Genomic DNA, 72,089 nt, shown 5'->3' on the forward strand with positions numbered 1-72,089 from the left:
ATGACACGAGGTTGCAGAAAGCTGGGAGAGGGAGGGAAATGGCATGTTGTTGTTGCTGCTATTATTGTTGTGGTCTTCAGTTCAATGACTGGTTTGGTGCTGTATTTGAAACTACCTTATCCTGTACAAGCCTCTTCATCTCTGCATAACTGTTGCAATGATGTACATCCACTTGAACCTGAAGGAAGGGATAAGGACAATAATATGAAGATAGCTACTGAGTCAACTGAAGTCAGTGAAGTCAGGAGTGGTTTTACACACAAACAGTAGTAACAAAGTAAAACAAATATATGAATAACAGGAAAGGAAGAGGAGGCATTGGGTGAAGATCTTACCAAGACTTTTACTGATTGAAAGTATTTCCTCATCAACCTCATCTTGCATCCTTCTTGACTAAACACAAATAATCTGAAATCACAATAATTATCTGTATTAAAAAGAATTATAATAACAACATTTAATCAGCTCATTAATTAGACAGATCAAGTGTGATAAACAAGTAAAACTAGCAAATTAAAAAAGCAGCAACATCATTAATAAAAAGAATGCCATGAATACAGAACATGGAAAAAAATTAGTGAAAGAGATAAAATCATTAGTGAATGATTTCAGGCAGAACATAGGAAATCAGAAAAAGCCAGAAATTAGTAAGAAAGCTGTAGGATGCAGAAGAAAAGATTTGGTGCATCCAGAAGAAGAAAATAATGATGGGATAGTGGTAAGATGTGAAAGGGGGGGGGGGGGGGGGGGAGGGTCGAATGAAAATAGCAGAAATGTAGCAGATGCAAGAAGTAAAAAAAGAGAATGTAGACAGGAGAAGAAAAAACTAAGGAGTGGAATAAACAAATGTTGTAAAGGGTCATTTAATACAGGAAAAGGAGGTTGGCTAACCAATGTGAAGTAAAATGTTAATGACAAAAGGGTGAGGAACTTGAAGGAGGTTTAATAAAATCCCAGTCTCAACAGATGTTTGAGGGCAACCCTAAAAGCAACAGTGACAGATGAAAGGATCCAGCGTGCAAGCTGGTATAATGAACAGCCATGTTCCACAAGTCACATTCTATAATGCTCTGTATCACAGTATCTGAGACTTTCCAATAGTAATTTATTCTGTAGATTTAGCAATATTTCTTCTTTCACAACTAACTTTCCCTTAGTACCCTGCTTGTCCCTCCCTCATCAAGATTTATCATCCCCTTTTTGTCTCATTCATAGCATTTTCATTTATCAGCTATGATATTCTCAAGCCACAGCAGATTTTATTTTCTCTCTTTAAATAAGAAGTTCAACTTCAAAAATTTCTGTTATTGTCATAATTTACTTTTTTAATGATAATCAGGAATCTGTGTGTCATTATTCGATTAATAACTTCATATTCAGTATTCAAAATATTGCACCTGATTTAAGGCCCAGCTAATTTACTTTTCTCTGCAGTTCCTCTATTAGTTGCAAGAATGAGAGAAAATGTCTAAGACAGAAATTGATGAAGGTATTCATTTCATGAAGAGCTTTTCATGAACTGATCAGCCAGAATGAATATGACCACCAACCTACTACCAATATAAACCCATCCAGGCGAGGAATAACCGCTAGTCAGACACACGCATGGTGCATGTAGTAGTGTCAGTGAGTGTGCTGTCTGTGTGTAGAATGGGGAAGGTGCGCAATCTATCTAGTCTGACCAAGGGTAGATTGTGATAAGCTAGAGGCTTGGCATGAGCATTTTGGAAACTTCACAACTTGTCAGGTGTTCAAGGAGCACTGTGGTGAGCATCTTCAACGTGTGGCAACAGGAAGGTGAAACCATGTCCAGAAATCATGGGGTTGGGTGTCCACCCACCCCTCATTACAGGTGTCGGACGTTGTAGGCTGGACAGACTGGTAAAAATAGGACAGGCAGTGAAATGTGGTGGAATTAACATCAGGCTTTAATGCTTGGCAGATTACAGGTTTGTCTGAACACACAGTGCACATCAAACGCTCCTAACAATGGGCCTCTGCAGCTGGTGATCGTGCATGTGCCAGTGTTAACACCATGATATCAGCAGCTATGGATGGAATGGGCACATGACCATCAGCACTGGAGGTTGGTGCACTGGCAGAACATTGCATGGTCTGATGAATCCCAATACCTCTTCGTCATGCCGATGGAAGGGTGCAAATCTGTCGTCTTCCAGGGGAACAGCTCCTTGACACCTGAGATCCAGGATGGAGACAAGCTAGCGGCAACTCCATTATGCTCTAGGAAACATTCATGTGGGCATCCACGGATCCAGTGGAGCTCATGCAAGACAACACGAAGGCCAAGGAGTGTTGTATGCTGGTTGCAGACCACATACACCCCTTCATGATGATAATGTTTCTCGACGGCAGGGGCATTTGTCAACAAGAAAATGCACCATGTCAGAAGACCAGAAGTGTGACAGATTGTGTTTGAGGAACACAGTGGTGAGTTCCAATTGATGTGCTGACCCCCCAACTCACCAGATCTGAACCCGATTGAACACATATGTGATGTGATTGAATGTGGCATCAGAGTCGTCGCTCCCCTCCCCAGAATTTAAGGAATTAGGTGACCTGTGTGCACAGATGTGATGCCAACTCCTTCCAGGGACCTACCAAGGCTCAGTGCTTCCATGACAAGGTGTGTCACCACTGTTATCCATGCCAGAAGTGGACATTCCAGCTATTAGGCAGGTGGTCATAATTAATGTTCAGCTGATCAGTGTATTTATTAAAGAGTGTCCTGAACTCCTGTTACACTTATGATTTGATTATGATCCTTAGAGGCAGTTTCATAACCATTAAATACTGGAAAAGTCTTCCATTATTGGTGAAAGGCTAACTGGTTTTTATAGAGGCAATATTCAAATTACAGTAGGAATGCAGTCTTCTGTTCTGTTTATACATGCTTATCTTTGACACCATGTGTCATCAGTACTTTCTTAGTACTCTCACTTGTTGTGTGTCAAAACCAAGTGTGCTTTTCACTTCAATCAGTTATCACCTACATTACTTGCTCTGTGTGCAAGCATTGTCAAATGTCCATATCACTGACACAGATGGTGGCAGCTAGTCACTGGAATTATGTATCATTTAGGCTCCATGGCACAGAGTGCCAACATACTGCTTCTGCACATGGACATGAGAAACAGTACCTGTTCTTCTCAACCTCCAAGATGGATTTAATTAATCTTGTTTACGTTGTAAAGTAATTTATTTAGGGAGTGACATCAACATTGACACAACATGGGCTTATAGGCTCCATAGCTGTGAAAATGTCATGGTGGCCATGATGTTGTCAGTGTTTTGCCTTGAACTTCCTTACTATAGATGTTTGCACTGTATGTGACACATGATAACCCATTGGAACCACATTTATGTGCTTAGGCTAAGTTAGTTTCAATATTACTTAGTAACAGCACACGTCCTGGAAGGTGCAAACTGCCTTGAAGAAGTTTTTCAATGCTGTTAAATGAATTTTATCAGTGTATGTTATAACAAAATCGAATTTTGATGGTCTGTGTCTTTCCATGGAGGGGGGACGGGGGAGGGGGGCCATACACCCATTTCCCAAAAAAACTGTGACCTCACCATTACTTTTATACAATGTATTGATGAGCTCTGACTGCATCAAAATATGAGGACGTGTTGGAAAGCAGGGCCTTAGAATGTTTTATGTGATAACTCTTATTGCTTTTTAAATAAACCAAGCATTATTAACATTTTACATATTTATTCTTCATGTCTACATATTTATTTCTGTATGTAGTCACCTTGGTGATGAAGATATTTCCCCCAATAAGAGACCAGTTTCTTGATACCATCACTGTAGAATGTTTGACTTTGTTGATGGAACAACCACCTCATCTCTGCTTGCACCACTTCATCACTATCAAAGTGAAATCCTTGAAGGTATTCTCTAAGTTTCAGAAATGGACAAAAATCCAATGGGGCCACATTGGCACTGTATGGAAGATTACCAATGACAGGGAGCCCAAGGCATCAAAATATTGCATATTTCACAGCACTTGCATGTGGCCTGGCATTGTCACACTGAAGGAGAGGTTGCACCATGTGTGGATGAACTCTTTGAATTCGAAGCTTGATTACAGCATGCATGACATAGTTATGGTACACACCACCATGCTACCATTCAGAGCCCTTTTCCGGCAGAGGGCTGCAAATAGTAGACATGAAGAATAAAGATGCAGAATGATTTAACATTTATTTTATCTAAAAAGCTTTAAGAACTTACAAATAAAAAATTCAGTGGCATTATTTTTCTACACATCCTCGTATTTGAATAATAATATGCTTCCCACAGTGTGGAAAAAATTTGGAGGACATCATTTTTCCATCTGGGAGTATATTAATACTATTATACCTTGTAGTTTGAAGATTGGGTAGAACTCAGTGAGTTATGCACTTTAAACTTTGACTGAAGCACCATGTAACATTCATGGGTCACAATGGAGCCTTAGCTACATAGAAAATCACTCTAGCAACAATAACAATACCATAGTGTGATGAAAACATGTAGGCTACTGCCACTTGTTCATGAAGCTCTAATGGGTTATCTACGTTAAACACAAAGGTAGGCCCAACAGCCTATTAGTTTTTTAGCTTTGCCTCTTAGACTTGTGCCATGTGTGTACTTCAGTGATATCATGTTGAAAATCTGTATTTTCTGTTTCTATCATGTTCTCTTTTCTGAGTATAGTATTCTCTATACTCACATAAGACATGCCACCTATTTCTTTTTCCCCTGTCTACTTGGGTCTGCAAAAGAGGTATGGAAGAAACTACATTTTTTATGACCACATCATTTCACTGATAAAGATCAACCATTCATTTACTGTAAAGCAAATACTACCAGCCTGGAAGACATACTAGTCAGTTTTCAGCATTAAGATGATGTTTAATGAATTTAATGCTAACAGGAAAACAAGCTGGGAGACATCTGCTTCTCTCTACGGTATGTGCCAACAGCAGGCAAGCTCACAGTTGTCATCTTAGAAGCAAAGAACCTGAAGAGATGGACGTGGGAGGACTTTCAGGTTACAATTATAGCTTTCCTATTTAAAAAAATTTGTAGTACTTTTGTAAAATGTTTTCTTTGACTGTTGGTTTGCAGCAATAAATTTATGCATTTTTGTTTTTTTCCTTCTTCATTGATTTTACATATAAGTTTTCAGGCAGAGAGAATTAAAAAAAGCATTACTTACACAAGTAACCTTTACAGTTTCAACTATTGCAATGCCAGATGATCACTTTCCTTGACATAGACATACACTGTGTTGACAAAATCCGTGAAATATGTCAAGAGGTGACATTTTTACAGAGGTAAATTAAATGATACAATTACCACTTTGTCTTAAGTATCAAGTAGCCTTTCAGCTTGTCTGCATTTCTACATATCAGTCATGACTACAGAAATGACTGCTGCCATTGCAGCCTATGGAGATTTTGTGATATTAACCACATAGGCCTTAATCCTTGGCAAGATATATCCCACCAGTTGATGTATTGAATTCTTATTTAGGTTTTTATAAGAAGCAAAAATATGACTCTGGATGTAGAAAGTTTTTGTTAAATCAAAGCTTTCTAGAGCAAGAGTGGTGTTTCTCTGCCTTCTTATAAAAAAGTGTAGGTTTCACTGTGGTTGCCTGCAATTCAAAATAATATGTACAGATTAATTTATGCATTCACAAACATTATCCTATAAATTTGATGGAGCACTACATAATTTGATGACTCAAGTCCACTGTCAGTTTCATTTCCTAGAATAATGGTAATGAATGGTAACTGACGTCATTAAAGAAAAAAAATATCCATTCATTTTTGTAAAAAAACATGCCACTGAAAACCTTGGCTCCAGATGCCCCTAAAGATGTTCAGTTGTGAAATGAGGCCTTTCTGATACAAATACTTTTATGCATTCAATATAGGACTTATGATTTATGCAAAATGAAATTATGATTTATCACTGAACATCAGCTTAATGTCAAAACTGTACTTTTCATCATATTATTGAATTTTTCAAACTTGTTTCTGACAAAGAGGAAGTTGTTTGGAGGAAAGAAATTTGTTAACTTGCCGGAACTTCAGCAGTTTTTACTGTACATATGAAGAGCTGCTGTTTGCATGGCTTTGCTTGCTAATACCACCATCAGCAGCAGCAGTAACAAGTAACATGAACAAGATCTATTCTCCAGAGTATATGAAATTTATATCTTCAGCTTTTTGTGTCTGCCCTCTCCGTTTGCTCAAGTATTTGTACTTGTGCACCATACTGATATCATGTAGTTGCAGTTAAGTAAGATGGTAAGATAGCTTTTGTTTCATCTTCTTTTCTTCATTTTCTACAAAGCCGGCTGTTAAATATGTCAGGAGGATGTACTGGAATTTAATCTGTGTGATCTTGATTCTGCGTCTTATTGGACTGTCACAGTGCAATATTCTGCTTCATCTTACAACGTGGATGTGGTAAATTTGATAAGTCAGAACAGTGAGTTTCCTATAAAAGCTTATTTTACTAGTTCCACATAAGTATCTTAATTGTATCATTTTAATATGGTTGCCTGTGATTTTATCAACATGTAAATGAAAAATATTTGTACAAGGTGATTACTTTTGTTCAAGAACAGAAAACTGTTCCATGTTATCTAGTGTAGGGTATTTGACATTTATTCTTTTGCGCTATACACACACAGCCATTACATTAACACTGGTTTTCTTATTTCCAGCATCACCTGTGAGTCTCACTACAGTCTTTGACAATGGGTGTATGTTTTTTGATTAGATGGGCTGTTTTGAATCAAATGTGCTTTAATAGGACTGGATAAAATGACTTACCCCAGGTTTAATTAACCACAATCCTTCCCACCCCTCCTGAGAAGTGGTATTACACCACCCAACCAATATCGTGGTCTACCCCTATGCTACACACACTCCCAACCCTCCACCACATTGGTAACATATCACTTCAGAAGACTTAGGTGCAAGATCTGTGTGATCTACCTGCCCAGCACATCCTACTCCAGTCTCTTCCTAGGCTTATCCTATCCCATCACAGGCAGGGTCACCTGTAGAAGCAGCCATGAAATATACCAGCTGTATTGTTACAATTTCTTCACAGCATTATATGTGGGCACAACCGTTAACCATCTATTCACCTGAATCAATGGTCACTCTCTGTCTATGGCTTGAGCAACGTTAATCACTTAGTGACAGAAAACACTGCTGAGAGCAGATGCTTAGTTTCAGTGGTTGCTTAAAAACCTGTGCTGTATGAATCCATCTCCCCAGCACCAAGTTTTCTGAACTGATTAGTTGGAATTTGCCCTTGCAACACGTTCTTTTTGAGATTTCCTTGTTTATAACATATTCTTCATTCTCGTAATCCTCCTGGCCTTAATTCCTGTTAATAGCCCTGCCCCACGCCCACCTCCATCCTGCCTAAAGACCTTAAATTCAATCACCCTGCACCTACTACATCATACTCACAGTCTCCCCCTCCTCTGCTGTAATGCTTTACCAGTCCAGCCTTCTGCATTATCATCTTTGTGTGCTGCATGAACTCATTGGTACCCAGGCCTGTGTGTACCTTTTTATCCCATACACCTGCTTCCTCTCCCTCCCACATTCCTAACCCATACACCACATGCCTCCTGAGAAAGGACTTGTCCAAAAACTAGACAGTTTTTAATGTTGTTTGTGTGCATGTTAACAATTCAGTGCATCTACTATTCAGTGATTTTTAATCATATTTATGTCTGTCACTCTGTGAGAATACTGCCGTTCATAATGTTTCAAGATCTTTGTCAACCAAAAGGCTTGCAATTTTACAAATTATAAAACTGAATACTGCCTTTGTAATGTTTCAAGAACTTTTTCAATTACAAGACTTGTAATTTTACAAACTATAAAACTGTGGTTATTACTTTTATTGGGTGAAAGTGGGTTATTCCAAGTGAGTTGTGTGTGGTGTTTCCTTTGATTCACTTAGAAGGGTAACTAGTTTTAACTAGTGTGTATGTTTCACGTTATAGACAAATGAAATTAATATTATTTCTGACTGCAAAAATGGACTTGTCATAAATATGTCCATTATTCCTCAAAATAACTTCAAACACATGGTAAACAGAGTTATATGTCAACATGCTTATTTTTATAGTTATGAGTACAATTGTTTCATTTTACAGACCCATATGTAAAGATAGCACTGATGCAGAATGGAAAACGCCTCAAGAAAAAGAAGACAAGTATCAAGAAGTGTACATTAAACCCTTACTATAATGAATCATTTACTTTTGAGGTGCCATTTGAACAAATTCAGGTTTGTACATACTTTTTACACTAATGAATTTCAGTTTTAAATGACTCATGAAAAATTGTAGCAAATATGCAGTAACACCTAATAATTATTATTTCATTTGTGCACTGCTTTATGATTTTCATTTTTGTTTACTATATATGTGAGTTACAAACCACTGAGAAAAGCTGTTATTGAAAATTGACCATTCACTTGTTTATTAATACCCACTGCATCTTGTGTATGATAATGTGTAACTACTATCTTTGAGCAATTTCTTCACAGCTGTTACTCAACACCATGATTGTAAGAGGAAGTTTATGGATTCATATAGTATTACCCAAGGAAAATGTTCTTTCCCAAAAAGCTAATGAAAGTAAATGTTAAAATTTGAAATTGCAGTAATGAGATGTCTGTCTCACTCCCTCCCCAACCACTTCTTCCCTTTCATGCCCCTTGACTCTCATAACTGCCATCTGGTTTCTGTACAAATTGTAAATAGCCTTTCGTTTCCTGTATTTTACCGCTGCCACCTTCAGAATTTGAAAGAGAGTATTCCAGTCAACATTGTCAAAAGCTTTCTCTAACTCTACAAATACTAGAAATGTAGGTTTGCCTTTACTTAATCTATGTTCTAAGATAAGTTGTAGGGCCAGTATTGTCTCACGTGTTCCAACATTTCTACGGAATCCAAACTGATTTTCCCCAAAGTCGGCTTCTACCAGTTTTTCCATTCATCTGTAAAGAATTCATGTTAGTATTTTGCAGCCATGGCTTATTAAACTGATAGTTCAGTAATTTGCACATCTGTCAACACCTGATTTCTTTGGGATTGGAATTATTATATTCTTCTTGAAGTCTTAGGGTATTTTGCCTGTCTCATACATCTTGCTCACTAGATGGTAGAGTTTCATCTTCATCTACGTTCTCTTCCATTTCTATAATATTGTCCTCAAGAACATTGCCCTTGGAATAGACCCGCTGTATACTCCTCCCACCTTTCTGGTTCAAATGGCTCTGAGCACTATGGGACTCAACTGCTGAGGTCATAAGTCCCCTAGAACTTAGAACTACTTAATCCTAACTAAGGACATCACACACATCCATGCCCGAGGCAGGATTCGAACCTGCGACCGTAGCGGTCGCGCGGTTCCAGACTGTAGCGCCTAGAACCGCTCGGCCATTCCGGCCGGCCCACCTTTCTGCTTTCCCTTCTTTGCTTAGAACTGGGTTTCCATCTGAGCTTTTGATATTCATGCAAGTTGTTCTCTTTTCTTCACAGGTTTCTTTAATTTTCCTATAGGCAGTATCTATCTTACCCCTAGTGATATGTGCCTCTACATCCTTACATTTTCCCTCTAGCCATCCCTGCTTAGCCATTTTGCACTTCCTGTCGATCTCATTTTTGAGACGTTTGTATTCCTTTTTGCCTGCTTCATTTACCGCATTTTTATATTTTATCCTTTCATCAATTAAATTCAATATCTCTTCTGTTACCCCAAGGATTTCTATTATCCCTCATCTTTTTATCTACTTGATCCTCCACTACCTTCACTATTTCATCTTTCAAAGCAACCCATTCTTCTTCTGTTGTATTTCTTTCCCCCATTCTTGTCCTTCATTCCCTAATGCTCTCCCTAAAGCTCTCTACAACCTTTGGTTCTTTCAGTTTATCCAGGTCCCATCTCCTCAAATTCCCACCTTTTTGCAGTTTCGTCAGTTTTAATCTACAGTTCATAACCAATAGATTGTGGTCAGAGTCCACATCTGTCCCTGGAAATGTCTTACAATTTAAAATCTGGTTCCTAAATCTCTGTCTTACCATTATATAATCTATCTGGAACCTGTCAGTATCTCCAGGTTTCTTCCACGTATATAACCTCCTTTTATGATTATTGAACCAATTTTTAGCTAAGATTAAGTTATGCTCTGTGCAAAATTCTACCATGCAGCTTCCTTCTCCATTCCTTACTCCCATTCCATATTCACCTACTGCATTTCCTTCTCTTCCTTTTCCTACTATCAAGCTCCAGTCACCCATGACTATTAAATTTTCGTCTCCCTTCACTGTATGAATAATTTCTTTTATCTCATCATATATTTCATCAATCTCTTCATCATCTGTGGAGTTAATTGGCATATAAACCTGTACTATGGTGGTAGGCGAGAGCTTCGTATCTATCTTGGCCACAATAATGTGTTTACTATGCTGTTTGTAGTAGCTTACCTGCATTTCTATTTTCCTGTTCATTATAAAAGCTACTCCTGCATTACCCCTATTTGATTTTGTATTTATAACCCTGTATTCACCTGACCAGAAGTCTTGTTTCTCCTGCCACCGAACTTCACTAATTCCCACTATAACTTTAACCTATCCATTTCCCTTTTTAAATTTTCTAACCTACCTGCCCAATTAAGGGAACTGACATTCCACACTACGACCCGTAGAACGCCAGTTTTCTTTCTCCTGATAACGATGTCCTCCTGAGTAGTCCCCGCCCGGAGATCTGAATGGGGGACTATTTTACCTCTGGAATATTTTACCCAAGAGGACGCCATCATCATTTAACTATACAGTAAAGCTGCATGCCCTCGGGAAAAATTACAGCTGTAGTTTCCCCTTGCTTTCAGCTGTTCACAGTATCAGTACAGCAAGGCCATTTTGGTTAGTGTTACAAGGCCAGAGCAGTCAATCATCCAGACTGTTGCCCCTGCAACTACAGGAAAGGCTGCTGCCCCTCTTCAGGAACCACACGTTTGTCTGTGGAGCTAGTTTGCATATAAACTTGTACTACTGTGGTAGGCGAGGGCTTCTTATCTCTCTTGGCCACAATATATCTTTCCTAAATCGTTTTGCAATTTGTTTTGATCTTCTGATGTCTTTATTAGTTGATAAACGACAGCATCGTCTACAAACAACCTAAGATGGCTGCTAAGATTGTCTCTCAAATCGTTTATATACATAAGGAATAGCAAAGGGCATATAACACTACCTTGGGGTATGCCAGAAATTACTTCTGTTTTACTCGATGACTTTCTGTCAATTACTACGAACTGGGACCTCTCTGACAGGAAATCACAAATACAGTCACATAACTGAGATGATATTCCATAGGCATGCAGTTTCACTACAAGCTGCTTGTGTGGTTCAGTGTCAAAAGCCTTCCAGAAATCCAGAAATACAGAATCAGTGTGAAATCCCTTGTCAGTAGTACTCAACACTTCATGTGAAAAAGAGCTAGTTGTGTTTCACAGGAACGATGTTTTCTAAACCTATGTTGACTGTGTGTCAGTTGTGTTTCACAGGAACGATGTTTTCTAAACCTACGTTGACTGTGTGTCAGTAGACAGTTTTCTTCAAGGTAATTCATAATGTTTGAATACAATATATGTTTGAAAATCCTGCTGCACATCGACGTTAACGATATGGGCCTGTAATTTAGTGAATTACTCCTGCTACCTTTCATTAATATTGGTGTGACCTGTGCAATTTTCCAGTCTTTGGGTACGGATATTTTTTGAAGGCATTTCGGAAGGCTGTGTTTAGTAACTCTGCTTTGGCAGCACTGTCTTTGCTATTATCTCCATTGCTATCATGTAGAGAAGGCATTGATTGTTTCTTGCTGCTAACATACTTCACATACGACCAGAATCTCTTTGGATTTTCTGTCAGGTTTCGAGACAAAGTTTCATTGTGGAAACTGTTATAAGCATCTCACATTGAAATCCACTCTAAATTTTGAGCTTCTGTAAAAGATTGTCAATCTTGGGGATTTTGCGTCTGTTTAAATTTGGCATTTTTGTTTCATTGTTTCTGTAACAGTGTTCTAACCTGTTTTGTGTACCAAGGAGGATCAGCTCCGTCGTTTGTTAATTTATTTGATATAAATCTCTCAGTTGCTACCAATACTATTTCTTTGAATTCAAGTGACATCTGGTCTACACTTATACTGTTAATTTGGAATGGGTGGAGGTTGTCTTTCAGGGAAAGCGTAAAGTGAAATTTTATCTGCTTTTTTGAATAGGTATATTTTTCGCTTATTTTTGAAGGATTTGGGGATTACAACATTCAGTGTCGCTGCGACAACCCTGTGTTCACTAATCCCTGTATCGGTTTTGATGCTCGTTATTAACTCAGGATTATTTGTTGCTAAGAAGTCAAGTGTGTTTTCCCAACCGTTTACTATTCGCGTGGGCTCAGGAACTAACTGCTCAAAATAATTTTCAGAGAATGCATTTAGCACAATTTCAGATGATATTTTATGCATACCTCTGGAGTTAAACATCTATTTTCGTCAACATATTGAGGGTAAATTAAAGTCACCACCAACTATTATTGTATGTGTCAGGTATGTGTTTGAAATCAAAGTCAAGTTTTCTTTGACCCTTTCAGCAACTGTATCATCTGAATTTTTTTTGGGAGGTCGGTAAAAGGATCCTATTATTATTATTTTATTCTGGTTGCCAACAATGGTCTCTTCCCATACGAACTCACAGGAAGTATCTACTTCAATTTTGCAACAAGTTAAACTACTTCTAACAGCAACAAACACGCCACCGCCAACTGTGTTTAGCCTATCCTTTCGGAACACTGTTAGGTTCCTCGCAAAAATTTTGGCTGAGCTTATATCCGTCTTTAGCCAGCTTTCAGTGCCTATAACAATTTGAGCATCAGTGCTTTCTATTAGCACTTGGAGCTCTGGTACTTTCCCAACACAGCTATGACAATTTACAGCTGTTATACCAATGGTTCCTGTATCTACATTCTTTCTGTGTTCGGCCTGCACCCTTTGTGACTGAAGCCCTTCTTGTGTTTTCCCGAGACCCTCTAACCTAAAAAACTGCCCAGTCCATGCCACACAGCCCCTGCTACCCATGTAGCCGCCTCCTGTGTATAGTGGACACTTGACCTATTCAGCAGAACCCGAAACCCAACCACCCTTTGGCGCAAATCGAGGAATCTGCAGCCTAAATGGTTGCAGAACTGTCTGAACCTCTGATTCAGACCCTCCACTCAGCTATGTACCAGAGGTCTGCAGTCGGTCCTGTTGACTATGTTGCACATGAGCAGCTTTACCACTTCTGTTAGCTACTCAAAACCAGAGAGAATCTCTTCTGATCCAAAATTACACACATCATTGGTACCAATGTGGGCAACCAACTGCAGTTGGCTGCACCCTGTGCTCTTCATGGCATCCGGGAGGACCCTTTCCACATCTGGAATGACTCCTCCTGGTATGCACACAGAGTGCACATTGGATTTCTTTCCCTTCTTGTCAGCCAAGTCCCTAAGGGGCCCCATGACACGCCTAACGTTGGAGCTCCCAACTACCAGCAATCCCACCCTCCGTGACTTTCAGATCTTGCAGGCTGAGTGAGTGGTTTCCTCTGAAACAGGACAGGCGACAGCATCTGGCTCAGCAATTGAATGTTTCTTAGCTTCATAGAAGTCTTCTATCTCCTCAGAATGTGAACATCTTGATACATAGACTTCAAATTATTTTCATGGAATACATGTTAGTTATTTTTAAAAGAAATCATCTTATTCTGTCTGAGAGTCTTTGATATCAGGAATACTGTTTAAATTTTTATATTATACTAACTTTATATTTCATTTCAATTTTCAGAAAGTGCAGCTGGTGATAACTGTGGTGGATTATGATCGTATTGGTACCTCGGAACCCATTGGTAAGGTTGTTCTTGGGTACAATGCCAGTGGTACTGAACTTCGTCACTGGTCCGACATGCTTGCATCTCCACGGCGCCCCATTGCACAGTGGCATACTCTCAAGGATCCCGATGATGACAAGAAGGATTAAGGAGGTAGGCATTTCTTAGCAACATACAAGATTTATTTTCTCCTTTAACCTCAAATGATGTTATCTTGGATTTGCTGACTCACTTCCTAGAGATATAAGCTATAGTTCTTCTGACTCATTTCCTAGAGATATAAGCTATAGTTCTTTATAAGAGCTGCAGGATATTAGCCAACCAGTTTTTGGAACACTGTACAAAGCTACAATTAAGGAAGGAAGTTTAGCATTTAATGTCCTGTCAGTGGCAAGGTAAAGAAGGAAAAATAAAAAGACGAAACACAGGCTGGAATGAAGAAGGACAGAGAAGGAAACCAGCCATGCATGACCTTTCCAAAGGGACCAACTCAGATTTGGGGGAAGCATGGTAAACTGAAACATGGTTAGGTGGATGCAGATTTCAACCACCATACTCTCAAATTGGAGTCCAGTGTCTTATCACTACACCACCTCTCTTTGTTTCCTCTGTTTGCACTACCATTAAGATTTCTTACATTTATGACACTATACCTATCTGTACAGATAGCTGTACCGTAGGTTTAACCACAGTGGAAGGATATCTGTTAAGAAGCAAGACAAATGTGTGGTTCCTGAAGAGGGGAAATAGTCTTTTCAGTAGTTGCAGGTGCAACAGTCTGGATTATTGATTGGTCTGGCCCTGTAACGTCAACCAAATCGGCCTTGCTGTGCTGGTACTGCAAACAGCTGAAATCAAGGGAAAACTTAAGTCATCATGTTTCCCAAAGGAATGCAACTCTGTTGTATGGTTAAATGATGATGGCATCCTCTTGAGTGAAGTATTCTGGAGGTACTGTAGTTTCCCATTCGCATCTCGGGGCAGAGACTACTTAGCAGTATGTCATTAGGAGAAACAATACTGGCATTCTACAGGTCGAAGTATGGAATGTTGGATCTCTTAATTGGGCAGATAGGTTAGAAACTTTAAAAATGGAAATGGATAGGTTAAAGTTAGATATAGTGGAAACAACTGAAGTTCAGTGGCAGGAGGTATATGACCTCTGGTCGGGTAAATATGGGGTTACAAATACAACATCAAACAGGGTTAATGCAGGAGTAGGTTTAATAATGAATAAGAAAATAGCAATGCAGGAAAACTACTATGAATAGCATAGTGAAAGCATTATTGTAGCCAAGGCAAATGTGAAGCCCTCACCCACCCTACTAGCGCAAATTCGTATGCCAACTAGCTCCGCAGATGGTGAAGAGATTGAAGAAGTGTATGATGAGATAAAAGAAATCATTCAGATAGTTAAGGGAGATGAAAATTTGATAGTGATGGGGGACTGGAATTCAATAGTAGGAAAAGGAAGAGAAGAAAGAATGATAGATGAATGTGGACATGGGGAAAGGAATGAAAGTGGAAGCCGACTGGTAGAATTTTGCACACAGCATAATTTAATCATTACTAACACTTGGTTTAAGAATCATGAAAGAGGGCTGTACATGTGGAGACACCACTGTATTGATCATATACTGGTAAAACATAAACTTTGGAAACAGATTTTGAATTGTAAGACATTTCCGGGGGCAGTTGCGAACTCTGATCACAATTTATTGGATATGAACTGTAGAAGAAAACATAAGAAATTGCAAAAAGGTAGGAGATGGGACCTGGGCAAGTTGAAAGAACCAGAGGTTTTTCATAGTTTCAGAGGGAGCATTGGGCAACGATTAACAAGAGCAGGGGAAAGGAATACAGTGGAAAATGAATGGGTCGCCTTAGAGATGAAATAATGAAGACAGCAGAGGATCAAATAGGTAAAAAGACAAGGCCTAGTAGAAACTCTGGATAAAACAGGAGATATTGAATTTTGATTAACAAAAGAGTAAAATATAAAATGCAGTAAATGAAGCAGGCAATAGGGAATACAAATGTCTAAAAAATGAGATTGACAGGAAGTGCAAAATTGCTAAACAGGAATTGCTAGGGGATAAATGTAAGAATTTAGAAGCATATTTCACTAGGGGAAAGATAGATAGCATCTACAGGAAAATTAAAGAGGCCTTTTGAGAAAAGGGAAGCAGCTATATGAATATCAAGAGCTCAGATGGAAAACCAGTGCTAAGCAAAGAAGGGAAAGTTGAAAGGTGGAAATACTATATAGAGAGTCTGTACTTCAGGACAATATTAGAGAAATGGAAGAGGAGATAGATGAAGATGAGGTAGAGGATATTAGATGAAGATGAGGTAGGAGATAAGGTACTGCAAGAATAATTTGATAGAGCACTGAAAGAACTAATTCGAAACAAGGCTGCGGGAGTAGAAGACATTCTGTAACAACTACCGATAGCATTGGGAGAGCCATCCATGCCAAAACTCTTCCATCTGGTATGTAAGATGTATGAGACAGGCAAAATACCCTCAGACTTCAAGAAGACTGTGGTAATTCCAGTTCCAAAAAAGCAGGTTCTGATAGGTGTGAATATTACTGAACTATCAGTTTAATAAGTCATGGTTGCAAAATACCAACTAAGTTCTTTACACAAGAATGGAAAAACTGATATAAGCTGACCTTAGGGAAGATGAGTTTGGATTCTGGAGAAATGTAGGAACACGCAAGGCAACACAGACTCTACAACTTCTCATAGGAGATAGGTAACAAAAAGCAAATCTATTTTTATAGTATTTCTAGACTTAAAGAAAGCTTTTGACAGTGGTGACTGGGGTACTCTCTTTGAAATTCTGAATGTAGGAGGGATAAAATATGGGGAGCAAAAGCTATTTACAACTTGTACAGAAACCAGACAACAATTATAAGAACAAAGGGACATAAAAGGGAAGCAGTGGTTGAGAAGGGAGTGAGGCAGGACTGTAGCCTGTCCCAATGTTATTGAGCCTGTACACTGAGCAAGCCATAACGAAAACCAAAGAGAAATTTGGAGTAGGAATTAAAATCCAGGAAGAAGAAATAAAATCTCTGAGGTTTACCAATGATATTATAATTCTGTCAGAGACAGCAAAGGACTTGGAAGAACAGTTGAATGGAATGGGCAGTGTTTTGAAAGGAGGATAGAAGATGAACATCAACAAAAGCACAACAAGGATAACAGAGTTTATTCAAATTGAATCAGGTGTTGCTGAGGGAATTAAATTAGGAAATGAGACACTTGAATTACAAGATGAGTTTTGGTATTTTGGCAGCAAAATAACTGATGATGTCTGAAGTAGAGCAGATATAAAACATAGACTGTTAATGGCAAGAAAAGCGTTTCTAAAGAAGAGAAATTTGGTAACACTGAATATAGATTTAAGTGTCAGTAAGTAATGAGACACCTAAAGTAGTAAAGGAGTTTTGCTGTTTGGGGAGCAAAATAACTGATGATGGTCGAAGTACAGAGGATACAAAATGTAGAATGGCAATGGCAAGGAAAGCATTTCTGAAGAAAAGAAATTTGTTAATATCAAGTATTGATTTAAGCATCAGGAAGTCATTTCTGAAAGTATTTGTATGGAGTGTAGCCATGTATGGAAGTGAAACATGGACGATAAATAGTTTGGACAAGACGAGAATAGAATCTTTCGAAATGTGGTGCTACAGAAGAATGCTGAAGATTAGATGGGTAGATCACATAACTAATGAGGAGGTATTGAATAGAATTGGGGAGTAGAGGAGCTTGTGGCACAATTTGACTAGAAGAAGGGATCAGTTGGTAGGACATGTTCTGAGACATCGAGGGATCACCAATTTAGCATTGGAGGGCATGGTGGAGGGTAAACATCGTAGAGGGAGACCAAGAGATGAATACACTAAGCAGATTCAGAAGAATGTACGCTGCGGTAGGTACTGGGAGATGAAGAAGCTTGCACAGGATAGAGTAGCATGGAGAGCTGCATCAAACCAGTCTCAGGACTGAAGACCACAACAACAACAACAGGTCTTTTCTGGAAGTATTTGTGTGGAGTATAGCCATGAATGGAAGTGAAACATGGATGATAAACAGTTTAGACAAGAAGAGACTAGCTTTTGAAATCTAGTGCTACAGAAGAATACTAAAGATTCGATGGGTAGATCATGTAACTAATGAGGAGATATGGAAGAGAATTGGGGAGGAAAGAAATTTGTGGCACAGACTTACTACAAGAGGGGCATGGTTGATAGGACATGTTCTAAGATATCAAGGAATCACTACTTTCTTCATATTGGAGGGAAGTGTGGGGATAAAAATCATAGAGGGAGACCAAGAGATGAATAGAGTAAGCAGAATCAGTAGGACGTGGCTTGCAATACTTATTTGGAAATGAAGAGGCTTACACAGGACAGAGTATCATGAAGAGTTGTATCAAACCAGTGCTTGGACTGAAGACCACGACAACACACAGTGTTATCATTGAAGCTGAGGATACCAGTTTGCTGAGGCTGAGAGTTCTCTTACAAGGCATATATTAATGATCTCTCACAGAAACTGAAAGCAGCTAGCTTTATAATTAGAATAGTGATACATCCAAATTTACTTATATTACTTGTGATTGATACCATGGACTTTTTTAAGGAGAACAGCAATGACACAAGAAAGAGGACCAATCTCTGTGTTGTGAGCAAACTCCTTGATTACAGTTGGATTTCAATCCCAAGCTGTGAGTTCCATCTTGGCAAACTTATAACTCCATGCAATATTACTTTAAGTCCACTTAATTGGGCTATGGGAAGGTAATCCTTCCTAATGAATGAAACAGCAAATAATATTGTTGAATTATAAGTGTTTTGAGTCTGTTTAATTGTGTCATGGTATCTGTAACTCATTGAAATCTATGAAAAAGTAGGAAAGCAGTTCATCAGAAGATGATTCAGGTTTGTTCATTTGATACAGCAAAACTGATTTGGGATTTCCATAATTTTCCAAAACTGAACCAGGCAAATACCAGGAGGGTTCCTGCAAATAGACTATGGCCATCATTTTCCCCTTTCCTTGTCTGTTATTAAGAACTGCTGTGTTCACTTTTTGTTTATGCCAGACTGCCGAAATTTGATTTTCATGTATTCATATCTTGTATCTTTTTCTAACCACTTTTCATTGATTATGTTGTTGCCCTTGTAAGTTATGTTGATGGCCCACATTTTCTTGTTCTTCATGATTGTTATGTCTGGCATATTATGTTTCATTATTCAATCAGTCTGAAATCATAAGTCGTGCAGTACTTTGCCTTGTTCATTTTTGACCTCTGCTTTTGGCTAATGGTCCTCATATTCTGACCAAGTGGATCGCTATATCATTGCATGGGTTTCACACAAGATGAATCATTACAAGTTTTCTGTTTCTCCTGTCCAAGATATTATTACCACTAAATTAGCTGTGTCTGCCAAGAACCCAATGAACAGTTCTGCAATTGTTTAGTACAAATGTGTTCTGTAGTTGCTAACACTTGCAGGATGCAGCTTTATGTCCTGTAGGCCCTTCAAAGTCCATTTTGGGACAACTCAAGTGTCCCAATACTACTACAGGGATGATATGTTCTGACTTCTGTTTCCACATGGTCTTTATCTCATTTGCCAGGCCCCTGTATGTAGCCAAATACTCATAGCAGGTGGTTTGAAAATTATGGGTGCTGGGTATGGCAGTGTCTGTTAGGAAGATGAGTTGCTTATTGTTATTTGCAGTATTCTGGTATTTCATATTTCCAGTTTTTATTATTTAGTTTTCTTAATACTTTGTTATGACGTTGCATCGCTGTCACTGTTGCGCAGTTGAATCGAAGTTGTTATTGTTGCAGTCACCAGTTTGAAGACTGATTTGATGTATATCTCCATGTTAGTCTATCATATGCAAGTCTTTTCATAAGTGCATAACTACTACATCCCACATCCCTTTCAACCTGCTTACTATACACAAGCTTTTTTGAAAATATTTATTAATAATAACTTTACAAATTGTAGAGAACTACATAGAGAACTACAACAAACAATCAACATTCAGAAGTATAACACAAATGTTGCTTGTGATGTATCTGGGTTTCTTTCATTTGGGAGAACTGTGGTTCAAACCCATGTCCAACCATCCAGATTTAGGTTTTCTGTGATTTCCCTAAATCACTCCAGACAAATGTTGGGATGGTTTCTTTGAAAGGGCATGGCCAGTTTCCTTCCTCGTCCTTGACACCATCCGAGCTTGTGCTCCATCTCTAATGACCTTGATGTCGACAGGACGTTAAAATCATTCTTCCTTCCTTCCTTTTTGTTTTCTTTCATCAAGTGAATAAACTCTCGACACTTTATAACACTTCATTCTCCTTTTTTTTCCTTCTCATTCTTACTTTTTTTCTCTTTTCTCCCTTCTCCTTCTTCTTCACCCTCTTATTCTTAAATATGGTCGTGTGAGCATTGTGTTGAGCCAATTGCCAAATAATTGTCCTTAGTTCTTATGGAATATTATTATTTGATGTTCTCATTGTATGTGTGAGTAATAATAATTAAAAATGGCTAAGTGATTGTAAATTATGAATTAGCCATGTGTCTAATAACCCAGATTGGTATGTTGATTTTGGATCATGGATGCCTTATCATTTCCATATTATTAATGCAATTTGGGGTTGTGCAATCTGTGATTATAAGTTTCCTTTGGATGTAATGGCAGATTTCAGATGCAATTCCACAGGTGAACCTTTGAGTTAACATGTAAGTGAGACCATATGTTTCACATGTGAAAGTAGGGCTCTGGTAAATATTGCATCATTTGTTTCTTGGTTGCTATTTTTTCCATTGATGATCGTGTACCACATAGCTGACTGATAGAACAATGGTTTCTAAATTGCTTCAGATAATATTCCAGTTTATCTGAAATCAGTTCCCCCCTCCCACACTTACACACACACACACACACACACACACACACACACACACAATTCACTTCATCATAAAATAACCAATCTTTGAAGCCTCCTTTTAGTGTAACTATACTTTTAGTCACACTGCACAATAAAGACCATTTTGCTGCAGTTCAGTTCAGTACCTCATCATTAATTACTTCATCTGCCAATCTCATCTATAGCATTCCATCCTGGATTTCCTATTGTTTAATCTCATCTGTAAGATAGATTGCTACTCACCATATAGAGGAGACATTGATTTGCAGATAGACACAGTTGAAAGATTGTTATACATTTAAGCTTTTGGCCAAAAGGCCTTCTTCCAAAATAGAAAACACACACACACATTCTCACATCTCACACTCATATGCCCCACATCTCTGGCCAAACTGCAGACAGTAACTTCTGCACCTGATAGGAGCAGCAATCTGGCATAGGTGGTGCAGCTAAGCAGGAGGCGTAGGGTGGAGAGGGGGAAGGATAACAGGGTAGGGATGGGGAGCGGTGTAGAGCTGCTTACGGAAGAATGCAGTGATGTGGTTAGAACAAGGTAGGGGTGCTACATGCAGTCAGGAGGTTTAGGACAGGGGAAGGGTAGTGGAAATGAGGAATATCCTACCCTCTGTCCTTCCTATCCTTCCTACAGTGATGTTCTGCTATCCACTGAACCTACACAATATCATTGTCCCTCTTCTCTGAAGGGGGAAAAGGCTAGGGGGTGCGTTGACAGAATAGAAGGCCGTGTACTGCTGCAATGATAGCAGTGAAGGGGATAGGTAGGTGGAGGACAGTGACTAGCGAAGGTTGAGAGCAAGGAGGTTACAGGAACGTATGACATTTTGCAGAGAGAATTCCCACATGTGCAGTTCTGAAAAGCTGGTGTTAGTTGGAAGGATCCAGATGGTGCAGGCTGAGAAGCAGTCATTGAAACGGAACACATTGTGTTGGGAAGCATATTCAGCAACTGTGTTGTCCAGCTGTCTTTTGGCCTCAGTGTGTCGGTGGCCACTCTTGCGGACAGATAGCTGCTTGTTAGTCGTTGTGTCCACGTAGAAAGCAGCACAATGGTTGCAGCTTAGTTTGTAGATTTCTTGGCTTCTTTCACAGGTAGCTCTGTTTTTGAAGGGAAAGGAGATTCCTGTGACTGGTTGGCAGAAGAATGTATGGGACAGGTCTTGCATCTAAATCTATTGCAAGAATATGAGACATGAAGCAAGGTGTTGATGGCAGGGGTTGAGTAAGGGCGGGCAATGATATTGTGTAGGTTTAGTGGGCAGTGGAATATCACAGTACGAGGGATGTGAAGGATAGAGAGTAGGACATTCCTCAGTTCAGCAGTCGTAAAATCTGTAGAACTAAGCTGCAACCACTATGCTGCTTTCTGTGTGGGCATGACAACTAACAAACTGTCTGTCCGCATGAATGGCCACCGACAAACTGTGACCAAAAGACAGCTAGACCATCCAGTTGCTGAATATGCTGCCCGACACAATGTATTTCACTACAGTGACTGCTTCTCAGCCTGCACCATCTGGATCCTTCCTACTATCACCGGTGGGAACTCTCTACCTGCGACATATCCTACATTCTCATACCTCCCTGCCTTCAACCTTCCCTAGTCGCTGTCCTCCACCTCCCTATCCCCTTCACAGCTCCCACTGCAGCACTGCACGACCTTCTATTCTATTGACACACCTCTAGTCTTTTCTGCTTCTGTACTTCTCTCCTTTTCTGTTAATTTGTCCCTCTAGTGAACCTCCTGACTGCATCCAGCACCCCTACCTTATCCCAACCACATCCCTACATTCGTCCACAAGCAGCACTACACCTCTTCCCACTCCTACCCTCTTATTCCACCCCCTCCACATCCCATGCCTCTTGTTTAGCCACACCACCTACACCGGACTGCTGCTCCCATCAGGCACAGTAGCTGTCTGCAGTTCAGCCACAATGGCCAGAGACACTGGGCATATGTGTGTGAACTGTGTGAAGGCATGTGTTTTTCCTATTTTGCAAGAAGGCATTTTGGATGAAAGCTTAAGTGTGTAGCAGTCTTTTTGTTGTGTCTGTCTGTGACTCAACATCTCCTGTATATTTTCACAAAATAATGTTGTATTCCATCTTAGACTTTGCATACTTTCATCTAATCAATAGCATTCTTCTGCAGCACCACATTTCAAAACCTCTCTGCATCTGTAAATAGGAAGTGTTGGAAAGCCAAGGCAAAATGGCTGCATGAAAAATGTGAGGAAATTGAAAAAGAAATGATTGTCAGGATTGACTCAGCATATAGAAAAGTCAAAACAACCTTTGGTGAAATTAAAAGCAAGAGTGGTAACATTAAGAGGCAATGGGCATTCCACTATTAGATACAGAGGAGAGAGCAGATCAGTGGAGAGAGTACATTGAAGGCCTCTATGAGGGAAAAGAATTGCCTGATGTGATAGAAGAAGAAGCAGGAGGCACTAGGGAAGAGATAGGGGATCCAGTACTAGATCAGAATGTAAAAGAGGTTTTTAAGACTTAGAATCAAAAAAGGCAGAAGGGAGAGATAATATTACATCACAACTTCTAAAATCATTGAAGGAAGTGGAAACAAAACAACTATTCACATTGGTATGTAGGATGTATGGGTCTGGTGATGATGATCATCATCATCATCTGGTGATATACCATCTGTATTTGGGGAAAGTATCATCCACTCAATTCTGAAGACTGCAAGAGCTGACAAGTGCAAGAATTATTGCACAATCAGCTTAACAATTCATGCATCCAAGTTACTGACAAGAATTACATAGAGAGGAATGGAAAAGAAAATTGAGGACATGTTAGATGATAATTGGTTTGGCTTCAGGAACAGTAAAGACACTAGAGAGGCAATTGTGAAATTGCAGTTGATAATGGAAGCAAGACTAAAGAAAAACCAAGACACGTCCATAGAATTTGTTGACGTGGAAAAAGATGTTCAACAGCATTAATTGGGCATCAGTGTTAAGATTCGCTGATCACATTGCTCTCCTCAGTAAAAATGAAGAGGAATTACAGGATCTGGTGATTGGAATGAACAGTCTAATGAGTACAGAATGTGGATTGAAAGTAAATCGAAGAAAGACAAAAGTCATGAGAAGTAGCAGAAATGTAAACAGCGAGAAACTTAACATCATGATATGGTGATGAAGTAGATGAAGTTAAGGAATTCTGAGACCTAGGCAGCACGCGGATGCAGCAAGGAGAAGTCTGTTAGTATCAAACATAGACCTTAGTTTGAGAAGAAATTTCTGAAAATGTACGTTTGGAGCACAGCATTTTATGGTAGTTACACGTGAACTGTGTGGAAATCAGAACAGCAGTGAATTGAAGCATTTGAGATGTGGTGTTACAGACGAATTTTGAAAATTAGGTGGACTGATACGGTAAGGAATGAGGAGGTTTTGCACAGAATCAGAGAGGAAAGGAATATATGGAAAACACTGACAGGAAGAAGGGACAGGATGATAGGACATATGTTAAGACATCAGGGAATGACTTCCATGGTACTAGAGGGAGCTGTAGAGGTAAAAAAGTTTTTATTTCTGCTCCTGAATTTAATTCTCTTACCAAATTTGTCATTGGTTTCCTTTACTGTTTGCTCAGTGTACAGACTGAATTACATTTGTGGTGGTGGTGGTGGTGGTGGGGGGGGGGGGGGGGGGAGGTATTTTACAACTCTGCCTCCACTCTCTTTTCAACTACTGCCTCACTTTTATGTCTCTCAACTCTTAGGATAGTAGTCTGTTTTCTGCATGACTTCTACAGAGATGAAGTAGTTTTTGCCAGCTTCCCATATTTTATGCTGTAAACAGTATTCTAAGCAACATTATCAACCACTGTTTCTAAATCTACAAAAATTATGTTTCAACTCGGGTATTTCAGTGCTCTGTTCTCGCAGGTTTACATACACCATTTCATCTTTATCCACATCCTTTTCTCCTTCCATAATATTGTCTTCAAATATCTCTCCTTCATATTGTACTTCTCTATATTTTCCGACTTCTCAGTCTTCTGTTCTTTGCTAAGTAGTGCTTTGCCATCTTAGCTCTTCTGTTCACACAGTTGCTTTTCATTTCACTAAATATTTCTTCAATTGTTCTACAAGCAGCATATATCTCTTTTGGAGTCATGCATGTTTTATGGATTTTATTTGTACTCTTGCCCTTCCTCCTTTGCTGCTCTGCATTTTAGTGACGTCAGTCTCATATTTTAGGAGTCACTACTGCGTGCGTTTATCCCTTTTTCCTTTTTTTCCAATTTTCAATTTAAGTCTTTATTTCATAATCAATAAATTAAGACCAGAGTTCACATCTGTTCCTTGAAATATTTTTCAATTAAAAACCTTGTTTCTAAATCTCAATCTTATCATTACATTTAAACTATTAGAATGTTCAGTGCCTACAAATCTCTTCAAAATATCCTGTCTTCTTAACCCATGATGAAATTGTACTCTGTGCTTGTACAAGTGCTGCATCCACATTCCAATTTTCTTGCTTATTATTAGACATGCTGTTCCATTAACTCTGTTAGATTTTTTTATTTGTAACACTGTGCTCACATAATCAGGAATACCATTCCTCTTGCCACTCACTTCAGTAATTGCCATTACATCTAATTTCAATGTACTCATTTCTTTTTTAAAATTCTTTAACTTACCTACACGATTAAAAGGTTTTACATTCCATTCTCTGACCCATAGAACACTAGTGTAAGTTGCAAAAGTATATTATTAAAGTGTAATGAGCGTATTGCTAGTTTACAATGTGTAATCAGCAGTCTAAGAATAGAAATCGACAGCCTAAAGTCCGAAAATATGGAACTGAAGTCGAAGCGAAACATGGATCCATTGCTTCAAGACAGAGAGAAGGACAAAAACTTTCGGGAGAACATGGCTACATTGGTGCAAAATGACGCTGATAAATCATCAGAATGGAAGGTAGTACACAACAAGCGTCAAACAATCGGCAGTAAAAATTCGTGTACAGCAAATGTTTCGAGGTTCGAGAATGTAAACAATTTTGATGTACTTTGTTCTAGTAATAGTCTCACTGAAAGTGAAAACAATCGTAAGAAGAGTGTGCCGATAAACTATCGGAAAAAGGTTAGGTTTGATCTTCCAAAGCCACAACGTTCAGTTAACAGCAATGAAAATGGCAGTGGTGTGATCCAGTCTGCTGTGAGTGAAACATCAACAAATCGTTTTCACATTTTCGCTGATAGTCATGGTAGAGGTATGGCTGATATATTGAAAAGCAGTTTTAATGCTGCTGATGTTTGTGGAATTGTGAAGCCAGGTGCTAAACTTCAAGAAGTTGTAGCGGGGTGTGATCCTGAAAAAGTAAAAAACGAGTGTGTGATCTTAATAGGTGGCTCAAACAACGTTGCCTGCAATGAAGGGAATGATGCCATACAGTCGCTCAAGAAGAAAATATCGGCGCTTCATCAGTCTAAGGTATTTGTTGTGAACATTCCAAAGAGACATGACTTAATTCCACAGTCCTGTGTAAATGAGGCTATCTCACAAACGAACTCTAAGTTAACAAAGTTGTGTAAGCATTTTAAAAATACTTGTGTTGTAGATGTAAGCAGTTTTGGACGAGAATTATTTACAAGACACGGTATGCACCTGAACAGATCAGGAAAAAAAGCATTAAGTACCCTCTTAAAAACAAAAATATTGGAAGAAGTCCACAAATGTACCCCAAAGTTGGAACCAATCGCACTTGAATGGCTCCAACCATCAAGTCAGACTCGGTTTCAAACTCAAATGTTTCAGGAAATTGTTAGTAATGAACGTACTGTGTCTGTAGCCACCGATAATTTTTTAGGCAAAAGTTTAGATCTGTCTCTAATTCCAAAGAAATGACGATTTTTCACCAAAATGTGGGAGGACTTGGTAATAAAGTAAATGACATTACTGTTCTGTTAGAGGAACCACAAGGAGTAAAAGATACTGATGTATTATGTTTTAGTGAACATCATGTGAAAGATATTGAAAGGTTACAGCTAAGTGGTTACTGTCAGGCAGCGCATTACTCTAGAACCATCATGGAAAAAGGTGGAGTGGTAATTTATGTAAAAAACAACATATCTTACAATGCATTAGATTTAAAGAGCCATTGTATAGAGCAACAAATTGAAGTATGTGGTGTTGAGATTACTGTAAATGACTTCACGGCTGTAGTGTTAGCACTGTATAGATCTCCCTCAGGGAATTTGAATGTATTTCTTAAGCACTTAGATTCTTTATTATCCATACTGTACTCAAAGTCCAAGAACTTGATAATTACTGGTGACTTTAATGTTGATTTCCTAAATGAGAGCAATAGTAAAGCTGATTTAGTACATTTAATGGAGTCTTATAATCTGATGGCAATAGTAGATTTCCCAACTAGGATTACTGTTAACAGTAAAAGTCTGATAGATAATATATTTATAGATAAGTCCAAATACAATGAGATCACTGTACATCCAATCCTTGGCCTTTCTGATCATGGTGGTCAATTGCTTAGGCTCAATTACATCAGTGTGTGCAACAGTTCCGAGCATTCTTGGAAATCTTTTAGGATAATAAATGAACAGGGCCTTAAAAAATTCAATGATAGCCTAAAAGAGATAGACTGGAGCCGAGTTTATAGGGAAACAGATGTAAACAAAAAGTACAATTCATTTTTAAATGAATTCATGTCTGTATTTGAGTCCATCTTTCCCAAAAAAGTAGTTAGAAATAGTCATATAGGCAATGCCAAGAAGTCTTGGATCACTACAGGGATAATAACATCTTGTAGAACAAAGAGGATGTTATACAGTTCTCTCAGGACTTGTAATGATCCACAGAAACGACAACACTACAAACTTTACTGTAGCATTCTCAAGAAGGTTATAAATAAATCTAAAAGTATGTGCATAAAATCAGAAATTGAAAGCTCAGAAAATAAAATTAAAACTATATGGAATGTAATAAAGAGGGAAACTGGCAGGACAACAGGGAACATGTCTCAGTTAGAGATTAATACAGGGGACAGTATCATAAAGAAACCTGAGTTGGTTGCAGAAATATTTAATAACCACTTTTTGAGAGCAGCAGAGAAGACAGGGTGTAATGGTTCTATGGAAGAATCATTGTCCCTCCTACAGAAAGCTATTAGCAACAGAATCCCACAGTTATCCTTACCTCCAGTTACTGTAAGCGAAGTCATAAGAGTAATTAGATCATTAAAAAATAAAAATTCTGCTGGTGTGGACAATATTTCTAGTAAAATACTGAAACACTATTATAAATTTGTTAGTCCCGTCTTATGCAACATATACAATGCATCCCTACAAGATGGGATTGTCCCTGACAGACTTAAGTTGGCTGTAGTGATTCCTCTCTTTAAAAAAGGGGATAAAAGCATTGTTACAAACTATCGCCCAATATCCCTATTAACTACCTTCTCGAAAATTCTAGAAAAACTCATGCACAGGAGGATTGTAGACCATCTCGACTCCCACAGTATCTTAAGCAAAAATCAGTTTGGTTTTCGTGCCGGTCTTTGTACTGAACAGGCAATATTCTCTTTCAGCAACCAAGTTTTGGAAGCCATTAACAAAAAAATGTCTCCAGTGGGTATTTTTTGTGATCTTACGAAAGCCTTTGACTGTGTAAACCACCAAATTCTTTGGAAAAAGGCAGAATACTATGGTTTAGGTGGTACTGTTGGCTTGTGGCTACAATCATATCTACAGGATTGGAAGCAGACTGTAATGCTAAATGGCTCTTCTGGAGAACCTGCCTCGTCTGAATGGGGCACGATAACGTGTGGTGTGCCTCAAGGCTCCGTTTTGGGCCCACTGCTTTTCCTCATCTTTATTAATGATCTTCCTCTTTGTTCTGAGACTAACAGCAAATTTACCCTGTTTGCCGATGATACCACAATTCTAATTGACGATTTGACTGATCATGATCTTGAAAAAACTACAAATACTGTTTTTAATGACATCTTAAATTGGTTCTCCTCAAATGGTCTCTCGCTCAATGCAGATAAAACTCATTATATGAGGTTCCATACATCACAAAGTAATCCCGATGAAATTAACATAAAATGTAGAGATCAACCAATACAGAAAGTTGAAGACACAAAATTCCTGGGTGCCTACATAGACAGTAAATGTAATTGGTCAGTTCACATTCTTCATCTATGTAAAAAACTTAGCTCGGCAACATTTGCATTACGGGTAATTTCTTCAGTGGCTGAAGTCGACACTATTAAGGTTGCCTACTTTGGCTACTTCCACTCATTGATGTCATATGCTATCATATTCTGGGGGAACCAACCACTTGCAAAAAAAGTTTTCACCATCCAAAAAAAAGCAATCAGATTAATGTGTGGGGTCCATCAAAGACACTCTTGCAGGCACTTGTTTCGGAAGATAGGTATCCTAACAACTGCCTCACAGTATATTTTCTCCTTGCTCACCTTTGTGTGCAAAAATTATTCCATCTACCAAGACAACAGTAAATTCCATGGTTATAACACGAGAAACAAAAACAATCTACATTTAGAAATGAAACGTCTCACTCTGGTACAAAAAGGAGTTTACTACTCCAGCATTAAGCTGTTCAATGCTCTACCACTACATATCAAATGTGTTCATACAGAACTGCCAAAATTTAAACAAGTTCTCAAAGATTACCTGACAGAGAAATCTTATTATACTGTGGATGAATACCTGAAAGAAAATGTATACCATCACTAAACTTATTGTGTCTAGAAGTAGTTCAATTGATTTTATTGTGCATTTGGGCATTAGTGCACTTTTTGTAACAACAGATTGGCTGTACATGTATTTACTCTTGTAGGCCTAAAATCTGATTTAACTTTGTGCTCTTATCTTTAACCTTTATTTGAAACTCCTTTTTCTGTCAAATGGTAATTATGTTATCTAGCTGACATTGTATCTGTTACTCTATTTATAGTATGTCTTACTTAAACTATGTACAATTTGCCATTGAATTGCCCTTGTATTTATTGTAAGTTTAAATTGAAACCTGTACAATTTGACACGTTCCATATCCTTGTGATTGACTCACTAACTGGATCTACGGAACAAGAAATAAATAAATAAATAAATAAAAATAAATCTGATGATAACATGATCTGGAGTAGTCTCCACTACATGTAATAATGGAGGACAGTTTTCCCCAGAAGGATCCCATCATCATTAAACCATACAGAAGAGGTACATATCCTCAGTTATTCATCCTTTCAACTTTTTAAATTCTTCTGCCACTCTTCAGGAACTATTAGTTTGTCAAGCCGCTCCAAGGATAGCCTTCTGATGTTGTTTGACGTATGGCTCACTTGTCTCCCTGAAGGAAGAGAGAGATTGTGGGATGAAGGAATCTTGTGGGGCTGGAGGGGCAAAGAGTGAGCCAGGTACAGAGTTGGAAGCATATTTAGGGCAGGAATGAGTGGAAATGGGCAATAGAAGTAATTAGGAGCTTAATCAGGCACTAGATGGGGTGGTACTAAGTGATGATTGCTCCTTTGTGGCTGCTTAGTGGGCATGGCTGATGAGTTAGCGGTGTGGAAAGGATTAAATGTGTGAGATTTGTTTTGTAAAACTGTTTCTTTTTTGGTGGGTTGGGCAGAGAGAGGTTGGGGGGAGGGAAGTTGTGGTAGTTACTGTCTGAAGGCTGTGGCAAAGAGAAGAGACTCCGTATGTTCCATCCATGGGTGTAAAACTATGATGAGTCTTGTTGGTGTGGGAGGAACAACAACTGTTGAAGTTTGGGTACAGTTGGTGGTTAATAGACTTAATTTGGATGGAGGTATTTATGAAATTATGAGAGAGTTGAAGGTAATAATCCAGTAAGGTGTATCATCAAAACAGAGAGTACCAGATAAAACAAATGTGACAAGGGGGTGATGCTGTAGTGAAATGATGACAAAAGTATTGACCCTATGATCATACCAATGAATTCAAATCAAGTGCAAGATTTAGAACTTTGGTTGGCTAAAAAGGACACCTATACTTGGAACATGATGGGGTTGATGCATGAAAATGTCATGTCACTGTTCATGGCAATATTTTTTATTCTTTCCATCATCAAGCAACATAGTTGTGGATCACAATTTAGTATGTCAAATATGTATTGAGTGATGGAGTTGGCATTAATCAGCAGTGCATAAGGAATGTTGATGTTTGATGTCAGCAAGAGGATGAGAATGGAAGATGGTGACAATCAGAAATAGTGCAATGTGGTAGGAAATGTTGAAAGTTGATGAAAGAAAGAGTTGATACCAGTAATAATGACCAGCAATGTAGTCTCAGTAAGTAACGCTATTGTTGGCCATAGACATATCTGTCTCCCCCAATAGAATGAGTGACCCCTATGTTTTCTCCTTCCCCTTGTAGGAAGGTACCTCTGATTACAACAGATAGTTTTAGTGTCTGATTTAGATGTTCCTGTTGAGCAGCTATCTACCCTTACAGTCTCACAGCCAATAGTACATTATGATTTTACTACTGTCTATGAACCATGGGTGTAGCCACAGTGGAGGGATATCTGTTGAGAGGCCAACCAAACATGTGGTTCCTGAAGAGGGGCAGCAGCCTTTCCAGTTGTTGCAGGGACAACAATCTGTATGACTGACTGATCTGGCTTGTAACATCAATCAAAATGGCCTTGCTGTGCTGGTACTGTGAATGGCTGAAAACAAGGGAAAACTACAGCTGTAATTTTTTCTGAAGGCAAGCAGCTCTACTTTATGGTTAAATGATGATGGCATCCTCTTGGATAAAATATTCTGGAGGTAGAATACTCCACTATTCACATGTCCTATGGGTCAGAATATGGAATGTTATACACCTTAATTGGGCACATAGGTTATAAAATTTAAGGATGAAATGGATAGGTTGAAGTTAGATATGGTGGGAATTAGTGCAGTTCAATGGCAGCAGGAACAGGACTTCTGATCAGGTGAATACATGGTTGTAAATACAAAATCAAATAGGGGTAATACAGGAGTAGCTTTAATAATGAATAAGAAATTAAGAATGTGGCTAAGCTACTATAAACAGCATAGTGAATGCATAATTGTAGCCAAGGTAGACACTAAGCCAACACCCACCATACTAGTACAAGTTTGTATGTCAACTAGCTCCACAGATGATGCAGAGATTGAAGACATGTATGATGAGATAAAAGAAATTATTCAGATAGTTAAGGAAAATGGAGATTTAGTTGTGATGGGGGAATGGAATTCAGTAGTAGGAAAAGGAACAGAAGGAAAAATAGTAGGTGAATATGGAATGGGGGAAAGGCATGAGAGAGGGAGCCACCTGGTAGAATTCTGCACACAGCATAATTTAATCATTGCTAATACTTGGTTTAAGAATTATGAAAGAAGGTTGTATACATGGAAGAGATCTGGACATATTGCAAGGTTTCAGACTGATTATATAAGTAGAACAGGGGAAGACATATAGTAGAAGACAAATGGGTAGCTTTGAGAGATAAAATAATGTAGGCGGCAGAGGATCAAACAGGTAAAGAGATAAGACCTAGTAGAAATTCTTGGATATCACAGGAAATACTGAATCTATTTGATGAAAGGAGAAAAATAAAAATGCACCAACTGAAGCAGGAGAAAGGGAGTACAAACTTCTAAAAAATGAGATTGACAGAAACTGCAAAATGGCTCAGCAGGAATTGTTAGAGAGAAGATGTCAGGATTCAGAAGCATATTTCAGTAGGATAAAGATAGATGCTGTCTACAGTAAAATTAAAAAGACCTTTGGAGAAAAGAGAAGCAGCTGCATCAATATCAAGAGCTCTGATGGAAAAGCAGTACTACGCAAAGAAGGGAAAGCTGAAAGGTGGAAGGAGTATATAGAGGTCCTGTACAAGGGAGAGAGACTTTAATAGAATATTGTAGGAAAGGAAGAGAAGGTAGATGAAGATGAGATGGGAGGTATGATACTGCAAGAAGAATTTGACAGAGCACTGAAAGACCCTATTTGAAACAAGGCTCCTGGGGAAGGTGACTTTCTGTCAAAACTACTGATAGCCTTTGGAGAGGCAGCCATGGCAAAACTATTCCATCCTAAGTGCAAGATGTATAAGATAGGCAAAATACCTTCAGATTTGAAGGAGTATGTAATAATTCAAATTCCAAAGAAAGCAGGTTCTGACAGATGTGAATATTCTGAACTATCTGCATAATAATTTATGGCTGCAAAATACTAACATGAATTCTTTACAGAAGAATGGATAAACGGTAGAAGCTAAACTCAGGGAAGAGCAGTTTGGATTCTGAAGAAATATAGGAATACATGATGTAATACTTTGTAGACATAGAGAAAGATTATTACAATGTTACCTGAAACAATCTCTTTGATATTCTGAAGGTAGCAGTGGTAAAATACTGGGTGTGAAAGGCTATTTACAACTTGTACAGAAATCAGAAAACAGTCATAAGAGTTGAGGGTCATAAAAGTGAAGCAGTGATTGAGAAGGGAGTGAGACAGTGCTGTACCCTGTCCCCAGTATTATTCAGTCTGTACATTGAGCAAGCCATAATGGAAAAAAGCACTCAGTCTTCAGGCCACAAGTGGCCCATTGGGACCATCTGACTGCCGTGTCATCCTCAGCTAAGGATGCAGATAGGAGGGACGTGTGGTCAGCTCACCACTCTCCCCATCATTAAATGGTTTTCTTTGACTGGAGCCGCTACTGTTCAGTCAAGTAGCTCCTCAATTGGCATCACAAGGCTGAGTGCACCCCAAAAAATGGCAACAGTGCATGGTGGCTGGGATGGTCACCCATCCAAGTGCTGACCACACCCAATGGCACTTAACTTTGGTGATCTGACAGGAAACAGTGAATCCACTGTGGCAAGGCTGTTGCCAAGCCATAAAGGAAACAAAATAAAAATTTGGAGTAAGTATTAAAGTCCAGGAGGATGAAATAAAAACTTTGAGGTTTGCCGATGACATAATTCTGACAGAGATAGTAAAGGACTCGGGAGAGCGGTTGAATGGAATGGGCAGTGTTTTGAAAGGAGAACATAAGATGAACTTCCACAAAAAGCAAAACAAGGATAATGGAATGTAGTTAGATTAAATTAGATGATGGTAAGGGACTTAGATTAGGAAATGAGTTTTGCTGTTTGGACAGCAAAATAACTGATGTTGGTGAAGGTAGCTAGGATATAAAATATGTACTGGCAATCACAAGAAAAGTGTTTCTGAAGAAGAGAAATTTGTTAACATCAGATATACATTGAAGTGCTAGGATGACTATTCTGTAGCTAGTTTTGGGGGATGCAGCCTTGTATGGAAGTGAAACATGGATGATAAAGAAGAGAAGAGAGGCTTTTGAAATTTTGTGCTACAATGGACACTGAAGATTAGTTGGGTAGCTCATATAACTAATGAAGAGGCATTGAAGAGAATAGGGGTGACAAGAAATTGGTGGCACAACATAACTAAAAGAAGGGATTAATCAATAGGACACATTTAGGTACATCAAGAGATCACCAATTTAATACTGGAGTGAACTGTTGGGGATAAAAATTGTAGAGGTAGACCAGGAGATGAATACAGTAAGTGGATTCAGAAGAATGTAGATTGCAGTAGTTACTTAGAGATGAAGTGGCTTGCACAGGACTTCAGACTGAAGCCCACAACAACAACAGTATAACAATTTCCAATTGAACTGGAAGCCTCTTGAAGATAGTTGTAAACTATCCTGAGAAAGTCTATTAACAAATTTGAAAGAACCAGCTTTAAATGATTACTCTAGCAATATACTACAACCTCTTACATATCACTCATGTAGAGATTGTGAGGATAAGATTAGACTAATTACTGCATGCACAGAGGCATGCTAACAATCATCCTTCCCACACACCATACGTGAATGGAACGGGAAAAACCCTGATAACTGGCACAATAGAATGTACCCTGTGTCATGCATCTCATAGTGGTTTGCAGAGGATAGATGTAGATGTAGATATCTGATAGATACTTCTACATCCTACATCACAGTAATGTCTATGGTGATGAAGGTGTGAATGATTATCTAAATATGACTCTCATGTTAAGTGTATGCAAAAGAGAACAGAAAGGACCCCTTATTTGATGTATCTACAGCTTATTGCCCAGATGTCACATCTCATTAGAAATTTATATCTAAATCTGTACTTAATCTACTAAAACAGAAATACATCAATTTTGCTGTGACATACGTCATATCTAAAACTACTAAGCCAGTAACATGCATCTTTACAGAAGCCTTTTCACTGTTTATTGTTAATAAGCCTCCTTTACTTTTATCACAGTAGTCGATAATGTATTTCAACTTTGTCAATGTTACAAGGTTGAGCAGTGGTATTTTACAGGGAAACACCAAAGGAACTGGTACAGGCATGCATATTCAAATACAGAGATATGTCAATAGAATGCAGCACTGAGGTCAGCAATGCCTATATAAGACAAAAAGTGTTGCCGCAGTTGTTAGATTGGTTGCTGCTGCTAAAATGTCAGGTTATCAAGATTTAAGTGAGTTTGAATATGCTGTTACACTTGGTGCACGAGTGATTGGGCACAGCATCTCCGAGGAAGTGATGAAGTGGGGATTTTCCCATACAACCATTTTACAAGTGTACCGTAAATATCAGGAATCAAGTAAAACATCAAATCTCCAACATCGCTGTGGCCAGAAAAAGATCCTGCAAGAATGGGACCAATGACAACTGACGAGAATTATTCTATGTGACAGAAGCACAACCCTTCTGCAAATTGCTGCAGATTTTAATACTGGTCCATCAATAAATGTCACCATGTGAACCATTCAATGAAATATCACCAATGTGGGCTTTTGGAACTGAAGGCCCATTCTTGTACCCTTGGTGACTGCACAACACAAAGCTTTATGCCTTGCCTGGGCCCGTCAACACCAACATTGGAATGTTGATGACTGGAAAGATGTTTCCTGCTCAGATGAGTCTCATTTCAAATGGTATTGAGCGGATGGATGTGTTCAGGTATGGAGACAACCTCATGAATCTGTGGACCCTACATGTCAGCAGGGGACTGTTCAAGCTGATGGAGGCTCTGTAATGGTGTGGAGTGTATGCAGTTGGAGTGACATGGTACCCTTGATAGGTCTAGCTATGACTCTGACAGGTGATATGTACATAAGCATCCTCTCTAACCACATGCATCCTTTCATATCCACTGCGCATTCCAAGGCACTAGGGCAGTTCCAGTAGGACAATGCAACTCCCCACACATCCACAATTCCTACAAAGTGGCTCCAGGAACACTCTTCTGATTTTAAACACTTCCGCTGGCCAACAAACTCCCCAGACATGAAATTATTGAGCATATCTGGGATGCCTTGCAGCGTGCTGTTCAGAAGAGATCTTCACCCCCTCATACTTGTACGGATTTATGGACAATCCTACAGGATTCATTTGCCAGTTCCCTCCAGTACTACTTCAGACATTAGATGAGTCCATGGCATGTCATGGCTCTTCAATGTAAAAGGACTCACATAAGATCACTATTGTATTAATGGAAAATCCTAAGTGACTTTCAAACTATGGAACTGGAAAAGACAAACGCTCATCATTCAACAAAAAGGGTGGTTGGTTGCAGTCCTCCTCCTTCTCACCCCTGCATTGGTATGCAGAGGAAGCATTGAGAAGCAAACAGAAAAATAAACTATGTTTAGATTTAATTATCACAGTTTACAAGCTATGTTAAGTTTACTTAGCAGTAAATTCAGTGGACCCGGTCATAGTATTGAAAATTGTGATGTTTCTCAGATAGATCACTTGCAGAGTTTAAGTTGGGCAGTGGCCTTGATTAACTTTAATAGAAAAGAACGATTTGAACCATGTTTAAATGAGTACACTTTAATTAATAACATTGCTGTTGTTGCCTTTAGTATGAAGACTGGTCTGATGCACCATACAACACTAGTCTGTCCTGAGCAAGCATCTTCATCTCTGAATAACTTGTGCAGTCTACACCATTTGAATATGCTTACTATATTCATGCCTATGTCTCCATGTACAGTTTTTACTCCCCACACTTCCCTCCATCTCCAAATTGACAATTCCTTGATGTCTCTGGATATGTCACATCATCTAATCTCTTCCTTTAGTTCAGTCATGCTCTAAATTTCTTTTTTCCACAATTCACTTCAGTACCTCCTCATTATTTATTTAATCTACTCTCAACATTCTACTGTAGCACTACATTCTACAGCTTCTGTTACTTTCTAGTCTGAATTGCGTACTGTCCAAATTTCACTGTGAAAATGCCAGACAAATGCCTCAGAAATGACTCTTAACTCTTCATTTATGCTGAATGTTAAGAACTTTCTCTTTTTCAGAAATTCTTTTCTTGCTATTACCAGTCTCCCCTTTATACCTTCTCTGCTTCGGCCAACCTCAGTTATTTTGGTGCCCAAATAGCAGAACACAGCACATTGCCACACAGAATAATTAATAAGACTGCCAGAGTGATAAATCAAAGAGCAATTATTTCAAAACTACAAGTTAAGACACCAAATGTACATACTAACATCATGCACAATCCATAACAACAGGAAAATAATTAACTCTCAAAACTCCCAGTTAATTATTTTTCACCTTAATTCTTCGAACATTTCATCCCCAGATTTGAGGTTGGTTGGTTGATTTGAGGGAGGGGACCAAACAGCAAGGTCTTCCATCCCATCAGATTAGGGAAGGGTTGGGAAGGAAATTGGCCGTACTCTTTCAAAGGAACAATCCTGGCATTTGCCTGTAGTGATTTAGTGAAATCATGGAAAACCAGCCGGCCGCAGTGGCCGTGCGGTTAAAGGCGCTGCAGTCTGGAACCGCGAGACCGCTACGGTCGCAGGTTCGAATCCTGCCTCGGGCATGGATGTTTGTGATGTCCTTAGGTTAGTTAGGTTTAACTAGTTCTAAGTTCTAGGGGACTAATGACCTCAGCAGTTGAGTCCCATAGTGCTCAGAGCCATTTGAACCATTTGAACCATGGAAAACCTAAATCGGGGTGGCCAGACATGGGTTTGAACCATTGTCCTCCCAAATGCGAGTTCCATGTGCTAACTGCTGTGCCACCTCGCTCAGTCAGATCGGAGCTCTCAACATGTTTTAATATGACAGTCTTTTCTGTATGTTCAGAAATTTCAATATGCTGATATTATTTTTCTGTCATAGGTATTCTTCAACACATGTAAGGTAGCTCGATCGTCAACACACAGTTCTGTTGGTCGATTCAGACATGAAATTTTAAGTTCTTGTTGGAAACAAAATATCCAGAATATATCATCTATCAAAAAGATAGCAACTTGGTACTCTATTTCAACAGTTGAAGTTAACATACACATTGTTTTTGAGTGTACCAGACAATGAGTCTACCATGTGTGATGAGAACTGCACTGGTGGAACATCTGACAGCGACATCAACTCCAAATCAGATCAGTAATGCAAGCAGTGTTGAGTTTCCATCAATAAATTTAAGAACATAGACATTCATAAATTTTGCCTAGAACAGCATATGGAAGCATGTGCAACAGAATTAGAATTTCACAAAAAATCCTTCATAATATTAAGTGTGTATCGAGCACCTGCAGGTAACTTTAATCTGTTTGTAAACCACCTTGAAACTGTACTGGCCCATTTAACAACCAAAAACAAATAAATAGTGGTTGCTGGTGATTTCGATGTAGATTTCCTTAAAGACTCTCCCAGTAACAACTTATTTGAGTTAGTAACACTATCATTCAACTTAATTCCCACTGTAAAGTTCCCCACTAGGGTAGCCACTTGCTCACAAACAGCCATTGATAATATCTTTATAGAAAAGTCCAATGAAAAAAATTATATTACAGACCCAATAGTCAATGGCCTCTCAGACCATGACATGCAGTTCCTTCTGTTAAATGTTAATACTGAACAGGATATAAAATCTGTTAAATCTGAGCTCAAGAGGGTAATCAGTAAGCCAAAAATTGATTATTTTAGGACACTCCTCATAGACATTCACTGGACTGATGTTTACAGTGCTCATGGCATGAATGAAAAATATAACACTTTTGCTAATAAAGTGCTTACCTTATTTGAACACTGTTTTCCCCCAAAACTTACCAAGGTTAGAACAAAGTCAACAAAAAAGCCATGGATTACTCGAGGAATAGGGGTATCTTGTAAAACAAAAAGAAAACTCTATCTGTCAATGCAAAACAGCTCCAATGTTGATGCTATAGCATATTACAAGAAATATTGCAAAATATTGAAGACTGTAATACGGATGTCAAAGCAAATATATTACAAGGAAAAGATAGTCATATCAGATAACAAAATAAAGACAATATGGGATATAGTGAAGGAGGAGACCAGTAGAACCAGACATGAAGAGGAACAAATAGCATTAAGAGTAAATGATACATTGGTGACAGATGTGTATAGTGTTGCAGAACTTTTTGATAAACATTTTATAACTGTTACCGAAAAGATGGGGTTGTCAGGCTCGGTAGATGCTGCTATGGAATACCTCAGACCAGAAATTTCAAGCAACTTCCATAATATGAATTTGACCCTCACTACCCCAACAGAAATAATGTCCATCATAAGATCTTTAAAATCAAAAACATCTAGTGGGTATGATGAAATAACAAAGTCAATTAAAGAATGTGATTCTGAGCTAAGTAACATATTAAGCTATCTGTGTAACCAGTCATTTATCAGGGGAATATTTCCTGAATGGCTGAAATATGCTGAAGTGAAGCCACTGTTTAAGAAGGGAGATAAAGAAATAGCATCAAATTTCTGTCCAGTTTCACTGTTGCCAGCATTCTCAAAAATTTTCGAAAAAGTAATGTACAGTCAGCTTTATAACCATTTTATCTCAAATAACATACTGTCAAAGTCACAGTTTGGATTTCTAAAAGGTTCTGATATTGAGAAGGCTATCTACACTTACAGTGAAAATGTGCTTAATTCATTAGACAAAAAATTGCAGGCAACTGGTATATTTTGTGATCTGTCAAAGGCATTTGACTGTGTAAATCACAATATCCTTTTAAGTAAATTAGAGTATTATAGTGTAACAGGAAATGCTGCAAAATGGTTCAAATCTTATATCTCTGGCAGGAAACAAAGGATGTTATTAGGAAAGAGACATGTATCAAGCTATCAGTCATCATCCAGCTGGGAACTAATTACATGTGGGGTCCCACAAGGTTCCATTTTGGGGCCCTTACTTTTTCTTGTGTATATCAATGACCTTTCATCAGTAACATTACCAGATGCCAAGTTCGTTTTGTTTGCCGATGATACAAACATTGCAATAAATAGCAAATCAAGCGTAGTCTTAGAAAGATCAGCTAATAAAATATTTGTGGACATTAATCACTGGTTCCTAGCCGATTCTTTGTCACTAAACTTTGAAAAAACACACTACATGCAGTTCAGAACTTGTAAGGGGTGTCCCACGAGTATATGTCTAACATACAATGACAAGAAGATAGAAGAAGTGGGCAGTGTTAAATTCTTGGGATTACAGCTTGATAATAAATTCAACTGGGAGGAGCACACCACAGAACTGCTGAAGCGTCTTAACAAATCTCTGTTTGCAATGCAAATTTTGTGAGACATAGGGGATATAAAAATGAAAAATCTGGCATACTATGCTTACTTTCATTCCATAATGTCATATGGGATTATTTTTTGGGGTAATTCATCAAGCCAAGCTAAAGTTTTCTGGGCACAAAAACATGCAGTAAGAGTTATATGTGGTGTGAACTCAAGAACATCCTGCAGAAGCCTGTTTAGGGAACTAGGGATCCTAACTACTGCTTCCCAATATCTTTATTCCTTAATGAAATTTGTCATTAAAAATATATCGCTTTTTCAAACCAACAGCTCAATTCATGGAATCAGTACTAAAAATAAGAATAATCTTCACAAGGATTTAAAGTCACTTAGTCTTGTACAAAAAGATGTGCATTATTCAGGAACAGACATTTTCAATAACTTACCAGCAGCCATAAAAAGCTTAACAACCAATGAAATTCAGTTTAAGAGAAGCCTAAAGGATTTATTGGTGGCCAACTCCTTCTACCCCATTGATGAATTTCTCAGTAAAACCAACTTTATATATAGTTATAATAAAAGGAAACATTCCACGAAGGAAAAATATACCTAAAAACAAAGATGATGTGACTTACCAAATGAAAGTGCTGGCAGGTCGACAGACATACAAACGAACACAAACATACACACAAAATTCAAGCTTTCGCAACAAACTGTTGCCTCATCAGGAAAGAGGGAAGGAGAGGGAAAGACGAAAGGATGTGGGTTTTAAGGGAGAGGGTAAGGAGTCATTCCAGTCCTGGGAGTGGAAAGACTTACCTTAGGGGGAAAAAAGGACGGGTATACAGTCGCACACACACACATATCCATCCCACCAAATGAAAGTGCTGGCAGGTCGACAGACACACAAATGAACACAAACATACACACAAAATTCAAGCTTTCGCAACAAACTGTTGCCTCATCAGGAAAGAGGGAAGGAGAGGGAAAGACGAAAGGATGTGGGTTTTAAGGGAGAGGGTAAGGAGTCATTCCAGTCCCGGGAGCGGAAAGACTTACCTTAGGGGGAAAAAAGGACGGGTATACACTCGCACACACACACATATCCATCCACACATATACAGACACAAGCAGACATATTTAAAGACCAAAATAATATTTAAATATGTCTGCTTGTGTTTGTATATGTGTGGATGGATATGTGTGTGTGTGTGCGAGTGTATACCCGTCCTTTTTTCCCATAAGGTAAGTCTTTCCGCTCCCGGGACTGGAATGACTCCTTACCCTCTCCCTTAAAACCCACATCCTTTCGTCTTTCCCTCTCCTTCCCTCTTTCCTGATGAGGCAACAGTTTGTTGCGAAAGCTTGAATTTTGTGTGTATGTTTGTGTTCGTTTGTGTGTCTGTCGATCTGCCAGCACTTTCATTTGGTAAGTCACATCATCTTTGTTTTTATGTATATATATATATATATATATATATATATATATATATATATATATATATATATAAAAAAGAAAGATGATGAGACTTACCAATCAAAAGCACTGGCAGGTCGATAGACACACAAACATACACACAAAATTCAAGCTTTCACAACCAAGCTTGAATTTTCTGTGTATGTTTGTGTTTGTTTGTGTGTCTATCGACCTGCCAGCGCTTTTGATCGGTAAGTCTCATCATCTTTCTTTTTAGATATATTTTTCCCACAAGGAATGTTTCCTTCTATTATATATATTTATATAACTTCTGCACCATTTCAGTGCAGTAATGTGTTCATTGTAAATAAGTACACTCCTGGAAATGGAAAAAAGAACACATTGACACCGGTGTGTCAGACCCACCATACTTGCTCCGGACACTGCGAGAGGGCTGTACAAGCAATGATCACACGCACGGCACAGCGGACACACCAGGAACCGCGGTGTTGGCCGTCGAATGGCGCTAGCTGCGCAGCATTTGTGCACCGCCGCCGTCAGTGTCAGCCAGTTTGCCGTGGCATACGGAGCTCCATCGCAGTCTTTAACACTGGTAGCATGCCGCGACAGCGTGGACGTGAACCATATGTGCAGTTGATGGACTTTGAGCGAGGGCGTATAGTGGACATGCGGGAGGCCGGGTGAACGTACCGCCAAATTGCTCAACACGTGGGGCGTGAGGTCTCCACAGTACATCGATGTTGTCGCCAGTGGTCGGCGGAAGGTGCACGTGCCCGTCGATCTGGGACCGGACCGCAGCGACGTACGGATCCACGTCAACACCGTAGGATCCTACGCAGTGCCGTAGGGGACCGCACCGCCACTTCCCAGCAAATTAGGGACACTGTTGCTCCTGGGGTATCGGCGAGGACCATTCGCAACCGTCTCCATGAAGCTGGGCTACGGTCCCACACACCGTTAGGCCGTCTTCCACTCACGCCCCAACATCGTGCAGCCCGCCTCCAGTGGTGTCGCGACAGGCGTGGAATGGAGGGACGAATGGAGACGTGTCGTCTTCAGCGATGAGAGTCGCTTCTGCCTTGGTGCCAATGATGGTCGTATGCGTGTTTGGTGCCGTGCAGGTGAGCGCCACAATCAGGACTGCATACGACCGAGGCACACAGGGCCAACACCCGGCATCATGGTGTGGGGAGCGATCTCCTACACTGGCTGTACACCACTGGTGATCGTCGAGGGGACACTGAATAGTGCACGGTACATCCAAACCATCATTGAACCCATCGTTCTACCATTCCTAGACCGGCAGGGGAACTTGCTGTTCCAACAGGACAATGCACGTCCGCATGTATCCCGTGCCACCCAATGTGCTCTAGAAGGTGTAAGTCAACTACCCTGGCCAGCAAGATCTCCGGATCTGTCCCCCATTGAGCATGTTTGGGACTGGATGAAGCGTCGTCTCACGCGGTCTGCACGTCCAGCACGAACGCTGGTCCAACTGAGGCGCCAGGTGGAAATGGCATGGCAAGCCGTTCCACAGGACTACATCCAGCATCTCTACGATCGTCTCCATGGGAGAATAGCAGCCTGCATTGCTGCGAAAGGTGGATATACACTGTACTAGTGCCGACATTGTGCATGCTCTGTTGCCTGTGTCTATGTGCCTGTGGTTCTGTCAGTGTGATCATGTGATGTATCTGACCCCAGGAATGTGTCAATAAAGTTTCCCCTTCCTGGGACAATGAATTCACGGTGTTCTTATTTCAATTTCCAGGAGTATATTATAGTAGTTGTATTATATGTTTATTACCTTATAAATGAATAAAAAACTTTTTTTATTTTAAATTCAGTGCATTAGTATTTGTAAAATGACTTTCATATAGTGTTTATTAAAAAATGACTATCATTTCACTTGGGACCTGTGGAATGGTACATTAGCTTATTTGTTTTAGTTGTAAATATTTGTCATGTATTGTTGTTTTTCTGACATGTTCCACATCCTGGAGGACCTCCTCACTATGGATCAATTGGAATGAAAGTAAATCTAATCTAATCTAAAGAATACAGCAGACATGAGAGTTTCTGAAAAATGTGTCACACTGTTTTCCAGTGACTCACCATTGGTTTATTACAAACTCTGTTTAAGCAAGTAATAGTAAATCTGATCTCCTGGTGAAATATTATTGCAAGGTACAATAGACTGCTGATAGCTTATTAGCAGTATTCTTTTGCGTCCAGTGCCTCATCATTCACAAAATTTTATTTTCTGTCACAATTCCATGTTCCATAGGTATAACTACTGGATTGAAGTTATTAAGGTGAAAACATCCCAGGACATTCTCTATAAATATAGTTTGATTTAAAAAATTCTCTGTGAAATTACTTTAATTTTCATTTCAAAATAGGATATTTGACTCCAAAACATACAGTCAAATGTTATTTCAAACTTTTGGCACCACTTTTTCACAACTTCCCTAATGCTGTCTGTCTTTTTTCCAATAATTAGTTCATCCTCACCAAACAATGTTATAATGATGCTTTGTATCCATTGTAATAGATACAGTGATTGTCACCCGGATTTACATATTCAAATGTTATAAGAAAATTTGAAAATCTCGTGTTCTAAATCTCTGAAGTTTTTTTCTGGTGATATAAAATTTTCTGCAATTTACAAAATCTATTTATACCATCATTGCATCTTTCAGCTTGATTCATGTAAACTCTTCCTGCAGATTACTTTATAAGAATGCTGTCTTAACATAAAATATTATGTTCTTTATTTTCGTAGCTGTAAGATTAAGAAGAAGCAGTCTAATCAATTTGCAGTGCACCACGGAAGTAAAAATTTATGAATAGCATATTCCTTCCTCCTGCTCGGAACCTCTTGCAACTAATCCAGCTTTAAAGCATCCATCTTGCTTTCAATGCAGAACTCAACAACAGCTTAAAAGTTTTACATTCTGTGGAAGTTCTTCAGTACTCCAAGTTTTCAGTTTTGTATTTATCAGAGTATACTTTATGTTAGTTTTTTTTTACTTTCAGGATAACTGAAACAGAATGTCTTCAGCTTTTTCTATCATACAAAGTTTGTGTTATTACTATGTTGTACAAGATTCATGTCGTAGCCTGCAAATCTGTTAGGTATCCCACGGTTTCAAAGATAGAGTTTGAGTGGTGAGACTCTATCTAAGTTATCTGATCTATGCTACTGTCTTTTGAGACATCATGAAGTGAATCATTAGACTTCTGGTTTCCTTCATCTTTTCCTTGCAAAAATCTTAACTTCAGTAGTTCTTCTTTATTACTGATTTTTTTTTTTTACTCAAAAAATGTCGTTATCAGAGGCCAAAATGTCTTTTTCATGAAGTAGGTAGACTCTGTAAGAGGGGAAATCCAAATAATATAAGACAAAGATTCTTTTCTTTGATTTCTTTCTGGCCTTTCTTCATTAGCGATCTTCAATTAGAATAATGCATTCACCCCCAGAACTTCTCAATTTTGAAAGTTCCATTTTATGTCCAGGTGATATTACAGTGTGACTTTTTCCTTTTACTGAACACACATCAGTTTGGTTTAGTGTGAAGATAGCAAACTTGTTATTTTGACCCACAGATTTTTATTCATGTTTCCTGCATATGTTGTTGATCATGCTGACTTGAAAACTGTGTGGAGTCTCCTTCAGTTGTTCTGCTTTGTTGAAATGTATGTATGTTCATCTTCATGTGGAAAACTCTTAAGTTCATCTTGTATTTTAGGATGGGTATTCATGATTTTGGTACCATCACCTGACTTTGAAGTCTCCAGTTTCTTCCCATATTTATTTTCAACTATTTTCATGGAAGTTTCTAATTTTTAAACAGCTTTGTCTTTAATCTTCAGAAAGTAAATATATTTGAAATGTGGAAAATAATCTTCGAACAATTAAATATCTCTTGTTCCCCTAATGACAAGATATTCATTTCACACAACTCAACATTAATTATATTGAGTGTATTCTCAGCTATCCTTGTGTTTGTTCAGTTAGATTTGCGATGTTATTTGCCATAGATACAGCCACCACATAATTAACTCTTCTAGTCGTAAATATGGTCATGCCAATTCTGTTTAGTATGTCTTTGACATATTCCACACTTTGATATGATAACTTTTCATACCACAAACTAATTGAAATTTCTGTCATACATTTGTTTGATTCTTCCTTAGGATACTTCATTTTATATCGCTGACATTTGTGTGCTCTATTGATACACCCTGTATACAAATTCTGCACTAGGATCATCTTTACATCTACAGCCATACTCTGCAAAGCACTACGATGTTTATGGCAGAAGGTACATCCCATTGTACCAGCTAGTAGGGTTTCTTTCCGTTCCATTCACATACGGAGTGTGGGAAGAATGAGTGAGTGCCTCTGTGTGTTCTGTAATTATTCTAATCTCATGATCCATATATGAGTGATATGTAGGGAGCTGTAGTATATTCCTAGAGTCATTTAAGTCTGGTTCTCGGAACTTTGTTAGTAGACTTTTACACCTCTCTTCAAGAGTCTGCCAATTCAGTTTCTTCAGCATCTCTGTGACACTCCCATGGCTCAAAAAAATCTTTGACGATTCACGTTGCCCTTCCCGTATATATTTATTATCCCCTGTTTGTTCTATTTGGTCCCACACACTTAAGTAATATTCTAGTATGGGTCACATGAATGATTTTTTTAAAGAATTTCCTTTGTAGACTGAATTTCCCAGGATTCTATCAATAAACTGAGGTCTGCCACCTGGTTTACCCGCAGTTGAGCCTATGTGCTCATTCCATTTCATATCCCTACAAAATGTTACACCCAGGTATTTGTATGAGTTGGCCAATTCCAGCTGTCATCAATATTATAGTCAAACGATACTATGTTTTTTTTGTTTTGTGATGTGCACAGTTTTATATTTATTATTATTATTCTGGATTTACAATTTGAGTACATTTTTCCAGCACTTATTCTAGATTACAGTAAGTCACTAATTATTGTTCTCCACTCTTCTCTATTTGTCCATAAATCTTCAGGAATATTGTTCTTCCTCATTGCTGACTGAACTCCCTGTTTCCATGTATCAGGTGGTCGTCCCCTTTTTCTTCTTCCAATTGGTACCCAGTCGATTATGCATTTTGGTAGCCTTTCCTGTTCCATTCGTCTGATGTGTCCATACCATTTAAGTTGTTTGTGCTCGATGAAATCAATAATTGAATTTTTACATTTCATCTTGTCTCTGATTACTTCATTTCTTATTCTTTCTCGTCTTGATATTCTTGCTGAACGTCTCCAGAAATCCATTTCTGTGGCTAATAATTTTGATTTCAGTTGCCATTTTGTTGTCCACACTTCTGAACCATATGTAATAATGCTCCTAACTATTGTTTTAAAAATCCTTATTTTGTTATCAGTTGTTATGTGTTTGTCCCACAGAATTCCATTTAATAAAGAGATTGTCGTCTTTCCAGAATTTATTCTTGATCTAATTTCTTTGTCCTGTTTCCCATCATTTGTAATTTTCACACCTAAATATTTATATTCCTCAGTAGCTGTTATTGTTCCCATCCCTTCTTCTAATATTAAGTCTCCATTCACTCCACCAATTACCATGTACTTTGTTTTATTCATGTTTACATTTAGACCTGATTTTTTATATTCTTGAATCAATTTTCTGGTCATATACTCTATGTCCTCATAGTCTTGGGCTATAATCAGTTGGTCATCTGCAAATTGTAACGAGTATATTGTTCTATCATTTATTGGTATTCCCATAGCGTGACATTTTTTCTTCCAATTCTGTAAAGTTACATCTGTATATATTTTATACAATGTAGGTGAGATGCTACATCCTTGACGTAATCCTTTTGTGACTTGGAATCCATGTGATAGATATTTACCAATTTTTATTTTCGAAATAGAATTTTTATATAAATTTTGAATTGCTTTAATTATTCTTGGATTTATTCCTATTGATATTAAAGCTTTCCATAAACTGGATAAATGCACACTATCATAGGCTTTTCCTATATCTATGAATACTAAATGTATAGGTTGTGCCCGAACCATTTTTTTTTTCAATAATTTGTTGTAGGCAAAAGATATGATCAATTGTTGATCTTCCAGCTCTAAAACCTGCTTGTTCTTCAGCCTCCTTTTCTTTGTATTCTTGTTCTAACAAATATTTAATAATTCTTCCATATAATCTACTGCAGGTATTGGTCACTGTTATTCCCCTATAATCTTTACACTCATCTTTCGCTCCTTTTTTATGTATCACTGAAATATATCCTACTTTCAATTCATTTGGGACATCTTCCCCATTTAAACATCTTTCGAAAAGGTTTCTTAACAATTCCATTAATTTCTTTGTTCCTAATTTTAATAATTCTGCAGGAACACCTCCAATGCCTGTAGCCCTTCCATTCTTTAAAGATTTTATTGCAGTTTTTACTGTCTCTATTTCCAAACGGATGTAATTCTCTGCTTGTAGATCTATCATTTCATTATATTCAGGGTTTCCCAAGTATTCTTCCCTGTTTTCTGTTAATAAACTTTTAAAATATTTTTCCCAAGAGTCATGAGTAATATATTTAATATGTGTTGTTTCTTTGGAATTTCTTCTTAAATTTTTTATAGTTTTCCATGCTTCTGTGTTTCTTTTACCACCAATATAGGATTCAATTTTTTGACATGACTGTTCCCAAACTTTGTTTTTTGCTTCTGCGACCTTTTTCCGGATTTTTGCTTGTTGTGGATTAAGCTCTATTTTATCTTGAAGGTTTCTGGTATTTAACCATTTTAAATATTTTTCTTTCTTTAATTTCACTTCCTTTTTAATTTCTTCATTCCAGTAGTATAATGGATGGTTTGTACGTGTTTCTTCTGTTTCTCCTAAAGCTTCCTTGGCGGCTTCATGTAGTTTATTTACAATATAATGATATTGATCTTCTGTATTATTAAACTCTGTTTCTACCAGTTTTTCATCTAATCTCTTTTGATATAAAAATATTGTGCTTTCATTCTCCAAACTATTCAGATTATATTTAGGAATTTTGATTTCTGTTTGTATATTTTCTATAGGACAGTTTCGATTTTCTTCAGTGCTTTTCCCTCTGAAAGGGAATAAAAATTTGGAATTTACCAAATAATGATCGCTAAGAGTTACCCCTCTATATACTCTTATGTCATGTATTTTTATCCTCGTTTGCTGTTTAATTATAATATAGTCTATTATTGATTTTTGATTCAATGTATCTTTATGCCATGTGTATTTATGTATTTCTTTATGTTGATAAAAGCCATTTAATATTTTCAATGAATTTTGTTCACAGATACCAATAAGTCTATTACCATTATCATTTATATAACATTTCCTCCAAATGGTCCTATAATTTTATTTCCAATTTTACTTCCAGTTCTACTGTTAAAATCCCCTGCAATACTAATCTCCCTGGTTTTCCCGATATCCTCTATGATTCCATTTAAATTATTATAGAAATCATCCTTTTTACAAATTGGTTCATCTTCGCTTATTCCATATACTCCTATAATAGTAATTTTGTATCCATGAATATCAATATTAATTTTAATCAGATTCTCATCAATAGGTTCCCAGTTTGTGACCATTCTTTTGAATTTGTTTTTCATCAATATCGATATCCCCCGTTTTGCTCTTTGATTTTTTGGGACACCACTATAGAAATGTGTATATGATCCTATTCGTTCCATACCTCATCCTTTTTTCTGGGAGTATAATAATATCTTGATTTCTAGCCTCAGTTTTATATTTCTGAGCATTTAAAGCAAGTTGCCAATCTTTGCACCACTTTGAAAACTTACCAAGATCTGACTGAATATTTATGCAGCTTCTTTTACACAGTGCTTCATTATAAATAACTGCATCCTCTGCAAAAAGTTTGAGATTACTGTTAATATTGTCTGCTAGGTAGTTAATATACAACATGAACAGTAAGGGTCTCAACACACTTCCTTGGGGCACACATGAGGTTACTTCTACATCTGGTGATGACCCACCATCTAAGGCAACATGCTGTGTCCTCCCTACCAAAACATTCTCAGTCCAGTCACAAATTTCACTTGACCCCGTATCATTGAACTTTGGACAATAAGTGTAGGTGTGGTACAGAGTCAGTTACTTTTCAGAAATCAAAAAATACTGCATCTACTGGACTACCTTGAGCCAAAGCTTTTAGTATATTTTGTGAGAAAAATATGAGTTAGTTTTCACATGACCAATGTTTCTGGAATCCATACTAGGAGGAGATCATTCAGTTCAAGATATCTCATTATGTTTGACCTTAGAATATGTTCTAAGTTCCCACAACAAATCAATCTCAAGGATATTGGACAGTAGATCTGTGGAATTTGTGGGCATACAGATGAGTCCTGTGCTTTCTTCCAACTACTGGCTACAGTTTTCTGTTTGTGGGGGTCTACAATAGATTATAGTTAGAAGAGGGGCTAACCCAGTCACAACTTCAGTACAGAATCTGTTACGGGTTCCATCAGACCCTGGAGCTTTGTCCAGTTTGTAATGATTTTGACTCTGGTGCCCTTCTCAGCATGGCATTCCAAGTGGCCGCTTGTGTAGCTTGGACCTTAGTTCGGCACTGACCATTCTCTATCTAAAATCTGATATTCAATATCCACCACTCCAGTTTCTTCTAATTCAGTAGTGTTGCCAGTCAACATTTTCATACGTTGACTCAGTATTACAGTATTTGTTAACCAGTACTTTCTAAATGTTAACTGTTGCATGGAGGCACAATCTTGGTACCATTTTTTTTTTCCTCTGACAGTGTATGTAAGGTCTTTAGGCTTTGTATGACATCACCACAATTTATTTTGGTCTACTATAACAAGTCAAACACTTCAACAGCATAAGTTACAAGATGAACTGCTGATTGTAATGATAGATGAAATTATCAATAACAGGAAGGCAAGTTGAAACTCATGTAGATTCTTTTATCACTAATGATTGGAAATTCCTAACTCAGTAATAATAATAATAATAATAATACCAGTTATGGGCTAAAAGTTATGAATTACAGTATGTTCTTTGTATCCACATTTGAATATGAGTATACCTCATTCCAAAAGAAAAACAAAAATAAGTGCTAACACTATTTGAGACAGAGAAGGGGCTGGGATATTTCCTCTATCTGAAACAGAGCATATGAGAACAATTGTTCAAGTTAAACAAAATTTGATAACTTTTAGAACAGAATTCCTTTCTAATGAACTTGTGTTTGGTGCAAAGAAGGGAAAAACAAATAGGAACTTAAAGTGTAATGAGAGACACAACAGGAAACAAAATAAAAATGATCATGTAGCAAATACAGGGTACTTAAATACAAAATTTGTTGCAAACATATTACTGAAACACAGGATGTATTTTAATAATAATTTGTGAACTTTGATTTGCCAAAAGTATGTAGAATTTGCAGTTTTGTCAAAATATTGGTTTAAAAATATAATAAGAACAGTCAAAATTTCTTAGTTCCTCATATACACCATAAGTAGGTACAAAGTATTATGAATTATTTTTCTTGTTAAATATATGATTTGCTAATCAGTATGTTATTCTGTTTCAGACTGCCAAACTCCACACTTGTGAGAAATATGTTACTGTATGGATTCACAAAAAAGTGTTAAATGTCAAACAAATTCCTCCATAATCCTACCTTATTTGTGTTACACAACTCTGTTCAATAGAAATGTGCTTTAAAAAAGAACATTCTTGCAAGGAAATCTCCTTCAAGCTATAATCACTATTGTCCCCATACATTGTTCATTTTCTTAAAAAAAAGGTCTGTGTGCATATATCCTATATAATACTACAGAAGTTTTGGAGGTTAACTTAATTCCTATCTGCAGTTCTCTGTATTTCCATAACATGCCTCACTGTTCATTCAAGTATTGTGGTTAGAAATTATATTACAGCAGTGATTCTGTATGGTGAGGTTAAGTAACTGACAGTTGCTGTGTCAACAGGCTACCACCATTACTCTAAGCCAAAAGCTGCATTCATTCTTTAAGATGTAAGCTGTTAAAATAATACTACCCACAATAAAGTTTTCATAATATACCATTAAAAAGTTGTAATGTTGGTGTTTCATATCATGATTCTGGAGATGAAGAGCATTGTATCATATGAATAGGCACCAGAATTTTATCAGATAGGGCATAGCCTAATAGGGTGTAGCCAAAGAGGTTCGTTTTGTATACACATCAGTGACAATAGGACTGTAAGAGATTGCTATATGCAAATAAATAGTATCTTTTGAGGTTCACTAATCTATTCACCTTCATTGTGGCTTATCCAGTGATTTTTACTGGAATAAAAGTTAAAAAGTGCCATGCATATATATGTATATGCCTTCCCTTCCTCAGAAACAAACAGTTTTGATGAATATAATTTTAACCAAGCAGAGCTATTTTGCTACAACAACTGACAATATTGTGTACTGCTTCCCAATTTATAAAAACACCACTGGGTGATATAATAAAGCACCAATGGGGTCTGCGAAATTACATCTGTATCTGTTTAGCAAATTCTGGCAGAAGAAGATCTGCATTCTATAAATGACTAAATAGACAAAATAACTGCTGGAAATATATATAAATTTTAGTCATTAAAGAAGTGGTGGGAAGTTTTCACTGCAGCTAAATAGCACAATGTTTGATGTAATGAGTTCTTCCATTTCTCAGAAAATGCTTTTGGATGCACCACATTTTTTTCTCAGTTTCTTCTAGTTTTGAAGAGGTCATATGCACCATTTGCATTTATCAGCTGCCATGATGATGTAGTTTTGATCTCCTGATGTTCCACCTTTAACTATTAAAACTGTTAGTGTATTAAATAATTGCAGATCTTGTCAGTCAGGAACAATCTCACAGTGAATTACTTGCATATTTTTTTCTTTTTTATTGGTGATCCATAAAATGCAGCTTATAAATGAGAAAGACATGAGAAGCAACTTGTGCAGCAACCACAGAAATGATGACCAAGCAGACAGAAACATGAAATCACTGTACATTTCATATAAACATTTATTATTAAAGTTTCCCATTGGGAAACACTATGAACAAGATTATTCAACTCATAAATCAAGCCAGAGAGAACACTTTCCTTCACAGTGCAAATTCTCTCGAGATGCCAGGATTCTTAGACAGTTTATTTTATTTTAGGATTCCTGTTGTTTTCTTCACGTGGGAAAGCCAATGTTAAAGGTTATACTCCTTTAGAATGTTTTGTAAGATAATCATTTTTACAAACTTTTTTTTAACATATGGAATAGATTATCCATACCCTCCTGTTTGCAAATGAGAATGAGATGTGACTGCTAATGGCATGTATTTCTGGCTTTAATCTGTTTTGTAAAAAGAGAGTATTGTTTATATATATATATATATGAATGTAATGAATAATTAATTCTGCAACCTTGTAAACAGAATGTTACTCAGAAAATTATGTTTAAGACCAGTAAATGCATTTTTATATGCAAAATTATTTACTGGAGGTTAGACAAGTAATACACTATACTTTTTATACAAACAGTATGGTTTTCACAATTTAATGACCCCTGCATTATAGGTTGTGGAATATATACGTGTATATATATGTATGTATAAAATATATTGGTATGTGTGACTGTATGCAGCCTGAGAGAATGTAAGTAAATTAGCCTGTGTGTAGAACTTACTGTGTACTATAATAAAGCCGAATACTAGTCCAAATCAGAAAATAGAAAGTGCAGTTGATTCCATCCAGAGAAATTTACCAACTTTATCACATTACTACATAAAAAACATTCCTTCAGTATTTATAATTAAAAATGTAATTCAAGTAGCTACTCCACCCCTGCAAGTTTTTGGGCAACATAGTGTGCCACTTATGGAGAGAGATACTACAGCTGTTACCTCTTCAATTCTTCAAAACATACACATTCATTTTCCTTTAAATTTATAACAAATAATGTATGCATTATATTTGTCCATTGTATGTGTTACTCCTTTTTAGTACAAATGTGCTCATACTCAGTCATAGCTTTTCCCCTCCTCTATGTGGTCTACATCACAAAGCATACAACATTTTTTACAGTATTCAGTGGATGTATTCTAATAGGGAGACCCATCTGCATTCTGTAAATGAAAATGTTCATTATTGTCTATGTTATTAGCCACCATGGATGAGGAAACATTTTTAATTATATAATTGAAAGGTTTACTTATAAGATCCCTCTGATGTTGTTTAAAATAGACTGTTTTTATGTCTATTTATATGGCTGGACAATGAGAAAAATATGCTTCACAGGGGATACAACAAATGTGAGAATGTTAACTGTATCTTTCTGGACAAAGAATTAAATATTTCAGATATTCCTGTAATATTTATATGACTTTTCAGAAGAATTTATAACTGCTGACAGAAATGCATGCTATAATTTCTGAAGGCAACAGACGTACTGTAAAATGTTAATGGAATCAACAAGTATAGCAAAAGGACATATGTATCATTTATTGTCCTGAAAGGCATTACCATTTATCAGCAGTACCTGCACTTGTACACCTACTGAAATAAAAGTGTCTGACTTACACATTAATGAAAAATAAACAATATCACAGTTTCCAGAATGAATCTTTCATTCTACAGTGGAACATGCACCACTGAGAAACTTCCTGACAGATTAAAATTGTGGGCAGATCTGGACTTGAACCTGGACCCTTGCATACTATGAACAATTTCCACAAAAGACAAGCCTTTGTGATTCAAGTCTATTTAGAACACAGGTTTGATATAACTCAGTTCTTGATTCAAAAATCACTTCATTGAACAACGAAGAACCACAAAATTGAAATGAAGGAACATATTTTTTTCTGCTCTGATTTTACAAAACATGTTATTAAATATCAGTCTATATTTACATAGAGCAACTTTAATTTCTCCTTGTATGCTCTACAAGTTTCTACCACATCCAATAATGCAGACTTCTGTTGTGCTCTGAAAAAAAGTATGTAGGGCAACTGGCAAATGAAATTTAATGGCAACCATTACCTCCAAAAAACGGCTTTGTTTGAGGCATACATAATTCCCAAGGTCAGCCCTGGTGAAAGACCTATCAAAAAATCCTAGGAATTCTGGCCACATGTAAAATCAATTAACAGACTCAAAATCGTATTCCAACACAAGGATACTATCTCATACCAGTTTTTGAATACTGCACATGGACAAAGATGAGAGAGATTGCAAAATGTCACCTAATATTGAAAATCAAATTATAAGATTATTCAAAGCAAACAATGTGTCAGGCCCTGACAAAATTGCTAAGAGATTTTCATTGAATACACTACAGAATTAGTTCATTTGTTAGTTGTTGAAAAGTCTTGTATGACAGGAAAAGAACACGTCACATCTGTTTCCAAAAAAGGATAAAAAAGTGGACACCAAAATAGACCAATATCACTAAAATCTACCTATTGCTCAAATATCATAATAGACGTGGACAAAAACAAGCTTCCCTAGAAATATTGGCATGGCTAAGGAAGAACTGCTCGTGCAGAATCTTTCTTTATTTTCACATTCCTTGCAAATAAGAAATGTAGTTAACAAGGTGAATTCCTACATTCACTATAGGAGTTCAACACTGATCCACATTGTTGGCTTTAGTGAAAATATAATTATCCTGTGTGCTGCAATGACTGATACTGTAGACCTGAATACTGCTCACTGTCTGCATTCAAATGTGGTATCAAAATGTTGACAACAGAAAATGAACACATAATGATGCACGCATAATGATGACAGATTTACAAAACATATTTTAAATTTTAACAGTATAAGGAAAAGGATAAATTGCTACTCACCATAAAGATGACTTGTTGGGTTGCAGTCAGGCACAACAGAAAGACTGTTATTCATTTAGCTTTCAGCCAAAGCCTTCTTCAAAAGAGGACACACACACACATTCATTCACACAGGGAAGCACATCTCATGCACACATGACTGCCATCTACAGCATCTCAGACCAAATGAATGTGTGTGTGTGTGTGTGTGTGTGTGTGTGTGTGTATGTGTTTCCTTTTCTGAAGAAGGTATTTGCCAAAAGCTAAAAGTGTAACAGTCTTTTCATTGTGCCTGTCTGCAAATCAATGTGTCATCTCTGCAGTGAGTAGCAATCTATCCTTTCCTTTACAATGTTGATATTCCAAACTGTTGTTTCCATTCTTTGTTTTAAATTTCAGTTACACTTCTCACTGGATGTGTCAAAAATCTTCATAAGTTAATTTTTTAAAATAGTAAGAAGTTTTTACTCTCAAGTTTTGTGTAATATTGTGTCTGATTACTGCTATCTTCACAGATGTTTGTATGTCTCAAAGACTTCATGGTTAATAGAATCCAGTATGTTTTATTTGACAGGGAATGTTGGGCAGAAATGAAAGTGACATCAGGAGCTCGCCAAGGAAGTGTAATAGGGTTAATACACTCAATATACATAAACAATTTAGCAAGTAGGATCCGCAGCACTATCCAGCTGATTCATGTTGTCTACAGGAACATATCTTTACTGGGCATTCGTAAAATTTCCATTTGTTGTAATGAATAAATGCAAGATAAGATCTGACACAAAGAGAAAAAAAGTTGATAGTGTTAGATTGCAAGACTACTGATAAACTTCAAAAGCTTGTGACATCCTTCATATATTTAGAGGTAACACTATGAATCAGTGTGAGATGGAACAAACAGAAAATCAGTAGCACGTTGTGATATAATTCTATTCAGCTCACCACACTTTTCATAAATGTGAGATCAATTGTGACTGGTCAGTTTATTCCAGTTTGATTACTTCAGATGAAAACTTATTCATCTGTCATAAACTAAGCTTTTAGTATGAAAAGTTGTTTCTGATGTAATATAACAGACACTTTTAGCCTCACCATAAAATTGCTTGAAATTATTGGCCCTTTCCCTATCAATATTCTTATTTACATTGTTTTATCAGCTTTCTAAGTGAGTTTCAAGTTTTCATGTTTGGTTTGTCTTTCAGTAATAACTGCCAGCTTCACTGGCCTGTATTGGAAGTTAGAACCACTTTTTATATATAGTTACATAATAGGTTTTGTGGAGGAGGGCTTGTGTCAACTAATCTTACAAAGCCTGATGTCGGAAAACTGTTCATCATAATTTTAACACTTATTAAGAAAAAGTCTTTGGAAGCAATGGATATATTTCAGTAAAAGTAGAAGGTCAAAATATCCTTATTCTGACAGCCAGTTTCATTTAAAAGATAATGTTTTCCTTGCTGTTAATTAATTAAAACACCAATAAAGACATATTAATAACTTTCATAATACCTTGCCTAGACAAAATCAGATTACAGTTTTGTAATACCCTGATCAAATGGAATCACTTGATGTGCATCATGATTACATTCTGCTGATTTTTATTTTGGTATTTCTCTATTGATCTTTGTTTTTGTAGGTTTTGGTCCTTTCCACCCTTTTCTACTGGTTCAGTCAAAACATTATAAACAATTTGCATGCAACAAGAATCAGCAATTTGTGAGGGTTTCTGAATGTCATTTGAATGCACTGAACAATCTACATTATTAGTCATCAACAACAAACTTACATCATACTTAATTTGAGACATAAGACTTATTGTATATCTGACGTAGGGCTTGTCTGACATAATGAGAATGATGCCACCAGTCACAGCAGCTCCAGCTGATGGGGAACCTTTTTGGTGATAGCACACGTATCAGCAGTTTTCGTGGTGAGAGTCGTGGCAGTTGACTGCTGTGTGTATGTGTCCAAGATGGTGCTGCTCTGTTTTTGGTTTAGATGAAGGTGGCTACACTGGCTTTATGAAGCAATTGACCTGCGGCCCTGGGCAACAAATGTCTATAAGATAAGCACACTATCTGATCGAAAGTATCTGGACACCTTTATGATGGCTTGAACTATACTCAGGGCACTTTTGGGGTTTGGAGCACAGCCAATGTTATAACTTATCCCAAAGGTGTCCCATAGGGTTCCATTTGGGACTCTGAGTAAGGAAGTCCATTTCAGGAATGTTATTGTTCACAAACCATTGCCTCATAGGCACTGTTTTATGGGAGGGTGTCTAATCATGCCAATAAGTCATTGTCTCCAAACTGTCCTCTACTGTATGCTATACATGCTGCTTTAAAATGTGTTATTATCCTTCCACTCAAGGGCACCCATGCCCTGTGGCAGGGTGGAGGGGCGCTGAGGGCAGCTATCAAAGAAAGAAAAAAATATAGTGTAGTCAGGTGTTTGTCTCTCAAGAAAAGGATTTAGAAGTTCGTGTCATGGAGGTTTTTAACAGGGTCAGACCTGGATGTTTCTTTATGACTGCTTACAAGTCACCATTCGTCTTCCAAAATATTAAAAATACTCCATAAACTCAGGTCTAGCCCCCTTACAAACTATCATATGGGCACTCTTACTTACACATTTATAGTTTTATTAAGCACAATAAGGGAACACAACTAACCATGAGAAACACCGCCACACCATAACATGAGCACCCCTGTACTCCACTGTTGACACTATATATGATGGCAGGTAACATTCTTCAGGTATTCAGTAAACAAAAAGTCTTTCATTGTGTTGCCACAGGGTATATCAGTCATTTTCAGTCATCCACCACCCAGTGGCGTCACTCATGTAGCACCCAAGTGTCGCATAGCATTGTCTTGACTACAGAAATGTGTGACTTATGAGAAGCTACTTGACCATTCTGTCCCATTCTTTTTAACTCTGTGTGCACAGTCGTTGTGCTAGCTGGGCTGCTGGCAGCACTTTGGATCCCATGAGTGACTTTTTCCTCTGATTTCATGTGATTTTACAACCACCCTCTTCAATGCTCGATGGTCCCTGTCCATCAATATATGGTGTCTACCTCATACTGATTTAGCTGTGGTTTTCCTCCACATTTCCACTTTACAAGCACATCACCAACAGTCAATATGGGCAGCTTTAGAAAGGTTGAAATATCCCTGATAGATTTGTTACACAGGTGACAACCATTGACTAGGCCATGTTCAGAGTCACTGAGCTATCTAGATTGACCCATTTTGCTGTTGCTGCTTACCTACTGACAGCACAATACTCTCTGCCTCCTTCTGTACTGACAGGCCTGCCTCTCAAGACATCTAGTGGTCAATTCTGCTTCATAAAGGGGTGCCAAGATACTTTTGGCCAGATAGTTTGTATCCATGGGAGTTTTGGATTTGGGAATTAACATTATTAGTGGGAACTCAGTAAAAAGCCAATTAAAAATCAACAGTGACTGGATTTAAAGTTAAGGCCAACTTATGACTTAACTTTGTGAGAAGGGCTCTGCAAAATTACTGTGCCTCTGTAATGGACACCACATACAAGATGCTACAGAACAATTGTAGAGTACTGTTTTAGCCTTTGGAGTCCTTTTCTTGTAGGAATAGCAGCAGATAACAGACGATATCAGACTCATGTGATAGGAGTGTAAAAGTATGACCCATATGAAAGCTTAACAAACATGCTCAGAGAACTCAGATATGAACCACTTGGAAGAAAGTGCAGATTTTATCATGAAACAATGTGAGCAAATTTACAGACTGGGTATTTTAGGAAGATAGCCTGTATCATATTTCTTCTGTAGGTGTCACGAAAACTGATGGGAGAGCGTACACCAGGTACGGAGGCATATTTTGACAGTTTTGCCCTCAACAGAAAATTGCTTACATTGGAACCAAGTCCCCTCTGCCATGCACTTTACATTAACATGTGCAATATGAATGTAAATGTAGATGTAGATGAATATGTAGTAAAACCATTTCATCAGATCTCTAACAGTACTTAACAATGGAATCAGAAAAGTTATTCTTTCAAACAGACATAACCATTTTTAACTGTCTGTACCTACTGCTTGTGTCAGTTATAAGCTGCAAAAAACTTTATCATTAAAAAACTATTATGATAAGCAAAGATTTGCTTCTTTATAGCTGATGCATTAAAAATTATGACTGACTTCGTTAAGATCAATTTCTTAAAAATGTCACCTTCTTCAACCATGAATAAAATAGTGATGCAGTAGCATAAACTTCATATTAAAGTGTAGTCTCACATTATATCCCTCTCTGAAGCTAATCACTGGGAGAGAATTATTGGATTCTCAGGAGATGGAAAAGTATAAGTAAGTCACTTCCTTAAAATTTTCATTCTTTTTAGTCATGTGATTTTTTTGTATTGACAGTAATTTTTTAAATCTAAAAGAAATACATTCATTTACAAATATTTAGTTAACAGTACATCACATCTCCCATCACTACCTGCTACATTGATCCGTGCAGCAGCAAAATGAAACAAGAAAACAGAATCATCTGGTTCTGTAAATGCTGGCTACATTCAAAACAATTCTGTACATTACGGTTTCTCACACTGGTTGTTGTGAGGACATTTCTCGAGTTCGTATAATGATATGAAAAAGCTGTTGTTTGTAATTTTTAATCTTACCCTTCACATCTGACAGCAGTGTCAACATTGCTGTGCAGTAAAAGATTAATAACTTTATTGGTTACATCCATTCATTTTGTTTGTCATATATCATTGCATACAGTCATAGTCACCAGTAACGATAATCATTCTAACTCATTTGTTGTGACATTTCACCATTCTAGTGCCTCTACTCTCCCCAAAGTTTAGCTGCTGCCTGTCAGGTTCCAACACTCACATTCGTGAACTAACCGCATTGAAGTTTACTGTTGCTGCATACAAACAGTATGTAATCTGTTATATTAAATTATCTAGCAAACTTATTCAGTTTCACTCACAATTTTTGTCTATTTAGAAATTTAGTATATATAAAACATAGGCCATTGTTTCAACCCTGGGTCACTGTACAAAGTCAGAAATGAACAAGTCAACTGTGTCAAGTTCATTGTTCTAGAGCCAAAAATATTCAAAAATATCTTAGCAATGAATAAGTGGTCAAATATATCAGAGACAATGGCAACAGATAATACTGAAGCTGTAGATCCTGCAGTACTGGGACCATCTAACTATAAAAGGTGCACTGATGAGGGAAGGTATTATGACCACTACCTGCTGTGAGACAATGCCACCTAGTAGTGTTACAGGCACATGACTAATAAGGAAATTATATATGAAAGGCAGAGATTATGACAGATCGTTCTAGTGATGACATGGAGTGCAGATGGGGAAATTCTCTGGCATAATGGACTTTGAAAGAGGGCATATTGTTATGGTCTGGCACCAGGGAACGAGCATCTCAGAAGCAGTACAGCAGGTCACCTGTTTGTGCACTATTGTGGCTGAAGGACAGTGAAACCACAAGTAGGCTGAAAAGTGGTGGATATCCGTGACTTATAGCAAGATATGAATGTCAGAGCCTTGCCCATACCGTAAAGTGTGATAGGCAGTAGTTTGTGGCAGATCTGATAGTGCACTGCTGGTGCAGGCAAAAACGTTTTGGAGCATACCATTCAGCACTGACTGTTGAACATGGGGCTCCAAAGCAGTTAACCTCTATGTGTTCCCATCATAAATTGTGTGGGGTCCTGCCCACTCATCTCTTACAGGGTGCCTAAAGGATGCTGCCTTCTCAGATAGCTATACAACAATTCAAGCAAATCACATTAATAGTTTTTATTACAATAAAGAAGACTGACAATACTTAACTTTGGATTTGCAACGAGTTGTCGCAAGTGATGGGCAACATGCAAACAGGTCAGTGTCTTCACTATATACAATGCCCATGTAAGTTAAGCATTCACACTCACTCATAAGTCACTGGTATTCTTAATATCACTGCTCATCCAGCCTCTCTGCTAATGTCTGTCTTCTCCTCCTGATGTACTCCTGTGCGGGTGAGACTGGCAGGAGCTGTGCTTATATTCTCTTTGGCTAGAGGTCACTCCTGCCATGGTGCCATCCTTGTTAGCGGGCTATTGGCTGACATCGTCTCACAGCCTTCTCTGATCTTGCATTCTTCATCTTCATGCCAGCACTTGTCGTTAGGCCAGAGCAAATTGTGAGTGCAGTGAGCATGGCATCATTGAGATTTGACTGCAGTTCAGTGAAAGCATGTAGCTTGGATCAATGAATCACATTTATTGTTACACCAGACTGATGGTTGGGCCTAGAAACATGCCCCTCACAATACAATGCATGCAGGTTGGTGGGGGGGGGGGAGGGGGGGGGGCAATATTTTGCTATGAGTGACTCACAGCTGGGCTTCCATTGATCCTGTGGTAGTAATCTAAGGCACTAAAATGGTTGTAGACTATGTGAACATTATTACCATCTGCATCCGTTCACTTTTGATGTCTTCCAAAACAGTCACAACATCTTCCAGGGGGAAAGCGTCTGTGTCATCAGACCAGAATTGTGCTACAATGGTTTGAGGTGCATGATAGTGACCTCATGTTTGTCTTGGTCACCAAATTTGCCTCATCTGAACCAAATGGAACACATCTTAGATGCTATTGGATGCCAACTCTGAGCCCACAAACCACCAGCTTTTAACTTACAGGAATTGTGTCACATCTACTGCCACATACACTCAGAAATCTACCCAGGATTTATTGAGTACAAGCCACACCATGGTAACGGGACATCCTAAATCACAGAAGGACTTAAATGATGACAGTCCAAAAATTAAATGTCTAGCATGACTTGGATGTTGTTCAGAACTTAATTCAGCAATATTGACAACGGATGATAACCACAAAGTTTGCACACAGTGTTAGGAACAGCCGCGGCCAGAAGGAAATGCTACAGCCACTGCTATTGGTTGGTGCACACTGCGGACAGAGTTCCGGACACGGTGCAGACCGCAGAGGGAGCACCTAACACAATGTAGGCATTAACACCGGACTTGTTCCACACTGGAATCAGTATCAGACAGCACCTGAAGAAGACTCCGAGACACACAGTTGAAATATTGTGCAGGAAAGATATGAATAACTGGCAGAAACCCAATTATTCAACATGACAATGCCTTGCTGGGAAAACCTGAAGAATTACATGTATTTTTTGTTTCCATTGAAGTATTCAAATATCAGTTTTCATAGATGTAGCTTTAAAAGAGGTTTAGTAGTATTAAAATAATAATTTATTTACAAAAAAAACTTTTGTCCCATATTTTATTCTCTTAGTGGTTAAATTTCCAAAAATGCTGATGTGGCATTTTCTTTTATTTCCTGCCAAGAAACCATATACCAATTTGCATAGTTCTAGTTTCAAAATTGCCTTAACAGCAATATATTTTGAGAAAACCTTTCATTCCATATTTTCCCTCCTTAGGGGCAGAATTTTGAAAAATCCCTTCTGAAATGATGCCTAGAGTATGAGATCAACAACCTCCGCAAATTTCAAGTTTTAACACGTGACCATTTGGGAATGTCCACTGATCAGTCAGTCAGGCATTTCCTTTTATATTGTTGTTGTTGTGGTCTTCAGCCCAGACACTTGTTTGATGCAGCTCTCCATGCTACTCTATCCTGTACTAGCATCTTCATCTCCAAGTAACTACTGTAACCTACATCTTTCTGAATCTGATTACTGTATTCATCTCTTGGTCTCCTTCTACAATTTTTACTCTCCACACTTCCCTTCAGTACTAAATTGGTGATCCCTTGATGCTTCAGAATGTGTCCTACCAATCGATCCCTTCTTCTGGTCAAGTTGCACCACAAATTCCTCTTCTCCCCAATTTTATTCAGTACCTCCTCATTAGTTATGTGATCTACCAATCTAATCTTCATCATTCTTCTGTAACACCACATTTCAAAAGCTTATCTTCTCATCTTGTCTAAACTATTTACAGTCCATGTTTCACTTCCATACATGGCTACACTCCATACAAAAATTTTTAGAAAAGACTTCCTGACACTTAAATCTGTACTCAATGTTAACAAATTTTTCTTCTTCAGAAACGCTTTCTTTGCTGTATCCTCTCTCCTTCTTCCAGGTCCTTTGCTGTCTCTGACAGAATTACAATGGATCATTCCATGTCAAGTCATCCAGGCTATGACACCCATTATCTAGTTGTGAACTGAGATTTTGTCTACTGCTTTTGTATCTAATATTATGAACTTTTGTCAATTTTTGTTGCTTTATGTTCATTCTGTTGGTAGCAACTGCTGAAAGTTCGATGCAATACGTTACTTCAAAGCAAACTGTAAAAATTTGAGAATTGGCTGCAGTTTTTAAACAAAAAATGTTATGCTGACAGTTTTTTTCCCCCTGAATATCTATACAACAATTCAAGCAAATCACATTAATAGTTTTTATTACAATAAAGAAGACTGACAATACTTAACTTTGGATTTGCAACGAGTTGTCGCAAGTTTGGACATGTATTTCTGAAAACATGTTAGAATTGTTGAATTAAATTTTTATAAATTTATTTTATTTTATTTTATTGTTAAATTAGAAAAAATATTTTGGACAATTGCCTCCCTCTGGAAAACACTGGAAAAATTAGAAAGTGATCTACAAAGTTTCATCACACCAAAAATGAGTCACTCTTCCACTAACTTTGAGGACTTTTTTCTCAGAGAATAAGTATAGACTGTTGCTGTGGTGATATAAACTTCACACAGAATATGAGAGAAAGAAACATCACAGACATCATTATCAAGCCAATAAAAATATAGGGATGGTCATTGAGGATACATGAACCGTAACATCTTCTTCTTCACAATTCACCTTCTCAACAATCCCAAGTACCAAGAAGAGTCATATGCACATGCAACATAGCAGTTGCGCTGCACATTGCATTCTGGAATTAATGGTGGAAGTGCATCTGAGAAATCATGCACGATACTAAAATCCGTATCACAGCTCAGCCTTTTTGCTCCAGTCTTGGTTGGTGATATTGGTACAATGTGATGCATAGATCGTGTTCCAGGAATCGTTTTTGCACTTGTGAAGTGCTGAGAAAGATAATGTCTGACTTGTACCATTTCATCTTTTGAAACAGAGAGAACTGAAATGCCTTGCAGGTTCTCGTGACAGAATTCAAGTACCTGTGAAGCTGTAAGTATTTGATCTTTATAAACTCTTTGCAAACTTGTTTTTGTGAAAAGTCTTTTAACAGTGCCACCAATACCAACATACGGAGATTTGCTATGGCTGGTAGCAAAAAAGGGCCAGGTGTACTTTATGTTGAAGTTGTGTTCATTTTAGCAGATATTTCTGAAATTCTTACAATATTTATATTGTGAAGCATGACCATCAGTGAAATATTCAACATACGCAAGATGAATTTCTGGAAATTCACACTTTAAAAAATTCAATACAGTCTTCTGAGTCTGGTACACCAAGGCAACATCATGTTCTAGATCATCAGAAACTATACAAATACTTTTTGCATGCAACTGTTTGTCCTTTTTGTAATATATATGGACAGTGTGAAGAGTGCAGCAGCCATTGTTCCAATGGTACCCTTGTGCTTCATCTTGAACAACAAAATTGAGATTTTCACTGAAATCCATTAGAATGAACACTGATCCTTCATCAAGTGTTTCCTTCTCCATCTTCAGATAATCAGATTGAGATTGAGAAATAAGAGAGTCTGGAGTAAGTTTTTCAATTTTGTCACAGAATCCTGATAGAGAAGTCATTTGAACACTTAAAGTCATTCTATCAGCTGATACCCATTGACTGTAATGAACCATCTCATCAGGATCATAGTCTTCCATTTTCTAAGTGGGTCTGAAGCAATGAGCTGGTGGGGCGTTTTTCACACAGAGGAAGCATACAGGTTCGGTTATTTATATCAAATATTATTATTTTAATTAGATTTTGGTATGTTTCTTTAATAGAAATGGAATTTAGAAGCAATTTAACGTTTTGGTGGTAAATGCACACACACATGGTACGTGTTCCTGATGATATATACACTGTTTGGGTCAAAGAGAAGCAAATTTTGAGAATCCTACTTTGTCTTTATAGAGAGAATACAGTTCAGTTAAATACTTAAAACAAGACACTTTTGGTCATAGGTATTTTTGTGCTGGAGCTCACTTTGTCTTTTTTTTACTTTTTGCACTGTATCACGTGGCAATGTCTTTTCTCTTTTCCACTCAGCCATTGGTAAAATACCCTTCTCCATTAAAAGAGCTCTTGCTTGTCGTACCAAATATTCAGAAACCTGAAATTTGGAACTGACTTTCTGTCAAGACCAAGTTGTTGGCACAAGAATAAGTAACTGAATTTTTTCACAATTATTTTCATATTCAATTTTCTGTTTGATTTTGTCCATGAGTTCATCATGATGTTTTGCCTTTTCTTCCAGTTCTGTTAAATCACTGTCAGGGATAATGCTTGCATCAGCAGCCACCTCAACTTGATATGTATGTGAAATTTTAGTTTTCATAGCCCCAGCTGCTGATTCCAATTTTCGTTTGGCTGCTGTATACTGACTATGCCGAGCAACTGAATGCAGCTTTGCAGGAGATACTCCTAAGCTAGTTAAGCTAGTATTGAGTACAGTTTTTTCAGGAGTCTGCACCTTCACGTTACTGTCATTTATATAGTCTGGTGATGAGTCGTCACTTGCTTGTTTCTCATTAATAAATTTGATACAGGTTGGGCACATTTTCTCCCCAGGAATAATACTAAAGCCTCTCGTTTGGAAGGTCTTTGCCTTTTCCAAACTAATTTCACACATTCCAGATGAAACAGATAATTTGTGGAGCTTGAAGGCATCACAGCAAATTTTCTTTTGTAGAGAGAATCTGTTTAACACACACAAGTGAAACACTTAAATCACAGTATTAATGACTGTTGCTTTGCCATAATACAAGTTCTTGTTCTTCACTGGTCAGTTCATTTACACAAGTCAGGGCATTATCACATATATCTTGCAGATACTGTCCAAGATAACACTGTCTACTTGTACTTTCCATTCTGCTTCAGTCATAAAACCAATATTTGTCATAAATAATTCAGAAGATGGTTGGTGTAACTTAAAAAGTAATTAAATAATGAAAAATCATTCTATCCCATTGTTTCATTACAAAAGTATTTCACATTATTATTGTAACATTAGGAGACTTACTTTTGTTTTGGAATGAATAGTTAAAAACTGCGACAATTGAATTTTTAACCAATAACTGACTTTCAGTACAACTCAGTGCAAGAACTCAGAACTGCATGCTCAGTGAACACATGATTCAAAACAATGGTACTGGATGATGCAATACATGCAATGACAATAAAACAGTGTTCTCAGATATGATTTGTTCCTAGGGAAATCCAGTGTAGCCAACTTCAGTAATTCAGTGGTGACATGGTTGTAATGAATTAGCAACTTCAATATTTCTTTTACAATAATGTTGTTTTTCACACTTCCCATTATTTCTACAAACTGATTCTCTTTGTGTGACATAATTGAATATTTATAATAATATTGTAAATTTCTCAAAGGTATCTATGAGGGGGCAATGCCTTAAAAAATTATAATGTCCATGCATGGATTTTGTTTAAAAGAAATTACTTACAGTTTTTCTGAGTTGTAGATAATGGATATTCACTACAAGAAGCATGACTATAAAAATATAAACCTTCCTTTTTAACTAAAAAAAATTAAAGCTACCACTGCCAAAACTGTAGGAACTATTGCATATTTAAATCATGAAGGAGCTCACCTATGAAAGCCGGAATGCTTGAACCTATACAATTTCTTTGTATCATAAGTGAAAAAGTAATTGACCTGCAACATTTACATTTTGGACATGTGAATATGTCTAGGTAAACTTCCACTACCCAAAATTTCAAGGATTTGCGTGACAGTGGGTGTCATTTCCTAAAATTTCTGGATGATTTGATGTGGAATGACCATAATGTTGTTGGCAAACCTCTAAGTTTTTATTTCTTGTCCGTGGATTTTAATTCCTACCCCAAATTTTTCTTTTTTTTCCTTTACTGCTTGCCCAGTATACTGATTGAATAACACTGGGGATAGGCTACAACCCTTTCTCACTCCCTTCTCAATCACTGCTTCCCTTTCGTGCCCCTCAACACTTATAACTGCCATTTGGTTTCTGTACAATTTGTAAATAGCCTTTCACTCTGCCTCTCCTTAACCTATGTTCTAAAATAAGTCATAATGTTTGGGAAAACATAGTAGTGCTTCATTTTTTAATCCTAAGAGCAATTTTAGAATGTGTCCCCTCAATAGCAACCACACTTCCATCTACAGTAAAAGTGTACTGAAATTAGATTCCATTTTACCATGTACATTTCCCAAGAGATGTCTGTTACATGCATCATTTTTAATCAGACTAATAACAATAATTGCATTTCTTAACACAGAATTCAGATTTGAAGAAATTTTAATAGCATACAACATTTCTCAATGAATCATGCAATTAGTAAAAGTATTAAGGACTGATAGTTACTTGCAAATTTAACTTTATCATGAAATGCAGCTGTTATTTCTGCCATCGCCTCTGCACTGTCAGTACATAATGTAACACGTTTATTCCATGCCAAGCCTATTTCATAAAAAATTCATTCAGGTGTTCTATCTGAAGTCCTTGATCCCCAGGAGTGGCTGCAGTTTTATTTTCAGGCGTATGGTGTTCAGATTGCCTCTCAAGACTTGGAAGATCATTGTCAGGTATTGTGTCTGTTGTCTGAGGTACCATTTCACATGTGTCCTTTGTTACATGTACTGGGCTATCATCTTCATACTTGTGTCCTATGAAGCCTTGATGTTGCTTCTGTTGTGTCTTCAGAAGCTCGAGTGCTGGGTTCCAAACCAAACTCTGCTGGAAGCTGGTGTCCCGATTAATGAGATTCTCTGTGACTTTAATCTCAATAGATTCGCTGATGATGCTGTCCCAGTGTCTCACTGTTTTATGTTAAAATCTTGGCATCATTATAGTTCATAGAATGATTGAGTTCTAAACAATACTCTGCAGCCACAGACTTGGTTGCCTGTCTCTGTCTGGTGTGCCTTTGTTGCTCTTTGCACCTGATGTCAATGGTCCTGGTTATCTGGCAGATGTATGCCATAGCACGTTCACAAGGTACATGGTAAATGCCCAGTTTCTGTAGACACATGTCATCCTTCACATTCCCTAATAGAGCCTTAATCGTGGTGGATGGATGGAACACACTTTTGATGTTATCTTTGAGGAGAATTCAGCCGATTTTGGCAGAAATTGGCTCAACATAAGGCAAATATGCCACCTGCTGCATTTCTTCTTGTACCTCTTCAGGAACCTCTGGTAGGGACACAGGGTGCAGTGCCTTTTGAACATCTCAAGAAGAGTATCTATTAATGTAGAACACAGATTGCAGATGTTCTGTCTCTGTTGCCAAACTAACAGGATCTGACAGAGTTCATGCCCAGTGAACCAGAGTTCTGAGTACATCATTTTTCTGTGCTGGGTTTTGGCATCTGCTGGCTTGCAGGTACAAGTCAGTGTAAGTGGGTTTGCGGTACACACTGCGACTAAAGATACCATCTGCTTTCTCTTAACTAGTACATCTAGGAAAGGGAGTAGTCCATCCTTCCAGTTCCATGGTGAATTTAATGTTAGAGTGGCGTGAGTTTAGGTGGTCCAAGAAAACATTGAGCTTTTCCCTCCCATGCGGCCGTAGGACAAAGGTGTCATCCACGAACCTAAAAAAGCATTTTGGTTGACCTTTCCATACAGAGATTGCCCACCATTTGTGAGACGGCTGCCCATTGCCACCCCTTCTATACAGGAAGTATGTCAAGGTCAATAAGTGCCTGAGTAAGTCCAGGAGAGCACCGTCGAACTTTTCTCCAATCAGCTTAAATGAATCATTCAGTGGTACGTAGGTGAACAGGGAGACCACTTTGAAACTGACCATAATATTAGAGTTCTTGATCAATAGCTGCTTGAGGTGTTGTAGGAAATCCTCTGAGTTGCAAATGTGATGGGCACATTTCCCCACATATGGATCGAACATCTTCGTAATGTGTCGAGCAGTGAGGTAGGTGGCTGTGCAAATATTTCTGACTACTAGACGTAGAGGACTCCCTTCCTTGTGTCTCTTAGGTAGGCCATTAAGTGTGGGTAGTACTGGTGCTGCAGCCCTTAGCTGTTTAATGATCTTTTCTGGAAGGCCAGTTTCCTTTATAAGAAACCTGATCTTATTATCTACCTTATCTGTGGGATCCACTTCTTCTGGTGTGTATGCTGGGTCATCCAGAAGTTGTCGCACCTTCCTGTCACAATCTGCCTTCTTTAGGACAATGGTAGCATTCCCCTTATCTGCTGGCAACACCACAATGTTGTCATCTTCCCGGAGCTGTTTGAGGGCCAACCTCTCATCACCGGCAATGTTTGATTTGGGCAGCTTGGTTTTAGTGAGCACACTACACATCTCTTGTCGGATTTCTTCAGCCTCGCTGGCAGGAAGTTTCAGGGTCACCTGCTCTGGTGCATTGATGAAGGCTGCAACAGGAACATTTATGTGGGTAACTGCAAAATTAAGACCCTTGTTCAATACTTTCAAGGTAGTCACGTCGGATTCCTTCTCGCTCAGGTTGAATCATCTTCTACATCTACAGTCTGTGTTCTGCAAAATGGACAATCTTCTTGCGATGTTCAAAGGGCACTGCACCCTGTAACACAACATAGGCATAAATACCAGACTTGTCCCATATTGGAATCAGTATCAGACAACACCTGAAGAATACTGCGAGACATACAGTTGAAATATCATGCAGGGTGAGAATAAGCAGCAGAAACCCAATTATTCAACAAAAAATACATGTTTTACTGCTTTTGGAAATCCAATCCCTAGAGGGGTAAAATAGAGGATGAAAGTTTTTATAGAAATATTTTATTACAAAAGCATTTTTAAAACTAAATTACTGAAAATTTGTTTTTGGCTTCTCAGTTAGAAATAAAAAAATCTGTTTCAGTGATTTTTGGAAATTCAACCCCTGAGAGGTGTGAAGTAGGGGATGAAAATTTTTCATTGCGTTAAACCTCTGTTAACTCTAAATCTCCAGAAATTGGTATTTATTGTGTAAAGAAATGTGTTTTAGGGATGAAAGTTCCTATGGAAATATCATCACAAGAACTCCAAATGCAGGAGTAACAAAGATCTCCAACTCCAGCTACCAGAATCGCTTTTTGGTCAGAAGTACATTCAGAAAAGACCTTGTTTCTATGGCCTTCATTAGGGTGAAAAGTTTATAAGGCGATGTAATTTGTTGACAGCATAAAAAAATCTGTGAAGAACAACAACAAAAGTCTGTGCACTCCATACAGGCTGCATGAGTGAAGCAGTGGACGCTAAGCTAGTTCTGAGTATGTCAGTTTTTTACAAAGTTGGCTATTCATTTTTATTTTGTTAAGCATATCATAACTGATCATTTGGCATGTTGGAAAATAATTTGCAAAGCTATGTCCCACCAGAACAAAACAATCAGTTTCACTGGAGTCAGAATTATTTTTCCATTGGAATGGGACATACAAAACATCTTTTGCTAAAATATCAGGAAGAATGTGTAGAAATGTTCTGTCTCAAATAAAAAACTGAAATTCTTACAAAAAAAACTGGAGCATAATTTATAGTACTGTCATTTTCTACCAATTATTGGTGTGATTCGTCATATTCAATAACGGTGGCAATTCATTAAAAACATTGATCAGATCTTCAGAACAACAAGAGTACCATGAGAACCAGAAGTGACAAGTTTTCAGCATTATTTCAAACTATCATGTCAAATTAAAAAGTCACATCCATTGTATTACAGGTAACTTCATCTTTCTCCAGCCTTCAGTGAAATTTCTTTTTTATATTCAATTTGTATGTCATAAATTAATTAATAGTGTACCAATGAACTTTATTTTTGTTTGCTTCCATTGCTGGCATTTTAATCCACTACTTTAATCATAATAACAATAGATGTATCTTCTTCAAGTACTTTCTCTCAAATATTGTTCACACTTAAGAATTTAGTCACTCAGGACTTCAGCAAAGGAGATCATTGGAATA

The 72,089-nt window shown here is 37.7% G+C and overlaps 1 protein-coding gene across 1 annotated transcript; it reads left to right on the forward strand.

The window, feature by feature from the left end:
- Positions 1 to 5,030: 5,030 nt before the first annotated feature.
- Positions 5,031 to 54,655, forward strand: LOC124742163 (synaptotagmin 1-like). The gene is made up of 4 exons (XM_047248754.1): positions 5,031 to 5,060; positions 8,208 to 8,341; positions 13,945 to 14,140; positions 51,656 to 54,655. The coding sequence occupies exons 1-3, from the start codon at positions 5,039 to 5,041 to the stop codon at positions 14,134 to 14,136; spliced, it is 348 nt and encodes a 115-aa protein (XP_047104710.1). The 5' UTR covers positions 5,031 to 5,038; the 3' UTR covers positions 14,137 to 14,140; positions 51,656 to 54,655.
- Positions 54,656 to 72,089: the final 17,434 nt, after the last annotated feature.

Source organism: Schistocerca piceifrons, unplaced genomic scaffold (assembly GCF_021461385.2).
Source record: "Schistocerca piceifrons isolate TAMUIC-IGC-003096 unplaced genomic scaffold, iqSchPice1.1 HiC_scaffold_2166, whole genome shotgun sequence".
Taxonomy (NCBI): Eukaryota; Metazoa; Arthropoda; class Insecta; order Orthoptera; family Acrididae; genus Schistocerca; species Schistocerca piceifrons.

Excerpts from the sequence above, each read along its gene's own strand:
- LOC124742163 (XM_047248754.1), top strand. The coding sequence starts at position 5,039 with ATGGACGTGGGAGGACTTTCAG. Across the intron at positions 5,061-8,207 it reads GGACGTGGGAGGACTTTCAG|ACCCATATGTAAAGATAGCA; the intron begins GTTACAATTATA and ends TTCATTTTACAG. Across the intron at positions 8,342-13,944 it reads TGCCATTTGAACAAATTCAG|AAAGTGCAGCTGGTGATAAC; the intron begins GTTTGTACATAC and ends TTCAATTTTCAG.